Here is a 61,284-nt window from a genome sequence, read left to right on the forward strand (position 1 = left end):
GCTGGGATTGGACATATAGGCTAATATCGAACTTACAGATTTGATCAGGACTGGGCTGGAACGTTTTAATGTACGCTTGTTCTTTTATATAAACCTCTTTCTTATACACCTATGAGTGTCTGTCTCTGGATATGTTTCTCTAGTCATCCCAGACTACCAGTGAGGGAGGGAGGGGATAAAGGGGAGTTGATATCAAGGAGTTCAAGGAGAAAGAAAATGATTAGAAAATGATTGTGCAGCAATTGTACAACTATGCTTGATCTAATGGAACAATGGATTATAATATCCATTGTTAAGAGTTCCTAATAAAATGTTAAATATATATATATATTTGATAAAACCATGCACAAGAAAATGATTAGAAAATGATTGTGCAGCAATTGTACAACTATGCTTGATCTAATGGAACAATGGATTATAATATCCATTGTTAAGAGTTCCTAATAAAATGTTAAATATATATATATATTTGATAAAACCATGCACAAAGGATAAAATCCTTAAAAGAAACAAAAAAGTGTGATATTCACTTAAAAAGTATACCACATTTATAGAAGGTGTCGTGGTGGCACAGTGAGTTACACGTCTTGCTATTAAATGGTCACAGTTGGAAATCAGCACTGTGGGAGAAAAATGAGGCTTTCTGCATTCATAAAACAGTCTCAGAAACCCACAAGGGCAGTTCTACTCTGCCCTATTCAGTAGTGTGTGTCTGTATGTGTGTGCTTTCTAAGTCATCGAAGTTACTCTGAAGGGGTAAATGCAGAAGAAAAGATGTCTTTCCTAGTGAGCTGAATGGGGATTGGAAGAGTAATTCCAGATTCTTTCAGACAGTTTTGTAACACACGTAACAATGGGTGCGGTGGGGGTGGTGATATCAAATTAGACTCAAGTTAACTTGTTAAACTAAGGAAAGTTGGCTGTCTATTCACATTAGGCATTTGGCAAGGCATGCTAGGTCTACATTTTAAAACCAAAAGAGTAATTACTGAGTTTTTCTTGCATTTGATGAATTTTCAGAAACCAGAGCCTGAGTTATAGGCCGCCACTTCAGAAGCAGCACCCTGCCTACCTCTCATTAGCAAATACAACACGTATCAGACCCACGCTGTCTTTGTTGAAATTCTGGTTAAACTCTAAATGCCAGACAAGCGTCCTCAGTTACTCAAGGTATTTTCTTCCTTGTATCACTTTTAAGACTTGGTTTTAGCTCATGCTTTTCAGATGGATCAGTCTAGAGCAGAGCTGTCCAGGACAAATATCATATAAACCACAAATATAAGCCATGTATATAACAGAAGTTCCTAGTGCCCACACCACAAAACTAAAAACAGGTAAAATCAATTACTATTTTAACCTCCAAATAATTATGCCAGCATGTAATCAATGTTTTTAAGTAGAGGTAATATTCATTCTTTTGGGTGGGGGTATTTTGTCCTTGCTAGCTAGTAAATGAAGGGTATGTAGGTTACAGCATCATGAGCTGTTATTTACAAGAAATACATGAGGGGCGTCTGAAGTCTTAAGTTGTAAGGAACTTAGGGAGCACTAGTGGTTATACGTTGAGCTATGTTCAAACTGCAAGGCCCACAATTTGAAGCCACTAGCTGCACCATGGGAGAAAGGTAAGGCTTTCACCTCGCTTAACGAGTTACAGTCCACATGGTCGGAAGTTGGAAACCACCAGCCACTCCATGGGAGATAGACGGAGTTTTCTACTCCCGTAAAATTAGTCTCAGAAACTCACAGGGGTAGTTCTACTCTGTCCTGTAGGGTCACTACGAGCTGGTATAACTTGATGCTAGCATTTATGTTATACCACACGTCATTTTAGCCTCCCCACATTACAGGTGTTCAACAGATACTGGGGCTTGGAGAATACGCTATTAGGCAGTGAACGACTAGTCTTGTTACTCAAGTGAGGTTCAAAAACTAGAACTGGCATCAGACGGAAGCGTTTGAGGAATGTTGAATCTCAGGGCCCAGGACCAAATCAGAATCTGCATTTTAATAAGATCTCGAGGTGATTTGCTTGTGATAAAACTTGAGCAGCACTAATTAAGGGCAACAGTGGGCAAACCACGGCCCTCAGGCCAGGGCCAGTTAGCCATCTTCCCACTCCTTCACCCCATGCCATGTCCCAGTCACCTGCTTCATAGTTTTGAGAGTCAGCCATTCATTCCTTTACATATCGTCTATGGCTGCTTTTATCCTAAGATTGGAGTTGTTGACACTGACACTGTAGGCCTACAACACTTACAATGTTTGCCATCTGGCCCTACCAATGAATTTGTTAAAAGGGAGAATGCAGCTTGTCACTGACTGGATGCGTTTCAGACAAGTCCCATTGGTCTCGAGTCCTCATCTGGAAAGTAAGGGTGACAGTAATCCTTACCTTGCAGGACTATTGTGAAGATCTCTGGAGGCTTAATTAACAGACTGAGATATAATTGGGATTTTAATAATGGTCATGGACCTGAAGAAAGGTCTGGTGCTTCTACTTTGAAAGATTAGCTAATAAAAACCCTATGGATCACAATGACTTGATCCAAACTGATCATGGGGGTGGCACAAGACTGGGTAATAAGATTATCTTGTGCACAGGGTCACCCTGAGTCAGGGGCCACCAGTAACAACAAACTGTGACTTAAGCAAGCACTGTAATGGAGTGGACTTTGGAGTTGCAAATGAAGTATAAATTATGATTGTCACTCAAGAGCTCTTTAACCTTGAACAAGCAATTTAACTTGAGGCTAAGTGTCACTTAACTCTCAATTGGAGCGAAGACCTAGCTTCAATGGCTGCTGTGAGGATAGGGCATGAAAAATAAGGAGCATTAGTACACTGTAGCTCTGTTCATGATAAAGACTATCATATTTGCTCACGGGCCAGTGAAAGGGGAAGGCCCTGGGTGAGGATGGACTGATTCCGTGGTTCATACACAGCAGAGGATGCAGGATGGCACAGTAGTCTTGTTGGGTTGTGCATGGGGTCTCTATGCAGCAGGATTGACTGGTTCATAGATATATTTTACTGGTCAGGTGAACACTCTACTGAAGGTTTCAAATTTTCAAATTCACTGCCATCAAGTCAGGGCTCACAGCAACCCTACAGGACAGGCAGAACTGCCTCTGTGGGTTTGGGAGACATTCTGTATAGTTTTCCTCCCATTAGGGGCTGACATTAGTCGGCTGACATTGCAGTTTGCAGCCAACCCCTAACCCCGTATACCACTAAGGTCCTGGGTACTGTATGTAGGTCACTGGAATGTAAAATTACAGCACAGATAGGTTGACTTATAGGGTACCACTCCAATGACTCCTAAAGTTGGTTCTGATGTAAGTCGAATACATTTTTTTTTTAAGTTTTCAACATCATTGTCCTTTATAATGGGTACCTTTACACATCTGGCAGTGCTTGGAACAGTAAATCATAAAACTGAACATCTGCAAGTGAGTATCTGAGAATAACAGCCGCAAATTGTGTGCTGCAACAGGTTCCAGATGCTGAAACATTTAACAACAGAGAACCCCAAACAAGAGAGGGTTTTAAGTGTGCCTCATAGTCAATCAGTAGGCTGTTAAGTCAGGAACTACCTATAGCAACAAATAATGACAGGTGTTCTTGTTAGTTCACGTGGCCTTCCATCCTAAACCAAAGTGCTAGCCCTTGAGGCTGAGGCTCCAGTCTGTAATCCACAGCAGAACATAAGGACAGCAAAATGTTTATTTGAAAAAATTACTATGTATTGAAAATATACATTAGAAATTATTACTTACTTCCATAGCAGTGCCCTCCCCCATCACAAAAGTAGAAATATCTGCTTGCTATGCTAATGTCATAGGTCAACTTAACCAAAAAGTAAACATCATCAGTCCCTTTTCCTCATACGTTAGAGTTGGGGTGGGCATGGGGGTGCGGGTGACCGGTGTCAACTTTTATCTGCCACTCAATAGGAGTTCAGCAAGTCCCAGTCTTCCACAGCCAGACACACATACTTCTGCTTTGAAGACTGTGAAGAGTTACTCTGATCCTGCTCTGGACCCTCCAACGCTCTCTTTTTGCTCTTCTTTGACTCCTGGCACACAGCAGTCTCCCTTTCCAACAATGGCCCGTGGCAGTCTGGAGCGTCCTCTTTGTAGAACTGGAGCTTCTCAGAAGAGTTCGTGGGGCTGTCTGCCATGGGGCACTTCACTGGCGTTTCTGTCCGAGTTCGTTTGCTGTCTGAAAGAGTGACAGAGGGAAGGGCTATCAGTGTGCCGTGCCGGGATGCTAAAGCTGGAAGAAGTCTGGGCAGATGACCTAAGGGTTGCAACAAAGGCCCCACAGGGTGCTGCCTGGGTTAATGTACTTCACTGTGAGCAGGGGCATATGCTCCAGCACAGGCGGAAGACTGCGAGTATTCCTACTGTAGGCGGAGCGGCTTAGATGCAAATCCCAGCTGTGCCACTTACAGGGTAAAGCAGGCTTTTCTCATCTTTGCAGGGATATAAAACTGACTTCCTAAGGATGATTTAAAGATAGATGAGAAAATGCACGAAAGCCGCTTAGCACGGTGTTTGTATACAGTAAAAGCACATTAAGTGTTCTAAAACTAACTGATTGGCATCGAGTAGATTCTGACTCATAGTGACCCTATAGTCCAGCGGTTCTCAACCTGTGGGCCGAGACCCCTCTGAGAGACAAATGACGCTTTCACAGGGGTCACCCGATTCCTAACAGTACCACAACATGAGGTATGAAAGGGTCGCGGCATTAGGAAGGCTGAGAACCACTGCTATAGACAAAGGAGAACTGCCCCTGTGAGCTTACAGAGACAGGCGTAGAAAGACTGTCCTCCTCCCGAGAAGTGGTTGGTGATTTCAAACAGCTGACCTTGCGGTTAGCAGCCTGGGGTATAATCTTGATACCACCAGGTTAGCTATTATCAACCAAAATCTGGATTTGACGGTCTTCTAAGCAGCTGAAAGCCTGTATTCTGCAGTGTGCCCCGGATTCTTCTCATGTCACTCCTGTCAATTCATTTCTTTCTAAGTTTCAGGGGTCTACCCAGTTTTGTGCCATCACAAGTCTTTTTTGAAACCAGGTGGGGTATGAAAAAGTAAATCCTTGTCCAAAGTGGGTTTCCTAGTGCTGGCACTCAGAAGAGTGAATGTGCATGCTAAGAAGCTATGCTGAGGGAGAACAAGTCGTGAGAAATCACAAATCAGCAGTCAAGTCAAAAGCCTTGCTAGAAAAATATGCTAGAAACCTTTATGAAACACAAGTCTCAACACATGAAGCAACTGCTTCTTGACGTCGTCACCTAGGTCTAAACCCTGCTGCAGGGCTTAGTTTCATCGCTCAGACCTTCCCCCAAACTTCGGTGCTTTTGACTTATACCACATCAAAACAGCAGTTTGGGCATCCTGGAGGGGCTCAAATTGTCTTATTTTTCAATGTCTTTTGTGCTTGAGGAACAAAAAGCCAGTCTGAATAGGCAAGATCAAGGCATAAGGGGTGGATGGAGTATGGTCCCCCACACCCCCCCAAAAAAAAAAAAGTTCACAGGGCAGCCCTAGGTTCCTAAAGAATGAGTAGGTGCAGTCGTACTGGAAAAATAATCCCCCAGTGCAACTTTGTTGGCCTTCTGCACCAATGCAGTTTTTCAATGGTCTACAACTTCTTCCTAATCTAGTCCCCCCCATAATAGCCCTCTGTCCTTTTGAGAAAATGTTTGGATATGATCCCTGTGAGAGAACCTTCTAAGCTAACCACTCTGGCCTGGAATTTAACTGGCCCAGCAGATCCCCCTGGAAACCACTGTTTAGACTGGACTTTTTTTTAAGGCACCCCAACAAGACTAAGACAAGGGGTTTGCTGAGAGATCTCACCTGCAGCTGTCTACTGAGATCAGGCATGTCTGCGCATGTTATGCATGGAACAAAGTCATCCATGTATGAACTGGAACCCTAGCAGAATGCTTTTTTAACAAACCCTTGTAAGTCAACACTGACAATTTTTTTCCTATTGCGTGCAGGCAGGCTAACTGCTTTAGGATGCCAGGACCCTAAAGGAAAGCGCCCAAGGAAAGGGACTGTCTCACAGAAGCGCTGAGCTGCCCTCCGAGGCTCTGAGGCTTCTCGTAGCTTCCCAGCTTCCGCAGTCACACGCTCCCACTGCAGAACGATCTGAAACATAGTTGGAGATTTGAGTCCACACCTGCTTCACGCGTCTCAGCTCCAGCCTTCCTTGTACCACCGGCTGCCCCCCTTAAACACAAGCTCCTGTGGCAGATCTGACTTCAGACGATGGGGACAACACAAGTCAGTCCCGTCTGTACTTCCGGTTCTAATGCAGGTGTCGAATCAGAATGTAACCACAACGGAGACATTTTCTAATGACTCAGAAAAACCAAGGAAGGTGAAGCCTGTTTTCTATTTTAATCTTTATTCCAAACTAGAAATAAACTATATATCACCCTTAACTAAGTATTAAAATTAAAATCTTTAACCTTTATACTTTTCCCACATCCTACACTATCATGCCTCAAAACATACCAACCACAGCTACAAACTCACATGCGCATCAATGCCCACCTTTCCGTCGTCTCTCCCACTTTAAAGTGCTATAAATGCACTTTATGGATACTAAACTTGTCACGCACTGCTCAATGACCCTAGTGTGTTCTCTGAAACGGGGGTTTGTGCAAACACCATATTCAGAAATGCAAGGGGGCTTCAAAAGGCTCCTGGAAATTTCTGTTAGCCTTTCATTCCAATTTTCCAAGAATTTTTTAAAAATATGGAATGCATCACGAATTTGCGCATCATCCTTGCGCAGGGGCTATGCTAACAATCTTCTCTGTATAGTTCCAATGTTAGTAATGTGCTGCCGAAGCGAGCACTGCAAGAATTTTTTTGAAGGCCTTCATATTACACACAGCCTTGGTTATGAACAAGCTCCATTCCTGAGTCTGTCTTTTAGTGGGATTTATACACTAAGTCAGAAATGGTATCTTAACATCAGTTAGTCAAATGTTCATCTTAGTGGATCCTTACTGGCATGTAAAAAATTAAAGGAACACTGCCAGATACACTGACACCTTCAACGTAGTACTATAGTAATAATACTAGCAGCGTTGTCGAGTGTGTCACAAAGAGACAGGGCACAGGCACAGGTGCATATGCAAGCAGAGGTGCCCCAAATGAACGTGATGTGTACAGGTCTTTGGAAAACGATCCTTTCGTATATTCCACGAGTACCAACAGTGATGGCCGCGATGACTTGACGAATAAAGGGAATCAGGAAAAGCATACTCACAACCCAGAGGCAGGGCAACAAGGAGCCTAAGAGTTTCGCTCCGGAGAGTTTCACTACTGACTCGTGGGGCCCCTGCTAAGTGATGTTTCCTCTGTAATACAGGGACTAACCATAGTACGTGTCTCAGAGGGCTGTTGTGAGGCCTAAGTGAGGGCAGGCTGTGCAGGCATGTGACACACGGAGAGCAAAGGACAATCGGTCTCTGCTGTCCTCCTTGTCACGCCCCTTCCCTGCCTAGAGAAATGAGGGCCGATCTAAGCGAATGTGAAGAGGGGATCAAGTCTTAGGGCCTGACAATGGCGTGGGTCCAAGGCAAACAGTTCCCTCCAGCAACAGAACTAAGAACGCACAAGAAAACCTGGGGGTGGTGAAGAGGAGGAGAAATCTGGTCCTGGGAAAACATAATTTGAGGAACCAAGTGGAGACTTGGGACTGATGAACTGAGAGAAGTGGACTCGCCTCTGCAGGGCAGCAAAGGCTCTGAGAACAGTTCAGATCACTAGGAATTGAACAGACCTGAAAGAGGAGGCGAGGGTGTGGGGTGTAGGGTGTGTGTGTGTGTGTGTGTGTATGTGTACACACAGTCGGGATGTTAGGGGAGAGAGCAGCCACAGAGAGGCCAAAGGAAGAGCGTTCAGGTATGACAGTTTCCATCTAGTACTGCAGAATGCTTGGGTGAAGGAAGACAAGAAGCCTCTGGACGTGGCCACCTTCAAGAGAATCCTGACAGTGGAGCAGGGCAGCCGTGAGGAGCAGGAGAGCGAGGAGGACGACGGAACCCAGGGCAAGGGTGGAGGGCCGAGGCACGTGGACAAGAGTAGCTCGAGCAGGTTTGTGCACAGGAAGGAAGCGGCCGGCAGCAGATGCGATGGAAGAGGCTGAGGTGAGGGAACAGAGGGCTGACTGTTGGATCACAAGTGGCACATCTGTTCACCACTGACAGGCGGAGGTGAAAAGACTGAAGAAATGTTGAGGCAGGCAGGAAAGCAAAGGGACCCCTGTTATCCCAAACTCACCGCCATCCACCCGACTGCAACTCATGCCAACCCTACAAGGACAGGCCAGAACTGCCCTTTGGTTTCTGAGACTGTAAATCATCATGGGAGCAGACGGGCCCATCGCTCTCCCAGAGCGGCTGGGGTTCAAACCACTGCCCTTGCAGTTAGCAGCTCGGTGGGCTCCTCGCTCTGTGATGCAGCCTCTTTTCTGGGTTATCAGCTGAGAATGAGGGCGGAAGGCAAATGGAGGAAAGCCAGAACCATTTCAATGATAGGTCCCCAAGAGATGGACGCAGCACTCTGTCAGGGCTAGAGGCCTCGCCGAGGCCGGACCATCTGTTTCTCTTCAGACTGGGCGGCCTGGTGCTTTATTTACTCCTCACCAAGTCCTGCAAGGGACCCTGGTTTCTACAATTCCCACAACTCACAGATGCTTCAAGTCATAAGATCAGGCTGTCAAGCCAGCAACCCAAACCCAGGTCTCTCTTACTCTACAGACTACTCGGCATTCCTTCCATCACAGCATCTGCCACCAAACCCATACCAAGCTTTCCTTTCTTTGACCTTCCCTACCTGCCCCGACTCCACTCCTCCAAGGCTCCTAACTTTTGTCTGACAATGCCCGGTGGTAATTAGTTTACAGGTATGTTCTAGACCATAGGTTCCCAAACATATTTGCCCTAGGACTTCCTTGCTCCAAAACAAAAAAACCAAAACAACCACAACACCCTACCCCGTCCCCACCCCTAAATATTGCTGTACTCTAGCCCATCATCCAGCATAAAGGTCTGCTTTTGCGGCCCCCTGGATTGTTGCAGCGCCCTGGGGTGGCTCTCTCCCACTCTGGGGAACACTGCTCTAGACCAGCCTGAAAGTGCTACTGAAACCAACACTGAGCAGCCCCCTTCCTCCTCCTCCTCACCTACAGAGTAGTGATGGCACACCTAGGCAGTTGGTCAAGCCCACCATTGTGTAGTATGGCTGGGAGCCGAGGAGGGGTCCGGAAACAATGGTTTGGTGGGTCCCAGTCGTCTGCGAACCACTGTGGTGTGTCTGAAGGAGAAGGGCCCCAGCCACAGGCCCGCAGGTATCTCCTGGAGTGCATGACTCGGTTCCTTTCTGACTCCCACTTCAGCCTGTGCTTTAGTGAACTGAGGAGGATCATCCAGAAGACAGGGAGTCGAGGTAAAATTCAGCCACAAAGTTAGAAACGGAAAGGCTCGGGAGAGGATAAAAAGCCATTTCCTCACTAGGTTCCACAGAGTAAGCCATGGCTCTGAACCGCATGACTCTCCAGGCTATGCTCCCTCCAATCCACTCACACTGAAGACCGTGTCCTTGTGAAGCTGGGTCACCCTGCATTCTGGAGAGCAAGCCAGAATACACGGAATCTTCTGAGTCCCTTGTAAGACGGCATTTTCCTTCAGGCTCAGAGGAAATGAAGCAATTGAAGGGGAGACATCAACACTCACTCCTTAAATAGCTGGGTCAAGTTACAGCCCACTAGTGCCTCTAACTTGATATGAACATATGACAACTCAGCCAAGAGCTACCAAGAGGGATCATGCTGTTGGAAACCCACAGCAAGCAGAGGGGAGAAAGTCTGCAGTACCTGATCGGCCCAGCCCTCTGTTTTGCAGTTACTATGGTCAAATTCCTTCAAAGGCACTTTGGAGTGAACGAGGCCTATATGGGTCTGGAGCTTGTGTTTGATGGCTTTGATGTCCTTGTGAGAGAGAGAGAACAAAAACACACAATATGCATTTGGTTAATGCTCACTAGCTTCTGGAATAAGCATCACCATAAACACTACCCTTGCTAAATGCTGATTAAAAACGAAACAAAAGCAAACCCACTGCCGTCATGTAGATTCTGACAGGGTTTCTGAGGCGGGACATTTTTACAGGCGCAACAGGCTCATCTCTCTCCCTGGGGAGAGTGGGGAGCTGGCACCCCAACCGACCTAGCAGTTAGCAGTCCAATGCCTGCCCCACAGCGCCACCATGGCACCTTACACACCCATTACAGAAGCAAAAGAGCAAGTCGTGAACCAGATGCTCGGTGAATTCAATCATCTCCCATCAATGAAAAGAAGGCACCAAAGGCTTACCTTGAGCCCTGTCCCCGAGATATCTAAGCAGTTCAGTTTTCGAAAAGAAAAGAGGTATCCGATTCCTGCATCTGTGATTTCAGGGTTGCCTGGATGTCAAAAACAGAGTTACCATTTGGTTAGAGCACAACTCTTGCTAAAAGGGGAATTAGACACCCAGAAAAGTGTCTCGGCAACTACAATCCAAAATACTTTCAGAGTAATTTAAGGTAGCAGGAGCCACACTTGGTAACATTTCTTACTCTAATGGATTAGGAGGTGGCTCAAAAAACAAACAAAAAAACCCCACCAGGTAGTTGTCCCAAAACTATCCCAAATAAAGTAGTTCCTTATTTGGAATTATATGACAACAGACTACATTAAAATGTTCAGATTTTGTGCATGGCCATTTTGCCTCCAAAGCAAAAGCTTTTATTTAACTGAAAAATGTTCAAGGGTACTTAGCAATTACTACACTTCCTAAACGTGCTTGTTTCCCCTTCTTGGAATCTTTATGACCTTCTCACATCAGCGGACTAGAGGGAGCACTGAATCCTGGAGGTTATGAGCACACAGTCTGGCACACTGCAGATGCTCAAAAAGTATTTTTTAATGAATACATTTCCCTGAAAGCTATGGAAAACATTACTGTTTTCCTGCCAAAGGCCAGAACAAGGCTCAGAGAGGTTAATTTGTACAAGGCAAACAGCTCCAGTTAAAGGTAGCAAAGGAGAGTCTTCCAACCTCAAAGTCCTACTCTTTCAACACTCTAGCACCCACCATATAGTCAGTGGGCATTCAGTTTGATCATCAATGGTCTCTTACCAACTTTCTCCATTGGAGCCACTATCTAGTTGATTCTGAGGACTTTATCGCCATTGTGAATTTATCTAGACTTTTAAAAAATGTTTTTATTTTTATTTATTCATTTTTAAAATTTAATCATTTTATTGGGGGCTCACCACAATCCATACATACATCGTGTCAAGAACAATTGTACATTTGTTGCCATCATCATTCTCAAAACACTTGCTTTCTACTTGAGCCCTTGGTATTAGCTACTTTTTTCCCCCTCCCTCTCCGCTCCCCCTTCACTCATGAACCCTTGCTAAGTTATAAATGATTATTTTGTCATATCTTACACTGTCTGATGCCTCCTTTCACCCACTTTTCTGTTGTCCATCACCCTGGGGGGAGGTCACATGTAGATCCTTGTAATTGGCTCCCCCTTTCCAACCTACCCTCCCGGTATCACCACTCTCAACACTGGTCCTGAAGGGATCATCTGTCCTGGATTCCCTGTGTTTCCAGTTCCTATCTGTACCCAGTGTACATCTTCTGGTCTAGCCAGATTTGTAAGGTAGAATTGGGATCATGACAGTGGGAGGAGAGGAAGCATTTAGAAACTAGAGGAAAGTTGTATGTTTCATCGTTGCTACACTGCACCTTGACTGGCTCATCTCCTCCCCGCGACCAATCTATAAGGGGATGTCCAGTTGCCTACAGATGGGTCTTGGGTCCCCAATCTGGAATCCCACTCATTCGTAAGGATTTGATTTTTTGTTCTTTGATGCCTGTTCCCTTTGACACCTTGTGATCACACAGGCTGGTGTGCTTCTTCCATGTGGGTTTTGTTACTTCTGAGCTAGATGGCCGCTTGTTTATCTTCAAGCCTTTAAGACACCAGACGCTATATCTTTTGATAGCTGGGCAACATCAGCTTTATCACTTTTGCTTATGCACCCTTTTGTCTTCATTTGTCTACATTTTTATCAGGCAAATAATGATAAAAAAAAGATTGATGGGGGTTGGTGGGGAGCTGAGACCAAGGGCTCAAGTAGAAAGAAAATGTTTTGCAATTATGGCCAGATATGTGCAAATGTGCCTGATGCAATTAATGTATGGATTGTTATAAGAGCTGTAAGGGCCCCGAATAAAACGATAAAAAAAAAGACTGATCAGAGACACGCAAAAAAGTTCAGTGCCCTTTACATATGCAATGAATCTGATGAACAGTTTCCTGGTCTATACATGCTACAGCTGAGTGACCAGGATGAAGCTGTAAGGCTTTCCTATCCCAAAGGGGTAGCAGTGTGCCAGGTAAGGAATAGTCAGATGTCAACAGCCCGTGGCTTCAGTTCTGCTCTGCCCCTAAGAAAGTCACTTTCCCTCAATCTTATCTTCTCTAAAAACCCAAACCCAAACTTATGCCATCAAGTCAATTCTCATTCATAGCACCCTATAAGACAGGGTAGAATGACCCGTGATCTGCGGAGACTAACTCTTTACGGGAAAGGGAAGCCCAGTCTTTCTCCCGATCGTCTCTAAAGGAAGGGAGGAAACTAGATAATGTCTAAGTCCGTTCCAACAGTAATCTTTCATGATGGCTAATGAAACTTACAAGATAAGTCTAACAGTGTCAGATTTTCAAGGCCTCTTTTCATCACTCGAACTGGTGCTGTCATCTTCCGCACCCCGGCGTCGGACAGACAATTGTCCTTCAGGTGAAGCTGAGTTACACTGGAGAAACAAAGCCGGGAATGTTACTTAAGAGTTCGAGAAAGTCTAGGTACAAAATAGGCTTTCAAAAACGTCACCGAAAATAAAAATCTCTTCTATTCCCTACAATTTAATACCTAATGTACTTGAAGATTTTTTGGTGCTATTTCAGTTACTATGTGATGTTTAGCAGGGTGTCATGTAGTACTAATCTCCAATGGCAGAGGGCACTAACTAACAGGGTATGGTCAAATGAGGTACATTGGAGACTTCCATTGAGGGAATAAACACGTCTTGCTTAACATAAAAGTTACATTCAACCCAAAGAACCAAACTCAAGGCTAAAGCATCAATCCCAACTCAGTGAACTCTACTGGACAGGGTAGAACTGCCCTCAGAGGATTCTTAGAGCTGTCGATCGTTACAGAGGACAACTGACACCTCCTTTCTTCTGCAAAGTGGTTGGTAGGTTCAAACTGCTGACCTTTGGGTTAGCAGTCCAGCACTTGAAGCACAGTATCAACAGGGCTTCTGAAAATCAAACACCATCCTAAACACGCCAGGACAGCCTGCTGAACAATCCCCACAGAATTCCTTCTGCACAGCAAACTTACTAATTTCAGTCAGCTTTCCGCATCTAATCTTCAGATTGGTTTATAAACTAGCCAGACTGGCTATAACCCAATCTGCCCAGCTAACCTTTTCTCAGGTGTGCTCATGTGCTGGCCCTCACACAGGACATGTGAGCTTTGCTGCTAAGCTCACACAAAAGTACCTTTGTAGAGGGCAGAGTGTAGGTGTCACTGTCAGAGGCAGGCCCCTGGTAGCAGGCTAGACCCAGGTGTGCAAGGCTGTCACCCCTTCTGGGTGTGAGGACACCACAAAGGACTCCCTCTGCCCCTCTCTGCTGGTGGGACTGAGAAACCTGAAATCGGCAGGGCTCCGGGTGAACGGCACCAAGCGACCATGTCCTGAAATCTGGGCTCTTGTAAAGGACTTCCTTGGCTGTCTCTAGTAACTGACTTCTTTACAATTTATAATTCACTGATGAAACAGAAAGTGATGATGATTGTGGAAACCATGTAACTTCTGGTCTATTGCTAGAATAAACTGGAACAGGATGAATAACAAAATCATTTTTCAAGGCAGGTAAGCTCAAGATCTATGCATAAAAATCAAGCTTCTTAAAACAAAGATGGACTTTCCTACAAATCGTCCAGTCTACGCTGCTTGGACTGAATCAGTGCATTCCTTAGATGATCCCTTTGGAACCGTCCCTCAGGAATGGTGGCAGAGCAATACCTGGACAGGGCCTCATTGGTGAGATGCTCCAGAAGTTCATGTTCATCTCCAAGCTTGCAACAAGAAAGGTCCAGGCAGGTCAGCTCCCGGAACGACTTTATTTCCTCAAGTTTTTCTGAAATCACCAGGTATCTGGGGGAGTGTGCAGGGCAATCAAGAACTTTACTTTTTTAAAAAACAATGCCAACTGTGGTTTGGTGACAGCAGTCGACAGGCCAAAGTACTATGTAATCAGCAGACTTCATCGATCACTACCCAGGCACAGGTTCGCTCTGAGAGCAGCCTGAATGCCTGCCCTCTCACTGTGCTTGTTAACCTGCCAGCTTCACTCCACAATGAGCGCAGCGGCTGGAGGACTCCCTCCAATCTGGACGGTGAAGGCCAACCTGTGAGCTCCAGCAACGTAATTACATGGAAGTGGCTTGCCAAATGGTTATCAGGAAGTATCAGGGAGGCCTCTGAGAGGCAAAGGAGATCAAACAGGCATTCCACAGCCCAGGCCTGGGCATCCGCCCTGCTTTTTATTTCATTCATCCCTTTCAGATGAGTCAGTGATTTGACAAAGCAAACAAAACATAAAGGGCTTAGGGGTGACAGGAAACAGGAGAGGAGCTGAGGAGGGAAAACTGGCATGTGGCCTGAACACTCCGTCAGTTCACGTTCCTCTTGGATGTCTAGGGGCTTCCTCAGCAAGGTGGTCTGCCAGGGTTACACTTAAAATATTCACAAGTCTCTTCCATCAGCAGGATGGTAATGACTAAAAACAGGACAGACTAATCAGAGACAAGGAGCTTCTGATCTCTTTTCTTCCTACTTCTAACCAAAATAAGCCATACTCAAACAGAAGCAGCCTGACTGATAGGTACAGATGGCTTGGGCACTGATACCCCATTTTAACCGTCGAACCTAAGCAGCCTGGCCACCGGGCTCAGCTGGGCACACAAATGAGCCTTTACTCAGAGGCTTTTTAATTGCACTACAAATAAAGTTGCTGCATTCCATTTCTAATCACAAGGTTGAAGTGGGTTAATGGGGATTTGGGGGATTACTGGCAATCAGAGAAAAGAAAATACACATCTCCTTGATCAAGTAGCCTAAATAGTTTTAGCGTTCTGAAATAAGGGTTAGCTGCAAAGGACAGAACAGTGTGTAATGTGATTAAGGAACATTACAAAAATCAAGGCTGAGAGCCCAACAAGCAAGGCGATAGATAGGCCTAACTAGATGCTAACCCAGGACAATCAAAGCTTGTCTACTTGCAACTGGCCTCCCAGATTCCCTCATGAAGGCAGATCAGTGTCTCCGAGGAGCAGAAGCGAGGACATCAGTGTCGCAGTTTGGATTCTAACAGCCCTTCTTATTTGTGACTGTAAGGAACCTACTTGACCTCGCTGAGCCTCAAAAATGGAATAGGTGACGCTGCTTTTGAGGAGAATGAAGAAAATCAGAAACCATATTTAAACAATACACAGAATCTTACAGGCCCTCATGAAATCATGGCTGTTACGACTACTTCAGTTACACAGGGTGATATTTTAAGGAAAACACATACTGCCTTTCTAAGACCACCAGTGGGATTAAAACTCGCTAGGATTCCCACTGGAGAGAAGAGAGTTTTGGAAACCAGAACCCAACTGCAAAGACACTGGCTTCTTTTGGCAAAGGCAGCTTTGTGGACTAACCCCGAGAGAAGTGCCTGCACCTACCAATGACCTTGTTTTCAATGGTTTCCCTTTGATCCGAATCCTTTTGGGCTATAGGGATTTTTGGTTGCTCCAGGATCAGTCTCGAATGGCAAATGCAACCCCACCATTTCCTCCCCTCTCTCATTGGGGGTTCAAAAGGATATGGAAGGCAAGCCAAAGTCTCTCCTGCTACATTGGATTAAGACCACAAGATTTAGAATTGTTGCGGTATGAGTCAAAGGATGGTTAAAAATGTCTCTTACATTTTCTGATTATAAAAGTAATGCCTATACATGAGGGGTAAAGAGTTTAAGAAGAGAGAAAATTAAGCACAACTTCCATAAGCCCCATCTAGATCAGCGGTTCTCAACCTGTGAGTCACGAAATTAGTTAGGAAGTAGTAACGAAAATAATTTTATGGTTGGGAAGTGACCACAACATGAGGAACTGTAATCAAGGGTCGCGGCATTAGGAAGGTTGAGAATCACTGATCTAGATAGTGGGTACATTTTGGTGCATTTTTTTCTTTGCGTAAGAACACGCTTCAGAAAGTTCATGGAAAAATTTCATTATCTTTTAATTTCATTTTCCATACTTTTTGAAGCTCCCGGGTATATTTACCTCTGTATTTCAATACACCTTTTAAAAAAAATTGGTATCCTGTAGTATACATAATTATTTTTTCACAATCATTTTACCACATCATTTAAAATAATCTGAATGTTACCTTAATAGTTACACTTCACTATGCAGGTATATTACACTTTGCTCAACCAATCCTCAATTGTTGGACAATTACATAGTTTCAGATTTTCACTATTACAAGTAGGACTACAAAGAACACCTTTATACACCAAGGGGTTTCAAAAGAATTCATGGGAAAATGGAATGAAAAGATAATGGGTTTATTTTCATGAACTTTTGGAAGTCCTTCTTAAAAGCATTGCTCCCGTCCCGAGTATCGCAACGGAAGTGAAGATGAAATGTAGAAGGAATGGGTTAAACAGGCGGTACACGGGTGTTGTTTGGGCGGGACAGGGGGATGGATGTTTTAAAAGTTCTTAATACCTATCTCCAAATTGCTTTCCAGAAATGCTACACAAATTCATATATGCTCATCCAACACGAATGAAAATGTTATCCTCTTCACAAACCCGACCAATGGCACCAGGCCAATTTCCACTGACGACAAACGGCGCTGATGTAGCATTTTCAGTAACATAGGAAATGCTTAAGCTGCCAAGGCGGTGAGAAGGAAAAAAACCCAACAGAATAAAAAGTTCTAAAGACTACATTTCCAAATGTGTGGAATACAAGTTTGAAAATGATTACTGTGCACGGCAGGATGATGTTTTTATATTCATTTTCTGGATTTCTCAAATAGCATATATTACTTTTATAAAACAAAATCATTTTAAAACAAGGTGTATGTCAGAACACTGTTTTTCATTTTTCCACAATGACTATGAGTAACTTGAATAAGGAAGTAAAACGAAGGCATGGCATGTCTTGATGTTTGAGTTGCAGTGAAACCCTGCTTCGCTTCTCTCACTTAGGCAAAGGAAGGATTTCCTCTCCACTTGGCAGCAGCTCTCATGCCAGCGGTAAGAGCCACCGCAGCAGCAGAGCCTCAGAGGGGCCATGGTTCTCTGCTTTTCTGCAGTGCGTGTGCCTACTCATATTAAAGTACACTGCTTGGCAGGGGGTGAAACCATGAACTATATCAACTGGCTAAATAAAGACTGTTGCCTTTTCTTTATTTTGAAGTATATGAGCTAACCATCCTTAGCTCAACTGCTTCTGGTATGACTTCTCTTTTACTATGTTTTTATTTAGTCTGTTTTAATGGTCATATTGATCATGCATCTTATTAATAGTAAGAAGTATTCCTAATCACAAAACATTTCAGAGAATGACACACCATACAGCCACTTAAAAACAACAAAATTCTACAGGTATTGATGATATAGAATTTCAGAATTATTTAAAGAAAGCAAAGTATATAATCAGGTACAAAGTGTGCAGTCATGGTGTAGGAAGGAGGGGTGACACAAGCCTGTCTCTGCACAGAACAGCCCTGGAGTCAGTTTTCTTGTAACCGTTCCAGAGCTACTTGCCTCTGGGGAAAGCAGACAGGAGATGAGATGGGGAGGGAGGTTTCTGCTTCCCTGGATAGCATGTTGTGTTTGAATGGCTTTGCCATGAACATTTTCATTGTTACAATACCCTGATGCCTTACTTTTTAAACATTGGAATAAATTCTTTAAAAAAAAGTGTATGAGTCAAGGAAAGCCACAAGAGAGAACATCTGCTTTGTGATACAACACAAACTTTGGGTATTGGAACCTTATCTGAAATTTCCCAAACTTGGGGAGAGGAAAACTGTAAATATTCATTATTTTACGATTGCCTTTTATCTAAGGCTCATTTCTGGTGGTTTGAAAACTGAAACCGGGCCAAGATCTCTGGATTCTGACAGGCCAGCTCCTAGAGCACACCAAGAGATACTAGCGGATCGGTTAGTCTTTCCTACTTTCTCTTACCAGGAAGTTGGGAGCAGAGAATTTCCTACCTAATGAAGAAGCTGTGGGAACAACTTAGTATTGCAAAATGTTCTCAAAATACAGCTGTGTGGCCAAGCAGAAGATGCTCACTTTTCTCAAAATGGCCTGCCATGCTTTTTGTTTGTTTTTTAAATGTACCAGGACCATTCTGTGTTTGAACATGCCTAAAATTAAAGAGCTATTTGATGAAAAAAGCCTGCAAGCCCACTAAGCCCCCGAGCCTGACAGAATCAAGATACCCAATGAAATATTCAATCTCCTACTTACAACACCCACCTGTTTCGCAAACACAGAGAGCAGAGCACCAGACTTCCGTAGGCCTCAGTGAATTTCTGCAAAGCCCTCAGCCCCGCACCTGGCTCTGTGAATTTCTGTCTGGCTTCTGCAGCAGAAAAAAGCTTTTCAGCAATCTGCTCAGGAAAGCCAATGAGGGAATCGATGTGATCAACATTGTCAGAGATGAAGCCCAGGACGAGGCTGAAGAGGGATTTGGCGGAGTACCGAAGATTCCCCTCTCGGGTGTATGTGAAGATGAAATGATCAGTCTTCTCTTTCTGTGCAGTATCATCTTCCCTGTTCATGCAAAGCTCCACAGAAAAGCCTTTGGGAAACAGTCTGAAAGGTCTGGGCCTTGGCTTCTGCAGGCCACTCCTGACACTGTCCAGGGCCAGATTGACCATGTGCAGCTGCCCATTTTCACGCACGTAGATGGGCCCTGGATCCAGGTGGTTTTCAGAATTGAGGTAGTAAGACATTGCCTTGGTTATGACTGTAAAAGCAAGGCACAGGGGGGAAAAAAACACAATTAAAATGCCATTAGTAAAATGTAACTTCATCTTGCTGTGCCGAGCTTTCCAAGGCATTCAGGCAGGGCCAGTCGACTTGGTGTAAAGTGGAGCGCATTAGTCACCCATGAACTTTGGCACTGAAGGATGCCTCTACCTTGAGTGCCCTTTCCTGGCTCCCACCCACTTGCCTTGCCCATCTGGTGAACGCCTAGTCATCTTTCAAACCAAAAATCCTGTTGCCATCAAACTGATGTCAGCTCACAGTGACCCCATGCACTTCAGAGCAGAACTGTTCCAAAGGGTTGTGTTGGCTACTGGCCCTGCGTTGGTCACTGGGCTGACGACCAAAGTCTGCAGACCAAGCTCACCAGCCACTCTGGGGGAAAGACGAGGCTGCCTGCTCCCATTAAAGATGTAATCTTAGAAACCCTATATATGATCGTTTCCAGTCAGAATCAAATTGTTGGGATTGAGGGATTTTGAGGGGATGGGGTGGAGATAATCTTTATAGAAGCAGATCACCAGGGTTTTCTTCAATGCTACTGCTCAGTAGGTTCCAATTTGTGCCACCCAAGAAAATATATCCATCTTTCAAAACCCTGCTCAAATCTCACTTCTCAATTCTGATGTAGGCAAAGATTCATCCTCAAGAAAAGTCATGGCAGCACAGTTTACATTTACTAAAACAGGAAACAACCCTCATGTCCCAATAACAGACATGTTAGTAAATTATTTGTGCCACAGCCATAGCAGGTATTTTAATGTAGCCATTAAAAATGTAGAATTTTTTACTAATTTATAAGTTGCAAAAAGCATATATAGAGTCGTCATTCCTTTTTAAAACATGTTTATGCACAGAACAGACTAGGTATCAATCACTTAATTGCTCACTAAGCACCTTTGCCACCACAGTCTCATTGCACCTGGGTCACTGTTTTGTTATGGTTTCTGGGCCTGCCTTTCCTCTGGTTTTGGCTCAAGAGTAAGGGCCATGTGTAACTCATCCAAGCTCTCTAACACAGTGATCTGCCCCCCAGTTGTCCTTGAGTGGACAGGCAGGCCCTGAGGTATGAATGAGACCCGTTCCTAGCTGGGTCTGAAGAATTTATAAGTAAATCAAAATAGGTACTGACAGTTCTGATTTAGCCTTACTTCAGTGCAAGCCCATGGTCTGGCAGTTCTAACCCACCAGTTGCTCTCTGAGAGAAAGATGAGGCTGTTTGCTCTTGTAAAGACTTACAGTCTGAAATCCTATATAGGGTTACTGAAAGTAGGAAGCAACTCCATGGCAGGGGGTTAAGTTATTAGTGCAAGAGAAGAGCCCTGGTGGCACAGCGGGTTAAGTATTGGGCTGCTAACCACAAGGTTGGGGGTTCAAACTCTCCACAGGAGAAAGATGAGTCTGTACCCTACAGATTTTCAGCCTTGAAAAGTCTATGGAGTTCTACTGTGTCTTACTTACATACCTAGTTGGAATTGGTAGTGAGGCAGTGGGTCTAGTGCAAAAAAAGACTCGAAGCTTTCCCACTGGTTTAAAAGCTGCACCTGCAGCAAGGGGAGGGCTTTGTGATGAAGTTGCAAGTAGGGATTGGTTCAATCATTTCAAAGTGAGAGCAAATTTTGATATTAAAGGACACGTAGGAGTTGTCCAAAAGTCAGAGTTTGTAAACTAGGGAATGCCTGTACTTTCTAAACCCTACAAAGACTACAAACAATAGGATTTTTTGGATCTTTATCACAAGAACTAAATAAAAGCTACTGAACGCATCATTCTTTATTAAAGCAGATAGTTACGGCACTTTTGAGGTGACGCAAACGTAAAAAAAGGACTGGATCTTTCTGCAATCAGTGGGTGACATTTTGTGCCCAAGCTCTATTACAGTGGTTCTCAACCTGTGGTAGCAACCCCTTTGGGGGTCAAATGACCCTTTCACAGGGGTCGCCCGATTCATACCAGTAGCAAAGTTACAGTTGGGGGGGGGGGGTGGTCACCACAACATGAAGAACTGTGTTAAAGGGTTGCACCATTAGGAAAGTTGTGAACCACTGCTCTATTAGAAATAAATACTATGATCCTAACTATGCAAGAAATTCCTATGCTAAATAAAATTAAGGGACCTGATTACTATTTCCACAATTTAAAAGGGGAGAGAGGTAAAACTTTAAATACAGATAAAAAAACTGATAGTCCTCCTCAAAGACTTTGGGCTTTTATCAATCTCAGCTTCTCCTGCTCCACCTGCAGCACCAGGATGTGGCTTAGATGCTACTTTCAAATGTCAGCAAACAATTAAGTCAGTGATAAAAAATGCCGAGGCTCTGAAGATCAAACTACACTCCTGATGGGGATCGGCAGTACCCATGTCTCTCCCACGAACAATGAGGTGTGTTAAAGGTACACCAGAAGACACAAAAGCAGGGCCCTGCCTAGTCCTGCAGCCTTACCCTTTTCCTCTCACCCCTTGATGCCCCACTCACCGTTCCTGCCCTAACCCACCCAGGTGAGCTGACACGCGCTCTTGCCTGGCTGGCCTTTGCCCAGTCAGCTCCCTTTAGTTAAAATGCTGTTCTCAGCCTGGCTGACGTATCCAATTCCTACTCATCCTTAACTGGGCTCAATCATTATCCCTCTCCAGGGAAACCTTCACTAACCCCTGCCCCACTCCATGCCGGCCTGGTTCTCCCTAAGTAGCTAATGTCTCTTTCCATATGCCCCTTAGTCTGATAAGTCTGTTAGTGTTTCCAGAGCTTTGAAGGCAAGGCACTTGCGGGATTCCCCTTTCCTTCCCAGTCTAGTATGGTGCCTAGTACTGAGTACAGTATTCAACAGTTCAAGCTAAACGGAACTGCAAGGAGGGGTAAGCCTTCAAAGGGGCAGACCCAGAGCTCTGAGCTGTAGGGCCTGATACTGTTGCTAGGCGCCAGCTCCTCTTCCAAGCAACAGCTGCAGGCTCCTTCCCAACACTTGCCAGACCCCTCTGCAGGTGGCAAAGCAGATGATGGGAGTTTAGTGCTACTGGTCCTGGGGGTGGGGTGCATACACTCCAACCTGTCACAATACCAGCTCTTGTAACCCACACTCTTCTCTTGCTAATGTTCAGTGCCTGCTGCTGAGAAGATGCCTCACTGAATCTCAGCTCTTCTCCCACTAGAAACAAGCATCTGGCCTCTTCAGCTTCACAGAGCTTAACTCTGATGAGGAGATAAGCAGAACTCCTTTGGTCTTTATCCTTGTAATTAGACATTTAGAGCCCTACTCTAGTTCAGATAGTAGACACCAGGTATGGCCCTAAAAAGGGGTAACTTGTTAACAGTGATATTCAGCAGAAAATACTTAATACAGTCGATCAGTTCACTGTGAGTGGGGTCAGCCTGTCGGTATTACTATTAACCTTCACCACATCCCCTAAAAGTGCCTTCCAGTCTGGGGCGTGGATGGATGGATGCATGGATGGATGGATGGATGCATGGATGGATGGATGGTGCTTGGGCGCAAATAGCAATGATTCCATCCAGCAGAGGGCACAGCAGCAGAGTTCAGAAAAAAGACAACAATCCAGGCTGCCCCAAATCCTAGAAGGTTCTACTTCCAGAGACGATTTAAAAACAAACAGTATTGGCTATATTTTATCCCTAAACCACGGACTGAATGATATTTTCCCTTTAAAGTGCAGGGTAGTTCCTAAAGAGTAAACCCACTCTAAGAAGCAAGAGCTTCTCAGGTCCTCAGTTGAGGAACTAACAGTGATTCAGGGAATCCTAGTGACCTATTAATGAAATTTGTACATGCTGCTCCTTCCTCTAAGGCAGCGGTTCTCAACCTGGGGGTGAACGACCCTTTCTCAGGGGTCGCCCCATTCATAACAGTAGCAAAATGACAGTTATGAAGTAGCAACAAAAATAATTTTATGTTGGGGGTCACCACGGCATGAGGAACTGTATTAAAAGGTCGCGACATTAGGAAGATTGAGAACCACTGCTCTAAGGAGTTTCTGGATGGTTTGTGAGGTACATCGTGTGAAATGATCTAAAAAATTTTTTTAAGCCCTTCAAGGTTATAAACTCCACACAAAATCTTGTCCTTGGTTTCTAGCACCCCTGGATCCTGTACAGGATGATCTACATAAATGGAGACAGATTGTTCTGTAGTAAGGTAAAAATTTCACACAAACTGGCAAATTAAAACAACAAGTATCTACAGGAATAACAGTGTCCTGCAGAGCTGCACTGGCTATATTGCACATTGGGATCAACAGACTAATAGAGGCAGTTTGTCGGTCTGCCAGCCCCTTCCAAAGAGGCAGTTTCATAAGCCATACACCAACACAGAAAAATATTACAGTACAAGTGGTATTTGGTCACCACAAATGAATCCGTTACCACGAATCACGTCATTTTATCAAGTAAGATACAACTTTCCTGTATTAATATCCCTGTTCTCTCCAGTCTCCTTGGACAAGAGACAACAGAAAAACAAACACAAAATTCTTAAGCTAGTGTACCAAAGCATGACTATCCCAGTCAAGTGATGGGAAGGGAGGGCCCCACAGGATTAACACTGTGAGTTGAGTCTATTTGATTTGAAGAGAAACAAAGTACATACATTCATAATCCCCTAAGGATAAGTTACAGTAATGATTATGAAGATAATGATGGTGTGATGCTGTTAGGTGCCACCAAGTCATTCTGAATCACAGTGACTATGTACAAAAGAAACACACGCTGCCAGGTCCTGTGCCTTATGCACAGTCATTGCTACTTTGAGCCCATTGTTGCAGCCAATGTATTAACATAGCCCACTGAGGGTCATCATCTTCTTGATAACCCTCTACATTTCCAAGGGACTGGACCGTCTTAGTAACATATTCAAAGATGAAGTCGCATGATCCTTGTTTCTAAGGAGCATCCTGGCTGTCTTCCCACACAGATTTGCTCCTCCTTCTGGCAACTCATGATATAGTTAACATTCTTCATTAATTCCCTAATTCAAAGGCATCAATACTTCTTCAGTCTCCCTTCTTTATTTCCTAGTGTTTGCATGCATAATTAGAAATACCACAGCTTGAGTCAGGCGCACTTTGCTCTCAAAGTGACATAAAGAGGTTTTCTGCAGATTTGCCCAATGTACACATTTGATTGATGAACTGCTGCTTCCATGAGTGTTGGTTTTGAATCCAAGTAAAATGAAATCCTTAGTAACTTCAGCCTTTTCCATATTTATTATAGAGTTGCTTATTGGCCAGTTTTATGTTAAGGTATAATCCACACTGAAGACTACTGTCCTCATTCCTATGTGCTTCATGTATTCTTCTCTTTCAGCAAGCAAGGTATGTCATCTGCATACTGAAGGTTGTTCATGAGTCTTTTTCCAAGTCTGATGCCACGATATCCTTCAGATAGTCCAGCTTCTCAGATTATTTGCTTAGCATACAAACTAAGTATGGTTAAAGGTTACAACCCTGAGACACACCTTTCCTGATTTTAAGCCACACAGTATCCCCTTATTCTGTTTTAATGACTAATTTTTGGTCTATATACAGGTTCCACATGAGTCCAATCAAGTGTCTGGAATTCCCATTCTTCACATTGATATCTACGTAATTTGTTGTGATCCACAAAGTGGAATGCCTTTGGATAGGCCATTAAAACACAAGTAACTACCGTATATATTCGAGTATAAGCTGACCCAAATATCAGCTGAAGCACCTAATTTTACCACAAAACCTGCATTAAAAATGTGCTGAAAAAACTCAGCTTATACATGAGTATATATGGTATCTTTCTTGTATTGTTTTCAGCCAAGATCTACCTGACATCAGCAGTGATATCCCTCATGCCACATCCTCTTCTGAATCAGGCTTCAATTTTTTTAAAAAAAAGTAATTTTATTGGGGGCTCATACAACTCATCACAATCCATACTTACATCCACATCAAGCACATTTGTACATTTGTTCCCATCATCATCATTCTCAAACATTTGCTTTCTACTTGAGCGCTTGTTATCAGCTCATTTTTCCCCTCCCTCCCCACCACCCTCTCTCTCATAAACCCTTGATAATTTATAAATTATTATTTTGTCATGTCTTACACTGTCCAACGTCTCCCTTCACCCACTTTTCTGTTGTTCACCTCCCAGGGAGGGAGTTATAGGTAGATCTTTGTAATTGTTCCCTCTTTCTACCCCATCTTCCCCTTGTCTTCCTGGTATCACTACTCTCATTATTGGTCTTGAGGGGTTTATCTATCCTGGATTCCGTGTTTCCAGTTCTTATCTGTACCAGTGTACATCCTCTGGTCCAGCCAGATTTTTAGGGTAGAATTTGGCTCATGATAGTGGGGGGGGGGGGGGAGGAAGCATTAAAGAACTAGAGGAAAGTTGTAAGTTTTATCATTGCTATACTGCACCCTGACTGGCTCGTCTCCTTCCCTTGACCTTTCTACAAGGGGATGTCCAGCTGCCTACAGATGGGCTTTGTTTGGGTCTCCACTCTGCACCTCCCCATCATTCACAGTGATAAGATTTTTTTGTTCTTTGATATCTGATACCCGATCCCACTGACACCTCTTGATCACACAGGCTGGTGTGCTTTCTCCATTTGGGCTTTATTGCTTCTCAGCTAGATTGCAGCTTGTTTATCTTCAAGCTTTTAAGGCCCCAGATGCTATATATTTTGATAGCTGGGCACCATCAACTTTCTTCACCACATTTGCTTATACACCGCTTCAGGCTTGAATTTCTGTTGATGTATTGCCGAAACTGTTTTTTGAGTTATCTTTAGCAAAATCCTAGTTGCATGTAATATTAGTGATAATGTTCCATCATTCCTGAATTCTGTTGAAGCATCTTTCTTTGTAACAGAAAGAAATACGGATCTACTCCAGCCAGTTGGCCAGGTAGTATCTTCTAAGTTTTTAGGCATAGACATTTAAGTGCTTGCAGTGTTATATTTGATGAAACATTGCAATGGATATGCTATCAAGACCCTTGTTTTTCACTAATGTCTTCAAGAGTGCAACTTGGGTTTCTTCTTCAAGTACCATCAGCTCTTGATCATGTTACCTGCTGAAATGGTTGTCTGTGAAGCAATTCTTTTTTGGTACATCTTCTTTTGATGCTTTCTGCATAATTCAGGGGTTTGCCCATAGAATTCTTAAATACTACAACTCAAGACATGAATTTTTTCTTCAGTTCTTCCATAACGTGAAAAGCCAACCATCCTCTTCCCTTTTGGTTTCCTAACTCCAGATCTTCGGACATTTTATTAGAATCTTACTTTCCCTTCTTGGGCCGCTCTTTGAAATCTTGTTCAGTCGTTTTTACTTCATCATTTCTTCCATCCACTTAGCTACTCTATGTTCAAAAGCCAGTTTCAGAAGTTCTGATAACTAACCACATATTAAACACTTACTAGATGTGAAGCACCAAGCTGGGTACCGCATAAAATAATTCCATGTAATCTTCAACAATGCTAAAAAGTCAGGATTGCCATTTAATAGAGGAAGAGACTCAGGAAGTACAATTATTTAAGGTGAGGTCACAGCGCCAGTTAGTAACAGAGCCAGAATTCAATGTCAACGTGGCATCATTCCAAATAGGGCTACCCAGCGGCACAATGGTTAAGGACTGGATTACTACTATCAGAAACGTTGGGGCGTTGAGCCCACCTAGAAGCACCTCAGAAGGCAGACCGGGCCATCCTCTTCCGAAAAATCACTACCTTGAAAACCCTTACGGAGTAGCTCTACTATGTACACATGGGGTCGCTATAAGTGGGTACTGACTGGACAGCAGCTAACAACACCTTTATTACAAAACTTAAGCTTTTCCCACTGCGGGATGGTGTCACTCAATACAAATGACATCAGTCTTAAATACATGAGAAAAAAAGGTCCAAAAGTTCATCTCACCCACTTGTTTGCTACTCGATACCCTATTAGAAGATAAAAAGAGAAGGGAAGCCACAAGAAGAAGAAACAGTGGTCGCCTGACCCGTTGATGGGAACAGAAGCAGGGCAGAGCTCCCATGAGTCCTCCCTTGTGACCTCTGCCAAGGTAGAACAGAGCCAGACCACATCCATACACCAGGGACACGTGTCAACTCATGACCTTCACACCAAGGCTACAGACACCACTGGCTAACTTGAAAATGTCGTATTCTTGAGATTTTTCTAGCATAAAAACTTGAACAGAAATGAATTCTATGCTACCAATAACCAAACATTGTTCTCTTTTTGTCCCCATGATTCAGTTTTCAACCCTTCTCATTATTTTTTCCCTTTAACTTGAACTTTCCCCCCTCCTTTCTCTTCTATACCCTTTCTTCTCCTAAATTCCAGAAGGTCACACTACCCACAGCTCCCTGCTTTCCAATCTCTCCCATCTCTCTCCCATCTTGGCACTCAATTTTTTCAACCTGCCAGCCTAAGAGCTTTTCCCAAAATCCAATTCCCACCTCCAAAGGCCTAACCCCTCCTTTCATCCACGCCTAGCTCCCATCTTTCCCAACCCAGATCCTTCCACACCAGCTCTGAAATCTGGCTCTCTCCATCCTATACCCAACCCTATCTGCCTCCTCTGGCCTCTCCACCACCGCACCCCACCCCACCCCTTCCCCTCTACTTCCTCCAACTCTCAGGGCTTCTCTGCCCCCAGAATTCCAGTCTCTCCAATCCTTTCTCTGTCTTCTGCCCTCAACGTTCAAAATCCCCTCCCTGAACCAGCCTCATCTCCCCCAACTTCACAATCCAAAACCCCAACTTCTCCTCCCCACCCCCCAATCTCACCTGCTCTCCTCCATACACCCCTCTAATTCCACTGTCCCCCTCCCTCCCACTGCAATCCTCCATCCTCACCTCAACTCCTACGCATTTCCCTCCGAGTCCGGCGAAACGAATCCCATCCATTCTCTTCGTCCCACTCGGGCCCAAACCCCAATTCTCACCCCGTATCGGCCCCTTGCACCCCGACCCCGCCCTCACATCCACCGCCCACACTCCTATTCGCCCACCCTCACGTCCCTCTGCCACCCCACACCCCATTCGCACCCCTTCCGTAGTCCCTCAAGTCTCCCCCTCCCCCACTCCGCCCCCTGACACCCCTCCCCCGTCCCCACTCGCAGTGCCCGGCTCCCTGACCGGCCCTGCCCGCTGCCGCCACCTACCTGTGCCCCTGCCCGGAGCACCGAGTGGCAGCTCCCCTGTAGCGGCTCCCTCCTCCCACGGCGCGGCTGAGGGGCCAGCGGCTCGGAGCTCGCGGCACAAAGCTAAAGAGGGTGGGACGAGAGAGAGTGGAAGGCGGGAGGGGGCTGGGGGCAACCTGGCGCCGTGGGACCGCGGGCCCGGCGGGGGCGGGGGAAGGGCGGGGCAGGGGAGGCGCGCTTGCGCGGGTCCCGCCGTGAGGGGCGGGGTCGGGCCTGGGGGCGGGGCCGTAGCCTGGGCCGGCGACCTGAGCGCGGAGGACGCTGAACCAGGAGAGGTGCGGTGTGCGCGTGCGTGCTCCGCGTGTCCGCGCCGACTCCCTGGGTCTTCCCGAGGCGACCGGGCAGAGCGGCGTGGGGGAGGGCAGGCCGCACGTGTCCCGGCACTTGCCTGAGGCAGGCTCTGGGGCGGGTCTGGACCGCCGGCTCGCCGGGGAAAGCCCCGCGGACGGGGTGGCGCGAGCCGGAGGGAAGGGCCTGGACCGGGGAGAACCGGCGGAGGCCGGAGGGCGTGAGGGGTGGGGCCTGGGAGCGCGGCCCGGGCGGGGCGGTCCGTGAGCCGGCCGCTAACGGGAGGCCCCGGCGAGCGGGTGACCGGGCCGGGCCGGGCTGGGCCAGCTGCGCGGGGAGTGGAGCCCGGCTGGGCGTGGCAGACGGCGGGGGGCATAATGGGGCGGAGGCTCGCGGGAGTGTCCGGGTGACGGTGGTCGAGGCCGGGCCCTCAGGCCCTCGATTGACAAGGGCCCGCTGCAAACTGGTGTGAGCCCCGGACAGTCGTTCTTTTCATTCCTCCAAGGAAAAACAACAATAGGAGTAAAAAGAAGTTAGGCCGTCGTGCTGCCGTGGTTGCCACTTAACCTACCTCGCCGGGTTTCCCCTCCCCCCCTTCCATGCGGACTCGTAGCTGCCCCACCGCACCCGGAGCAACTGTCTGCCGCCTCTTTGGTTAGCAGCCGAACACGTACCCGACCCATGCACTCCAGCACCTCGTTCTCGCTGGGAAATAGATTGCATGTTGGCTGTGAGTACATTGGCTCTACTTTGTGTAATTGGAGACAGCCTCAAAGGTACGGCTGTTTAGGTTCCTCAGAGGTCTTAAAATGGCCCCGAACTCCGACGGAAGAGTAGGCAGCACCTACTGAGGTCAGCTGGAGGTGACAAGGCTCGGGTGGAATTTCTTTTTTGCCTTAAACTTCAAAAATGAGATGCAGATTGTTCTCTATGGTGATTCTTACTGCTTGGATTCTTGTGATTAATAAAATTTCAAATGACGTTAAAGACCAAAAAAAAATGGCCCCGAACTGAGGCAAAGGGTATGAAATCAAGCACTTATATACTATATTAATGTATACATTAAGCTATCATAAAACAAATACTGTAAAATAAGTATACTGAAATATACTCTCCCAAACAGAACAGCGTATTCTGGATGTGAAGCACTGTGCTAGCATGTAGCTGGTATTACTAGTGGTATGTTTATCTTCCTTCACTGAGCTTCTCGACAAGAATCAAGCCTTTGTCTTTCATCTTTGTCTTAAGTTATATTCATGTTTGTATTACTAGCACAGTGCCTGGCACTTAGATGTTCAATAAACATTGATTAAATAAACCATCCTAACTATTCTTGATCTCAAGTACACCTTGACTTTTGGGGGGAGAGCACACTGTTGTCTCATATTGACTTGTGACCAAACCTATAAGCTACAGACATCTAGACAAAGGGTGGCCACACATTTCTGTAATGGCCAGATAATAAATATTTTAGGTTTTACAGGCCTGGTATCTCTGTCACTGCTTCACTCTTATCATTGTAGCAAGAAAGTAGCTTTACAGTATAAAAGAGTTAGGCATGTTCCAATAAAACTTCATTCATCAGCACTTTAATTTTAATTTCATGTACTTTTCATGGGTCACCACATAGTCTTTTGATGAAAAAATAGATATTTCAAAATGTACAAACTATTTGTGGGTCATGCAAAAATGGGGCAGGTCAGATTTGGCCCACCTCTGATCCAGACTATGCTATATAATTGATTTGAAGACCAGAGTATAGATCTGAAGTCTTACCTTTATTGAAAATCTTATTAATTGCAGCTATCTTTGTAGTATGTCAAGATCTTTTGGGGAACGATGTGGCCATCTGCTTTCATGAAGATGCCAGCCCAGGGAATTCTGTGAGGCAGTTCTGCTCTGTCCTAATAGAGTTGCTTTGAGTTAGAATCAATTTGACCACAGTGGGGTTTAGATCTTTTTTGAGTGACTTCTATAAAATAGTGCATTAGCTGACATCATCCCTTGATCTCATCTGTAAAACCAGCAAGCATACTTTTAGTGTCCCTAATAATGATGACAAGAATACAGGTTTTCTACAAGTTCCTTTTGTTCCAATATATATCATACTATGAGTGCAACCTTTCAGAATTTAAAGCAGGGGTCCTCAAACTTTATAAGCAGGGGGCCCGTTGGAGGGCCGGACTATAGTTTAAAAAAAAGCTATGAACAAATTCCTATGCACACTTCACGTATCTTATTTTGAATTAAACAAACGGGGCAGAAACACCCAGTGGGCCGGATAAATGTAGGCAGGCCACATGTGGCTCATGGGTCGTAATTTGAGGACGTCTGGTTTAAGGTATCCACCTAAAATACTGTCACCCTACCACGTTTCTCCCTCTAATCGGTATATTCAATATTGGGAAGCTTTGAAGCTTTGTTTAAATGTTGATAACATCTCCCTGATTGGTAGTAAGTCTATCCAACAAACCAGAAGAAATGAAACTGGTTTGGTAAAACTTGTGCATTAGTATTCCCATTATTTTTTTAAAAAAAGTTATTACTGCTGCCAATTTTATTACTTCATTGGTTGTGTGTGTGTTTGACTTTATTGTAATTTGTGTGACAATTTACAGAGTGAATTGATTTATCATTCAACAATTCATACACATTTTGATTTGTGACCTTGATTACAGACCTTGCGTGTAACAGCACACTTCCCACTCCTCCCTGTAGTTCCCATTTTCATTTGGCCGCCTGCCTATTCCTGGCTGCCTCTGAGCTTCATCCCTGAGCAAAGGCAACCCTTTTGATCTCATATGGTTGCCAGTTGTAAGGAACGCATACCTCCGGATGTCATTGTTCACCTCATATAGATCTATCAGCCGAAGGGTGAGGCACGGTTGTGTGTGTTCAGTGTCAGGCATGAGGAGACCAAGGATCATGGCCTTGGTGTTTCCAAATTTTTACGTCTTTATTGTTGACATTTTCAAGACCATAATTTTATTAATGAAATTTAATAATTGTAGAATTTTGTGGATATTTGACATCCCGATGTATCAGACTGTATTCAGGACCACACTATATTTCTCCTCTTCAAACTAAGGGTTAGCAATGTTTACCCATCTCCAGCTCTGTGATATTGACTATTAAAGGTGGTTGTAAGGCTGATCAAGGAAAAATGAAATAATATGTATTATTAATAAATAATATTAGAATGTAGACCTTTTTCCCTCACCAATTTTATTGCCCTCCCTATTAATAGTTTGTTAATTTTTTTAACTTTGGTAACGTGCAACAAAACATATAAAACAATTTACACTAAAAGACACCATTTTGGTCATTTGTGCATGTACCTTGATCTTGTATCCTGCCACTCTTCCATATTCCTCTGTCCCTGTAAGTACTCCTACTGTGGAACTTTCAGGGTTTTCAATGTACAGGATCATGTCGTCTGCAAATAGCGATAATTTCACCTCCTCCTCACCCATTTGGATCCCTTTGATGTCCTTCCGCTGTCTTATGTTGTTAGCCAGAACCTCCAGAACAATATTGAATAGAAGTGGGGACAGGGCACATCCTTGTCTTGTACATGTCCACTCAGTGACCTTGGCTGGGTTACTAATGGTATATACAAGCATCACTTCAGCCCACGTCCAAACGTCTTCACCCTTAACAGACACGCGTTTACCCTTTACGCAGCTTAGCTGGAGGTTGTGTTCTCATGACTGTTACAGATGGCTCTGACCTAAGTCACATCTCTTTTTTGTCTTTTTCTTTATTGTTTATTTTGGCCTTTTCTTACCGGCATCTTGAGGGAGCATAGTTTGTGTAGTGGGTCGCTGGTTGAGCTCTGAGGAGAAAGACGCTCCTGTGGAAAGGACCGCCTTGGGAAGCCCAGGGAGCCGCTCTGCTCTGCCCTGGGGGTCACTGGGAATCAAAATGGGCTCAAGGTCAGGAGATTTGGGGTATTGTCAGTATCTATGTCTCACCTTTGACTGTTGGAAAACTTTCCAATGTTATAAATAAGCTAAAACCCACTGCCCTCAAATTCATTTTTGCTCATAGTGACCCTGTATGTAACTCTTCACAGGAGCAGGCCAACCTCACCTTTCTCCCAAGGAGCAGCCTGGTGGGTTTTGAACTATTGACCATGCAATTAGCAGCCTAACACTTATCCCACAGTATGGCCCGGGCTCCTTAACATTTATAATTAAAAAGTACACAAATCATAAAAATGTACTCAACGATCAAGAGTCGGATGATGGCATTGTGTCAGTTACAATAATGACTCGAATTGTGGAAGATTCTGAAGCTTATCCAGAGAATGGGGATGCAGTTTCTAGTAGAAAACTAGTGAGGGTTGTCCGCATAGTCCTTCGCTGTTTTCTGTCACATGTTTGGGATGACATCTCACTGTTTCCGCAGTCACCCACTAGCTTTAGCAAAATAATCATTTTAGGTCCATGTTTCCAGGATCTGGAGACCTCCTGATTTAGTTTGAAAAAAACTTCTGCTGGTTCTGTGAGTGAACATCTGAGAACGATAACTTCAGTAAATTATACATTGCAGCATTGTTTGTAGTTTATATTACAATAAGATGTCTTTTATCCAAATACTGTTCTTTATAACTGGGACACATAGGTCAGAGACTACCTACCTGTACGTCCCCGTTTCCCCTGTTAAGTAACCACTAATAATTAAATTTCAATTTATTTGCTTTTTCTGGAGAATTCATTTCTAAGTGGTCTCATAGAACGTTCATCCATTTGTGACCAGCTTATTTCGGACAAAATAATCTGTGTGTGTGTGTGTGTGTGTGTTGGTGGTGGTGGTGGTGGTGGTATGTGTGATAGAGGAACCTTGGTGGGGTAGTAGGGAGTTACATGTTGAGCTGATAAACACAAGATCAGCATTTCAAAATCACCAGCTGCTCTGTGAGAGAAAGATAAGGCTTTCTACTCCCATAAAGAGTTACAGCTTAGAAACCCACAGAGGCTGCTCTGCCTGTCTGGTAGGCTGTTAGAATCAGAACGGACTCAATGGCAGTTTTGTATCATTTTCTTTAGTCATCTATTAATAGACAGTAGGATTGTTTCCACCTTGTAGCTGTTGTGAGCTGTGCCCCACCAGTGAACAGTGGTGTGTAAATAACTGTTTGACGCAGCTTTCAGTCCTTGTGGATAGATACCTGGAAGTGGGGTTTCTGGGCCACCTGGCCGTTCTGTGTTTTAACTTTTTGAGACGCCACCATGCTCTGACCACAGTGGTTGCTGCATTTTACAGTTGCACCAGCAGCGCATGAAGATTCCAGTTCCTCCACATCCTTGCCGAGAATTGTTGCTTTCGATTTGTTGGAAAATTACTTTTTAAAAGCTAATGCGTAGTGACTCTGACAATCAGTAGCTCTGTGCAGTGCTCTCAATTCAGTCACCATCATATCTGCTTTTTAAAACTCACACACACAAATAAAGCTGACAGGGTGTGCTTCCCGGGAGATGGCTTTGAGGTGAAGAATATTGAAAATGTTTGCCACCAATGGCCCATAACTGAGCAGTTATGTGTTCAGCCAGGACAGGAACTTAGGTTTAGCTAAGGATAAGGAAGAAATTTACCTGAAGTGTGACAAAGCAAAGTTTGACTCTTGTATTCATACAGACCAATGTGAGTCCTGGTGCTGTAACCATTGCTTTTAATACTGTGGAGACTAGTTACAATAGAACACGAACAACTCCATGTCACTAAATATAAAAGCTAAGAAGAAATGGATCATCTTCTACCAATTCTAGCTAAATGAGGAGCCCTGGTGGTGTCGTGGTTACACACTGGGCTGCTCACCACTAGGTCAGCCGCTGGCAAACACTAGCTGCTCCTGGGGAGGAAGGTGAGGCTGTCTGCTCCTGTGAAGAGATACTGTCTCGAAAACCCACAAAGGCAGTTCTGTCTTGCCCTGTGGGGTTACTCGGAGCCATCATTGACTCTGTGGCAGTGAGTTTGGTTTGGTTTGGGTTATAGATCATCAAAATAAACTCAAAAGTATGCAGTCTGAAAAGAACCATTGGTACTTGGATCAGTCAAAAATCTACCCACAAACACTTCACTAGGCTTAAAGGAACCCATAGCCCCTACTGCTCTCATTGCCACCAAGTTGATTAAAACTCTGAATGACTATAATACAGAAAAGAATTGCCGCATAGGGCTTTTCCAAGTCTGCAAGTCCTGACGGGCAGGCTGGTGAGCACCTATCTCCTGTGGAGAGGCTGGGCTGTTTGAACTCCACACCATTTCATTAGCAGACAACCACTTAACCCACTGAACCACTAGGTTTCCTTAAATAGCCACTGCCTTAGACAGATTTCCCAACAACTAGGAAAGGAGGGAAAGTCTCCGCTTTCCTGTGGGTAGTACAGTCTTGCCTCCAAAGCCAGACATGTGCTGCATTAATGGGATTTTACAGGCCAGTCTGATTTACGGACATAATCACATAAGCTAGAGAGAAAAACCAGCTAGAAATATTTAAACCTTGGACAAATCCAGAATGGATCAAGAGGAAGATCAGCTGACCAGGTACCCTATCATATCAAATAGTTCCATCCACCGTAATCAAGTTTATAATAATCTTTCCACGTGATTGTTTTTCACTTCTAAAAGGAAAAGCAAGACTGTCTTCTTTCAAGCACCAGCTCAACAAGAAAGAAAACAAATGAGGCTAAGGTGTAAATAAAATTGTTTGCCAGGTCAGTCAATAAATGCATAGATAAGCAGTCACAAAACAATTATTTTTATCCTGCAGATTTTTGCTAATTTTAGAAATATTACAACTATAAATAAAAACTGTTAAAATTAATCCACCCTTTCATGTCACTCTTGCTTGCTAACCATTTCCATAAAAATACTGAGGGCTTTTAATTTTAGCAGAAAAATGATGGCAATTATGTTAATCAAGGACTTGTTTTGAGGAGCTGAACAGGTGGCAAAAGTCCAGTCGATTTATCCTTGGACCAGCTTAGCAGTTTACGTATGTAAACAAGCATGCCAGGATCCCTCCCTTGTTGAATAGCTAGGTTGTTAAACAGAAGGTTTGCCTGGCAACACCCTTCCCGCTCTCTGCCTCTCCCAGAAGAGAAAGAGGAGAACCAGCAAGCATTCACTGTTACGTTTGTTTTGGCTTGCTCTTTTGCAGGTTAAGGGCCTTACGATGAGAAAGGTTGATCTCTGTTTGAGTTCTGAAGGGACCGAAGTGGTTTTAGCTACGTCAAGTGATGAAAAGCACCCAGCGGAAAGCATCATCGACGGGTAAGCGGTGCTCTTCCTCCTTCCGGACAGGAGCGCGCCCCTGGGGGACGGAGCCGTGTGGCACAGCAGCTAGCACTGGGAGAGAGACAGAGTCGGATGAGTGTTTGGAGAACTGGATGACCTGACAGTGTTCCCTCAGCACAGCTCTTGCGCGCATCCAGTTGGTTTAGTTGGTGTTGAGCCTTCTGTTGTTGTAATCCCTAAATGATCTCTTCATGCAAACAGCGTTTTCCCCGCCAAGAAGTGGTTTAGCAAGGCAAGCACCCAAACATTTTATGAGACGGTAAATATGAGTGTCTGGTTAGGGTCTTATTGGGGGGTGTCTTTGTCAAAGCAATGTCATGTAAACAGGAGTGAGTGTAAGGATGTGACTCTGTCTTTACTACCTGTTTCCTTACTGGAGCTAACCTCCATCTCTGCTGCAGGGAGTGCTTCGCTTCCCGATACCCTGCATGGTTGCGTGCAGCTCAGCTTCTTGATGCCATTCCAGTTTCTGCTCTTCACTGTGCTGGCGCTTCTTCTACGCAGAGATGCGGATCATTCGTAGACTCTTAAAGTCCAAGAAAGAGTAGTTAATGGGAGAACCTTTTTTGTCCCTAGTTCTGTGGTTTACACATTGGGCTGCTATTTGCAAGGTCAGCAGTTTGAACCCACCAGCTCTTCCTCGGGAAAAAGATGAGACTTTCTACTCCTGTAAAGATTACAGCCTCAGGGATAACTCTACTGTGCCCTAGAGAGTTGCCATCAGTTGCAAACAACTCGATGGCAGTGCTTTTTATTTTATTTTATTTTTTATTGTTCTCTTGATTTCTTTTTCTTGGTATCTGTACAATGACCAGAGTTTGGCTCCTAAAATCATTTACTTTTAGAACTGGAGGAGTTAGAGTTCATCCAGTCGAAACCCTTCCATTTAGACTTGTGGTAAGAGAGATCCAAATAGGTTAAGTGCTAGTTTGAACTAGTGAAAGCAAAGCAAGTTGTACTACAAGCAGCTTGTGATTTTGTGTGTTCTATCATGAAGCTTATGGTCTGGATAGAGTTCTAGCAACTCGACCTCTTCCTTTAAGCCAGTTGTTATCTCTCTGGCGTTCGCCCTGTCTCTCTCAGGTAAGTCTAGCTTATCACTTTGATGGATTCCCACTGCATTTGGCATATACATCTCTATTATCTTATTTACCCCTTTAGAGTGTAATTTTAATGTTTATCTCCTCTTACAATTATGAATTCCTAGGAGACAAAAAAGGTTGTGGCTTGTTCACTTTTTGCTCTGTAGTGTCTTAAATTTTTGTGAGTTCAGTTGAATTAGGTTGGTTGAATTCCACTAATAGATATTGGCAGAGCATGTATGAAGGTAAGTAAAAAATTACTGCTCCTGAGGTTCTAAGGGCTTACTTATTCCAAATAAGACACATTTCAGCGTGACTGTGATCAGTGGATGGTGGCAGACAGGCTCTCTCACTGGTACACTGGTCTTCGTCTCATCTGGGTGCTTTCAAAATAAAAGTGCTGTTGGAACAGTGGCTTCCGGGGAGGTCTGCTGAAACAGTTAAATTCGACTCAGAGAGGTCAGCCGAGGTTATTGTGACTACATTTGAAATTCCAAAGGGGTGATCTTGATGGATTTTCTTGAAGGACACAGGACAATCATGGGGCTTTTGATGAAGAGGTTTAAGGAAACAAAACTGCAGTGGTGAAAAGAGGCCAGGAAAGTTGTGCTGAGGATTTTTTCCCCTGTGACAACGATGTGCCTGCTCATTCTTCAAGGGTAGCCGGGGCTGCCCCATGACAGTTGCATTGGGAGCTTTACCTCACCTGTCCTTCAGCCCAGATCTTGCCCCTTCACATGGCTTCTTGTTCCCCAAACTCAAAGAACATTGAAAGGGAACCTGATTTGCATCCTCAAGGATGCCAGACTGCCATTTTCACTAGTGTGTACATCAGAGCACAGGGCCTTTTGGGGGAAAGTTCAACAGATGAAAACACAGCCTTCAGAAGTATGTGGGCCAAGATATGTTGAGAAACAACAACTTCACATTTTGATGTTTTTGTTTAGTAAAAAATTCCATAATTTTGCACCAGTGCTTTTTATTTACCTTCTTGTGTGTGTGTGTGTGTGCATAGAACTTATCAAGTTGTAGATGCCATTGCATTTCATCCTCACCGTAAGCTTAAAGGATGAGTCCCACAACTCCTTTGCGAAATAGGAACAGGATAAACAAGTGAAAATTACTTTTTCAAAATTACACAAATAAGCAAGCTGCAGAATCAAGACTATCACACAGATCTTCTAACTTCTAGTTAAGGGTTCTTTGTATTAATGCACATCCAAGATTTGTTTGATTAGTTATTTTATCATCTTACTTTTTTCCTGTACCTGTTAATCCTTACTTTTTTCACGAAGGTGAAATTCAGCTACTTATTCCAATCTGCCATGGAGGGGAAAAACGAATATGGAAACTGCTGTACAGTTACACACAAGGCCATAGCGACTCACCTCAAATCGTTTGCCAGAAATAGACATCTTTCCAGAAATGTCTCCGTCTTTTCCTGGAGAGAGAGCAGTTTTCCAAGGCCAGGGCACCTTACCTTGCACGCGTTTTCTGGTGACCTTCTTTTAAAGAAAGAACTTTACCCATCGTTAGAATTAGTTATTATCTGTAGCAAGCCATAGTTTAGGTTTTCTCGCAACGTATTATGAATGAGGGCATACACAATATTTGTTAAAATAGGCAAAAACCTTAATACAGAAATCCATGTGGAATAAAAGTAGTTCCAGTTCTGATAACTGAGCAGAGCACATCAGAGACTTTTAAACTCTGTGCGTAGTTTCAACAAAGGCAATTAGATTGTATAGGGTAGACATTAAAAATTATTCTCTGCTTTCAAGTTGGTTTATCTAAATGGAAATAACCATAGAGTTATTTGGAGAAAGCAGTGCTATAAATTTGCCCCTACTGGCTAGTAAGCATGGTTGAGCTTTCAATTTACTGAGAAATGAGAGCGAAGGAAATGGTTGCATGTCTACACCTCCTTCCTTTGCCCCTGATGTTTAGTGTGTCAATAGAAGAGCAGAGCAGAGGCTCTGTCTTTGGAAGTGAGGCCCAGCAATGTGCTTCCAGAAGGTCACAGCCATGGAAAACCCTGTGGAGTGCAGTCCTGCTCTGAAACACATGGCATCTCCCTGGGAATCGACAAAGCAGATGCTTGCTGTCCTGGGGGTGGGGAGTACAGGAGAGAATAGGTCCTTTTGACGTAGATTAGTAGATTAGAAAAATACTAGATTTAGAATTAAAGTTCATGGGTTAAGTGAAGTAGGAGCCCTGATGGCATACTGGTTACTCCTTGGAATGTAAACTACAAAATCAATAGTTCAAAACCAACCAGCTGCTTTTGCATGAGAAAGATGAGGTTTTCTACTCTAATAAGGAGCGACTGTGTGGGAAACCCATAGGGGCAGTGGGTGGACTCAGTGGCAGTGAGAGGATAAGTGAACTCCACATGCATTTGTGTTACCTTGAGACAGTTTACCTCTTTGAGCCTCAGGGTCCTGGTCTGACAGTCTACCCACCTAACATTGCTGTGGAAAAAATTGATTTGACCCAATGGATGTGAAAGATTGTTAGCCTTAAAGCAACATTTAGAAGAAAGCGTTTGATAATTTCACTATAACTAATTGTAGGATTGAGTTATCTGTCATTGCAAAACCCAAGTGTGTTTCCACATATTATTTGATGCTGTCATTTACTGAAAAAGCCCAAAGAAAAACATAGAATAATTAATATTTATTTAATACATTTAAATAGGTAAAGTTTAAAACCATATAAATATAAACAAAAGGAATTATAAAATATTACATGTAGTATAAAAGACACAGATTTTGCATCAGGAGACCTAGCCTCTGTTTTTTAAAACTTTTACTGAGATGGAATTCGCATACTATATAATTTACCTATTTAATGTGCCCTCCTTACAACTATTCTTGATAGGATTGAACTATTGAGTTGTATGATATTTGGATTATGTCCCAATAAAACCGTTTATTTAAAAAAAAGCTCATGGGAAAAATACCTAAATAAGACTAGCTAGCTAGATAAGATAGCCCTCCCTCTTCAGTGACTTCCAGTGTATTCACAGTTATACAACAAGCACATCAATTTTAGAATATTTTTAACACCTGAAAATAAACCTGGCATTTTTTCAGTAGTCACCCCATCCTTCTGTCCCCACCAGCCGTGGCTGATCCCTGTACCACGTACTTTTGGGCTCTGTAGTATTGCCGGTTCTGGACACTTCACGTAAATGGAACTGTACAATTTGTGGTCTTTTGGAATTAACTTCTTTTGCTGAGTCGGGGTGGGGTCCTGAAAAAGGACCTACAAACTAATGACTTCAGGGACATATAATGTAAAACAGTCTAACATATATGATTTGCATTTCCTGATAAGAGATTAAGAAAATAAATGTTTGGATATATAATGACTGAAATTTCCCAGTTTTATTGAACAAAAAACTGCCAGAAATTCAGAAAACCTCAAGCTGATGATATGATATATGATATGATATGATACATACAGATGATACCATACATAGACATAATATGAAAGCTAAACTGCTGAAAAATAAAAATAAAGGGGAAAAAAACCTCAAAAACACTTAAAGGAAAGAACATGTTACATGAGTACAGCGGACTTTATATAAGAAAGAATCGAAGCTAAGACAGTATATTAGTCTAGGTACTTTAGAGAAACAAATCCACAGCAACTCATGTATAAGAGAGCTTTATGTAAAGAAAATGTGCATCACGAAAACATCCCAACCCAGTGCTGCCCAAGCCCACAAGTCCAACATTAACCCATTAACCCAACACCAGTCCACAAAGTCCTCCACCTCACAAAACAGAGGCAATGATGCCGACTGCAGAAGGAAAGCTGAGTCAGTGAACGAATAAGCATCTCAGCACTAGCAGGGGTCTCCACACGGCTGCTCCAGCACCCAGGGCTGCATCGGGATAGGTCCATGTAGCTTCTCCTTGGGGATGTCTTATAGGAAGTCAATCTTGCAAGCTGAAGCAGGGAACTGCTAAGGCAGCTGCACCCTAGTGCAACCATCACAAAGCAAGACACCCGAGAACTAGAAAGGCGAGGCTCACCACCCATTTATCCCTCTGCCTTTCAATTAGCCCCACATGATTATCGGCTAGGTTGGCACAATTAACTAACTCAGACAGAAAAAATTTAATACTAAAAAAAAGAAATGAAAGGAGACAATTGTCAACCCAGAGTCACAAACTAGGGTAAATTAAAGCTATTTTATTCACCACAAGTGAATCCTACAGAGGATGCTAAAGGAAGTTCTTTAGGTTGAAGATATGCAGTAATACTAGGTGGAAACTAACATCTCTCGGAAGCAGTTCAGAGGATCTTAAATGGTACATTTGGGGGCTTTATATAAAAAAAGCTACCTTCAGTCATTGGTCAGTTTGCCATATTGTGTTTTGCATATTGCTATGCCGGAAGCAATCCCAGCAGGATTTAAAATAGCAGCAGCAGCACCCATGGTGAAGAGGTTTCAGGGCAACTTCCACACTAAAACACGAAATGAGGACCTGATTATCTAATTCTAAAAATATTGAGCCAATAGTATTAAATAAGGGAAAAGACCAAGCTACACTGAAAGCAATGGTGAAAAGACTCCAGGAATTGCTAAAACGCTAATTGACATGTTTCAACAAAAGGATACAATGCTACTTATCTACTCCAAGAAATTTAGAAAACTACCTGGCCAGTCAACTAATTGACCCAAAGAGACCCAAATTTGTGTCCATTTCAAAAGAAAGATGATCCAGCAGAATGGGGAAGTCATTGTTATTACATACAAGTAAAATTTTGCTGAAGGTAATGCAAAAGTGTTTGCTGCAGTACATTCACAGAGAACTGCCTGAAGTTCCATCTGGTCTCAGAAGAGGGTGTGGAGCAAGGGATATATGACTATTGAGATGGGCTGGATCTTGGCTTGAAAGCCTAGGGTTCCAGAAAGAATTCTGCCGTGTGGATTGCAATAGATTATGGAAAACATTTGTTATCTTCACATTGTGAAGAGTAAGATTTTCAGAACACTCCATTGTGCTCATGCAGAACCTGGACATAAAGAGGCAGTTGTTCAAATTGAACATGGGGGATTAAAGTTCATGGTTTAAAATCAGAAAAGGTATGCACTTAGGTTGTATCCTTTCATGGTACTTGTTAACTCTGTATGCTGAGCAGATGGTTCAAGAAGCTAGACTATATGAAGAACAGCACATCACCAGGATTGGAGGAATACTCATTAACAATATGCCACGTCACAGCTTTGCTTTAAAGGGAGAACAATTCAATGCACTGTTGAATGATGAAGATCAAAACCTTCAGCCTTAAGTATGGCTTACACTTCAACATAAAGAATACAAAAACTCTTACAACAGGGCCAGTAAGCAGTATGATTGAGGCTGTCAAGAATGTCATCATACATGGATCCACAATCAACGCCCGTGGGAGTAGCGATTGAGATCAAACCGTGTATTGCATTAGGCATAATCTGCTGCAGAAGACTTCATGAAAGGGTTAAGAAGCACAGATATTACTTTGAGGATTAAGAAGTGTCTGATACAAGCTATGGTATTTTCAGTCACCTCATATGCATGTGTGTTAGTCTAGGTAGACCAGAGAAACAAATTCATAGACACTCGTGTATACGAAAGAGCTTTATATACAAGAGCAATTGAATATTGAGAAAACAGCTCAGCCCAGATCAAGTCCATAAGTCCGATATTAGCCCATATGTCTGATACCAATCTATAAATTCCTCTTCAGACCCACAAAATACATGTAACGATGCCGAATGCAGGACGATCACAGGCCAGTGGGTTGAAAGTCTTGTGGGTCCAGTGGCAGTAGACACATCTAGCACTGGTGTGGGTCTCCACATGCCTCCTTTAGCTCCAGGGCTCTGGCGGCATCAGTGTAGCTTCATCAGGCTCTTTTTCAGTAATGTCTCACAGGGAGTGAGTGTGTATCCCACCTCCAATGAGCTGTTTATCTCCTTAGCACCTCTAAATGAGATCGTCAAGCTGCAACCTGATTGACAGGCTAGATTCCACCCCTCCACAAGATGACACCACATTATATAACTACCACAGCATGTAAAAGCTGGATAATGAATTAGATCCAAGAACCGATACCTTTGGGTTATGATGTTTGGGAAGAATATTAAATATAGCATGGACTGCAAGGTCAGCAGTTCAAAAACCCCAGCCGCTCCTAGGGAAAGGATGGGGCTTTCTACTCCTGTAAAGAGTTACAGTCTTGAAAACTCATCGTCACGTTTACATTCAACAATCTGTACTCATTTTGTTTCAATTCGTCTATTTCAGTCCCATCAATGTCCTACACGTACCCACCCTCAATGTCTCCTGTCTCCATTCCTCTTCTTTCTAGCCCTCGTCTGCCCTTGGGCAAATGCTGTCCTGTGATGCAAGGTGGTTGAGTACTCTCTCAAGCGGTCAGGTGAGGGGGGGTGTTAGAGTTTCAGTTCCAGATCTTCAGGGTGACTTCCTTAGGGTTTAGGAAAGTCCAACTCCACGCCAGTCCCGGGCCAATTGCCCCATACTCTTAAAAAACGCCAAACTTGGCTCAATTCCTAATCATAGAAACAGAATAGAACTGCCCCTGTGGGTTTCAATAGCTGGACAGCCTAGAGGAGTAGAAAACCGTGTCTTTCGCCCATGGAACAGCTAGTAGTTTTGAACTGCTGACTTTGCAGTTAGCAGTTCAACATGTAACCCACTACACCGCCAAGAACTGCCAATACTTAAGTCCCTCAAATCTGCCCCTACCCCTTCATCGATGACCTCCACAATTCTAAGTTCCACATCTAGGTCCTTGACCCTTCCCAAGCTCATGGGCTCCTCCCCACTCCTCTGCAAATGGATGTCCAGTTTTGTCAGCACTACTTGCCAAAGATACTGTCTCTTCCCTATTCAATGTACCTGGTCCCCTGTCAAAGATCCACTGTTTATTGGTAGATGGATCCATTCTTGGACTTTGAACTCTGTTCCATCTGCCCATGTACCCATGGCTGCATCAGTACCAAGCTGTTGTGACCACCATGGCTGTGTAGGTTCTGAGATCCAGACGTGAGAGGCCTCTACTTTGCTCTTCCTCCCTAACACTGCCCATCTATCTATCTCGCCCCGTCCCCCCGAATTCCCAACCGGCCCCCCACCCTAAAGTTGGGGAGTATTAGCTTTCCCACTTCCTCAAAGAATGCCATTGGACTCTAGCTCGGGACTGTACCACATCTATAGGACTGCCCTGGTAGCAATGATACTCTCACAATGCCAAGCTTTCAAATCCATGAGCATAGCACCCACTATTTTTTTTTATAACATTTTTATTAGGGGCTCATACAACTGTTATCCCAATCCATACACACATCAATTGTGTAAAGCGCATTTGTACATCGTTTCTCAAAACATTTTCTCTCCATTGAAACCCCCAACATTAGGTCCTCATTTTTCCCCTCCCTCCCCGCTCCCCCCTCCCGCATGAGCCCCTGATAGTTTATAAATGGGTATTTTGTCATATCTTGCCCTGTCCGACGTCTCCCTTCATCCACTTTTCGGTTGTCTGTCCCCCAGGGAGGAGGTCACACACAGTTCCATGTAATCGGTTCCCTCCTTCCTACCCATTCTCCCTTTACCCTCCCTGTTTCGCCACTCACACCACTGGTCCTATAGGGCTCATCTGTCCCGGATTCCCTGTATTTCCAGTTCCCATCTATACCAGTAGCACCCACTATTTTATCATGCAGGTCCCTCTGGTTTCCTGCAACGGTGTCTGCCGTTCTCCTTGCACACATTGCCCCTTCTCTCTGGGGATGGTTATACCCATTCCCAAGTATCCCATCCTTTGAGGGGCAACTGTAAATGGTTTTGTCTTTTTGATTTCCCTTTCAGAACTCTCCCGGTTAACATAAAGGAATCCAGCTTGCATGTTGACCTTATATACCCTTCCACTTTGACAAATCTTTCCATTAATTCTTTGAGATTTTCTATTTGTAAGATCCTATCATTTGCAAGTAGAGAGAGTTTCACTTCTCTACCCATTTGGATGCCCTGTAGCTCTAGCTAAGACATAACATACCAGTGCATCTGGATTGCATGTTTGATCATTTTCAGATGGAAGAGGTTGTCAAAATACTAATTTTCTTCATCTTTGTCATTAGTGGTGGTTGTGTAAATCTGAAGAGTTTCATGAACTGACCCTCCTTGTAGGTGGAGTGGGGGGGGGGTACTGTCCTATCACTGACATTGGGGCACTTCTAGAGAGATCCAGCAAGGGGTTTCATACAGTAAAAGTGATGCCATTCTTCTCCAACTCATCTTCTTCATCCCAGCATAGTAGACTAGATCATTATCTAATTCAAAACTGCCAATACCAGTCCAGTTTAACTCACTAGTGCCTAGCATATTGATCATTATGTGTTCTATTTCATTTTTGACAGCCTCCAATTTTCCTAGATTCGTGCTTTGTTCATTACATTCTCTGTTCATTCATGAAAGTCTGCTAGAGTTTCTTCTCGTTTTGAGTTGTGCCACTTCAGCAAGCGAAGGTGCCGGAAGCTCTGCTCTACTCATGTCAGTAAAGTCAGCTCCACTTTGAGGAGGCAACTCTTCCCCAGTTTGTGCTTCCAACCTAAGTTGCTCACCTAGGGCACTAACCCAGGCAATGTCCTGCTGCAATGCATAAGGTTTTCGACGGCCACTTTTCTCAGGAGTAGATCACCAGACCCTCATCCCTCCTCTGTCTCAGGCCGGAAGCTCCACTGTAACCTGTCCACCCACCATAGATGGCCCTCTGGGTATTTGAAATACTGGAGGCACAGCGCCCAGCATCATAGCAACACACAGCCTCCGTAGAATGACAACCAGGCTAAAGACTGGTGGTGTAAGAAGATAGTGATCATTTGATTTAAAAGATACTTGTTCATTAAAATGTTGTGGTGAAAAACATAAAATTAAATTAAATGTCGTGGGGGTGATTATTTAAAAATTCAGGATTAAACATTTATATTTGGCTTTTCTTTTCCCATTGTAAAATTCACAATAGGAATCCAAGAACATTTTGGACCACCACAGGGATGTTTCCCCAGGAGTTCATTATTTGCTTTCACAAGCACGTGAGGATTGAAAAGCTTACAATACAAAGCTACTTTGGTAAGAAACCATATATTAATTTTCATCATATTTTAGGCAGAGAGCTTATCTGTAAACTTTTGGCAAAACACTGGTGTTTCTTTACAGCCTGGAGACCAGTTTTCATGCTGGAGTTGAGGTTAGGGAATATGGATTAAGGGCTTTAAGCACAGTTAGCCACAGAAACTGCACATTTGAAACTCTTCCAAAGTATATAATAATTTCCTCACAGTTTACTATGTGAAAAAGTCTGTGGTCAATGACTTGATTATGAGCATCAGGAGCCCACTTTCCGGAACACTAGATTCCATGATCTCTCGATTCCAGAGCCATTTGGTCTGGGATGCCCTGTCAAGTTGTGCCTGGAAATCTGATCACTTGGATTATTCACGTTAGATAGCTTTGATTCTCCTTTTACTAATGGCATTTTCTAAAGGACTAGGAGAAGAATCTACCATCCAAATATCATTGTAATGATGTCTTATGCTTACTTAAGGAGAAAGTATACCAGACAAAATCCCCTCAGGAAACAAAATACATCCTAGATGGCTCTAATTGTAACGAGGGGACTACTCACAAAATGGGGGTGGGGTGGGTGGGTTAAGGGAACCAACACAGGATGGTGAGACACCCTGAAGCTGACCCAGTAGGAAACCATTACTTAACAGCCCTGGGACCAGGGAAGGAAATGATGTTCCTAGAGACCAGTGAGATTCAGAGAGTGTGGTGCCGGGCCTGCCCAGCAGGAGCTGTCGTTAAGAGGGGACATAACCACTGTCAGGCTTGCACTGAAACAGAGAGGGAGAAGAGTAAAAACTTCCCACTGCCCTCCAGTCTCCTCCCAGTGCCTCCCATTGGCCAGGAGCCAACAGACAAGTGAACCCAGATGACATAGTCCGCAGGGGTCTGCCTGCCAGGGTGCAGAATAAGACAGATGGGGACTTAAGGTGGCAGGGGCAATGGAGACATACCAGTATAAATGAAGATGACCGCATTCCTAGTTTACTAATTATTGTAGAAACTTTCCAGTCAGGTAGACTCTGTGAATTTCACTCTAAGCGTTTACTAACTGTATGTTATTCAACAAGTGGGCCTGACTTTCCTAAGCCTGTTTCCTCATCAGGAAAATTAGCTCAAAATATCTCTCTAATAAGATTGTTGTTGAGTTAATGAATAAATATGCCTCATTCATAGTAGGTTCTTCATAGTGGTTTATGACCAGGACTGTTGGTATTACTGCTGTTATTACCAGTATACAATAATCTAGGTGGTACCAGATTCAACAAGGCTCTGTTATGTCTCTGTTGTATGGTTGCACACATTTGTAAGATTACAATCACACAAGACTGCATTTACCAAAAAGCACAGGACAAGTGAGTCATTTCCCGAATGTAGCTTCCCTGATCCCAGAATTGTGTAGTCCCACCAGCACAGACGAGTTTCAAGGACATGAACAAGGAATCTCGTAGACAATTAACACCTCATTTACATTGTTTAATTGCAATGTCAGTGCGCACCCTGAGGATTGAAAAGAGCACGTCGAAGGAACCAGCTGACTTTGAGCCGTGGATTGAAAGAGGTGAGTGCTTCCCTGCATTGTTTTGAACGTGACGGAGCAGAGACTTGTCCTTTGACTCTGCATTTCCAGTTAGCCTGTATTTTAGTGTGTGGGGGGTGGGGGATGGGAGAATGGATGATCCTGGTAACAGGTTGCTTGTGTCAGTTACTGTGGGATGGAGGCCCACTCAGGGTAACCGGTGTGTGCGGTACAGAACTGCTCCACTGGGTTGTCATGGCTGTGGCATTTCAGGAGCAGCTGGCTAGCCCTTTTCCAAGGCTCTTCTGGATTGGTTCACAGCTTGCAGTATGTAACTGTCTGCACCGCCCACGGACACCTACAGCACATTTATTAGAAACCCCAAACCCACTGCCATTGAGTCCACTCCTACTCCTCACCGCCGCCGTAGAAGGGCTTCCCAAGGCTGCGAGTCTTTACAGGAGCAGACAGCCTCCTGGCCCACTGAGAGCTGCCCTTCATTGAAGAAGGAAGGGGTGTGCTCTCCCCAACGAAGAAACTCTAGGCTTTGCCTACATCCTTCCTGATCCCGATCCCGAGTTAACACTGTTTATCCTCATCCTGAGTTGTACCCTTTGCTTCCTTTAAAAATTGCTTAACTGTACATATGGTTGGTGAGTTCTGTGTGACCGTTGCAATGGATTATCAAACCCAGCAGACTAGTTAGGGACTGCTCCTGGAGGGGTGGCTGGTCTCAGAATTGGTAAAAAGTTAGGACAGTAGAGAGATGTCTACTCACCACTCCATACGGATCAGCTTTGGCCTGCTCCTGGTCCTGGTCCACCCTGAGGTTCAACAAATGACAACACTACTACTACTATCATTTTACAGGATGATAATAGTATTGTGGTTATATGAGAAAATATCCATGTGTTTTAGAAACAATCAAGTATTTCGAAGTGAACTATCATGGCATCTCAGACTTGCTTTAAAAGAATCAAAACAAACAAACAAACAAACAACCCACTGAGTTGATTCCAACTCATAGCAACCATATCTAGCAGTGGCTCCCAGCCTTTCTAATGCCACAACCCTTCAATACGGTTCCTCATGTTGTAGTGACCCCCAACCATAAAATTATTTTCTTTTTTTTCTTTCTTTTTTTTTGTATCCAAAATGGGTTTATTAGAATGGCTTTCCACTCATCTCGATTCAGGGTCTTTTAGTGCTGCTTCCGTCTGAAGGAGCATCCTTCTGTGAGCCTTGCTTTTCCTCCTGTAGACTGACAGAGAACAGTGGATTAGCCAACACATAAAACGACTGTTTGTGCCTGGCTGAAGACCGTGGTGATGTTATAGCAGCCTGGGCATTTGACATCCGTGAAGTAGGAATCGGGGCTCTGCACCAGGTGCTTCTTCCTGTGTTTTCTCTTCTCCTCTTCGGGAGAGGGATGGAGGAGATCATTTGCGAAAGGCATGATCGCTGGGCGGTCGTCAGCGCCGGAAAAGCTCTTTTTTTTTTTTAAGTTGGATATTTTTTTATACTGCCTTTTAATTATTTTTAAAATCACTTTATTAGGGGCTCATACAACTCTTATCACAATCCATACATATATCAATTGTGTAAAGTACATTTATACATTCATTGCCCTCATCATTCTCAAAACATTTGCTGTCCACGTAAGCCCTGGCAACAGCTCCTCATTTCCCCCCCCGTCCCTCCCCACTCCCCCCTCCCTCATGACCCTTTCATAATTTATAAATTATTATTTTGTCATACCTTATACTGTCCGACATCCCCCTTCACCCACTTTTCTATTGTCCGTCCACCAGAGAGGAGGTTATATGTAGATCCTTGTAATCAGTTCCACCTTTCCACCCTACCCTCCCTCCACCCTTCCGGTATCGCCACTCACACCACTGGTCCCGAAGGGATCATCCACCCTGGATTCCCTTTGTTTCCAGTTCCTATCTGTACCAGTGTATATCCTCTGGTCTAGCCATATTTGTATGGTAGAATTGGGATCATGATAGTGGGGGAGAGGAAGCATTTAGGAACTAGAGGACAGTTGTATGTTTCATCATTGCTACACTGGATCCTGACTTGCTCGTCTCTTCTCCGCTACTCTTCCATGAGGGGATGTCCAATTGCCTACAAATGGGCTTTGGGTCTCCACTCGCACTCCCCCTCATTCACAATGATATGATTTTTTGTTCTGATAATGCCTGATACCTGATCCCATAGACACCTCATGATTGCACAGGCTGGTGTGCTGCTTCCATGTGGGTTTTATTGCTTCTTAGCTAGATGGCTGCTTGTTTACCTTCAAGCCTTTAAGACCCCAGATGCTATAGTTTTTGATAGCCGGGCATCAGCTTTCTTCACCATATTTGTTTATGCACCCACTTTGTCTTCAGTGGTCGTGTCAGGAAGGTGAGCATCATAGAATGCCAATTTAATAGAACAAAGTATTCTTGCATTGAGGGAATACTTGAGTAGAAGCCCAATGTCCATCTGCTACCTTAATACTAAACCTATACATATGTGCACATAGATCTATTTCCTCATTCTCATATATAAATATATTTACATATGCACATGCCTTTATTTAGATCTCTATATATGCCCTTTGCCTCCTAGCTCTTTCCTCTATTTCCTTTGACTTTCCTCTTGTCCCACTATCATGTTCAGTCTTCATTTGGGTTTCAGTAATTCCTCTCAGTTACATTACCCTTGTTCATGCCCTACCAGGCCTCTTATACCCTCCTCACCATCGATTTGGATCACTTGTTGTTCCCTTGTCCCTGGGTTTGTTAACACCACTTCCTTTCCCCCCACCTCCCCCTCTCCCATATCCCCCCGGAACCGTCAGTCCCAATGTTTTCTCCTCCAGATTGTTCATCTAGCCTATCTTATTTGGACAGACCTGCAGAGATAATAACATGCACAAAAACAAGACAGAACAAAGCCAAGCAACAAAAGAAAACAAAACAACAATAATAAGCCAATGACAAAGAACAAAACAAAAACACAACAACAAGAAAGAAAAGCTTGCAGTTAGTTCAAGGACTGTTTGTTGGCCTTTAGGAGTGTTTTCCAGTCGAGTCTGATGGGGCACCAAGCCCTGGCCCCAAAGTCTGTTTTTGATATTCCCTGGGGACTTCATTGCTCTGTTTCTCTTGCTGTTCTGTTGCACGCCCTTAGTTTTTTGCCTCGGTGTGGTGGGATCAGATCGGGCACATAAAATTATTTTTGTTGCTACTTCATCACTGTCATTTTGCTACTGTCCTGAATCGGGTGACCCCTGTGAAGGAGTTGTACAACCACCAAAGGGGTTGTCACCCCAGGTTGAGAACCACTGATATCTAGAGTTTCCTAGGGTTGAATCCATGACCTGACAGCACCACCAGGACCAGTTACTTATTATTATATCCATTCACTATTTCACATCGCCAAAAGAATGTTGGATGTACAATAAAAACTCTGGAAGCTGGCAACTTGTCAGAGATGGAAAACGCAAATATTTTCCACTAAGCAATAGAAAGGTGGTCAAATACAGCCCATCAAAGGCGCAAAATTCCTGAGACCTGGAAACCCAGGCTTTCCTGTCGTTCTTGCCCTCATGGGTTTCACAGTAATTCCTACGTGACCAAATGAGCTTGTCTCCCCTGCCACTATGTAAGTAGAGGCTTTTAAAACCCAGATGCCAGAAAGGATCGCTCCGTGGGGCACCAAGCCACACAGTGTCAGCGTGAAAAACTCACTGAAGAAGCGGCACCAGGTGTCCCCCGGTGCGGAGGGATGGGGCCTCACAGGCCTGCAGTTACTGTGTGTGGCTTCATCCTTGACAAAGATTTTCACATTCTACCTGCTGCTTCCTTTCCGCCTTTAACTTGTTTTGACATTTCCCCTTCTTATGCTCACTAGGAAGTCCAGGTGGTGTATGACGAAAGCACTTAGCTGCTAACTAGAAGGTCCACAGTTCAAACCTATCACCTGCTCACAGGGAAGAAGATGTGGCTTCTTTAGGATTGACAGCCTTGGAAACCGTCCGGGCAGTTGCTATGAATTGGAATCGACCTGATAGCAATGGGTTATTCTCTATGTGTGTGTGTGTACCCATTAGAGATACTGTACAGCTCATAGTTTATCTGTCATGCTTTTTATATCTTCTGTCTTTATTTTTATATCAGATTTTACCTCTAAAACACTCATAATTCCTTTAACCCTGGTCTTAACTATGGTTTATCAGCTGCCATGTTTTGCTGAACATAAATTTCAGCAGCAATCCTGCATTTTCAACCCTTAACTCTTTTCTGTTAAATTTGTGTTTTAGATCTAAGACACACCGAGGGGCAGCTTCAGAATGAAGAAATTGTGGTAAGTACTTGTGTTTTGTAGAGCTGCACGTTATCTTTAACCAGCACTGTGTAGTGAAATCTTAATCATATCTCCACAGTCACAGAGTCAGTGATATGCTAATACAGTGTTGTGATATTGTAAATCCTGTCCCTAATCAACTCAGAGAGAATATTATTCTCATTAATAACAGAATCCAAATGTGATATTCATAAGTTAGGTTCTTCTGTGTCCTGGAATGACAGCCTGGAGAATGCAATACTCGCTCCTTTTTTTCTGTTTGTTTATTTTGAAGTATGTATTTGCTTTGCCTTTCTTTCATTTGACTCTTGATTCTGTGGGCCGTTTAGAATAGGAATCAGACAAGGTGCCGATGCCAAAACGGGATGTTAATTGAAGCATGAAAGGACAAGAGAGACTCAAATAAGGGAACTGGAGCATGGGATCAGCCACAAATCAGCCAGAGAGAGAGGAGGTGGAAAGAGAGCCAGTCCTTTCTGAGAACATTCCATTGGGCTTTGTCTGCCAAGCGGCATGAATGTCTTTTGACCAGGAAGCTGCGGCCTCATCAGGAGTTCCTGTTTCTGCTAGTTTGCCAGGCCCCTGTGGTTACACAAAAACAAACAAAAATGTAAAACAATTCAATGTGAATATATTAGGTGGTATTGTTGATTGAAGGTTTCCCTGGATAAAGGTTAAAATGAGGACCCCTGGTCCATTAAGTTTCCGGCACAATTTGCAGGGAGCTGCCACAGCATCCAAGTTTGAAAACATTCTGTAGGGACTTTTTGAATCCCTTCTTCCTCCTGGCCACCAAAATGTGCCCAATGACTAGGAGGCCAGTGGGGAAAGAGAAGCAGAAAAGGCATGAATTGAGCTAACATGTCTCTCCTTCTTTACCGACTGGGTTATGCGAGTCGAGCGATCCCGGGAGCCCCTCCTTTCTCGCGCTGTGAGCACTCACTGTGGCTCGGTGTTCTTGAAGAGGAGGAGTCCCTGCCGTTTCAGTCCTGCCACAAACAGCCCCCTCTTCTAGTCCTCCACCCTGAGCCTCCCAGAGTCATCACCAGAGTGCCTGCAGCGCTGTTTGCTTCTGCTACCCAATACTGTAGAATAAGCTTTGTCAGTATCATCTTTAAGAATATTTTATTGAGAGCTCTTAGGGCTCTTGTAGCAATCCATACATCAATTGTGTTGAGCACATTTGTACATAAGTTGCCATCATTATTTTCTAGACATTTACTTTCTATTAAGCCCTCGGTGTTAGCTCCTCTTCCCCGCTCCCTCTCTCTTCCCCACTCCACGCTCGTGGCCCCTTGATAAATTATAAATTATTATTATTTTCATATCTTACACCGACTTTTGTTTCCCTTCCCCCACGATTTCTGTTGTTCGTTGGGGGCTAGGGATGGGTGATGTGTGCGGTTATGTGTCAATCATTGCGATCGGTTTCCCCTTCCTCCTCTCCTTTCCCCACCTTCCCCTTCCCCTTCTGGTATCGCTATTCCCATTTCTATTCCTGGATTCCATGTGTCATGAGCTCTTATCTGTACCTGTGCACATGCTCCGGTCTAGCTCACAGTGAAAGGGCTATGATAGTGAGGGGGTGAGGAAGCCTCAAGGAACCAGAGGAGTATTGTGTTTCATTGGTGTTTTACTGCGCCCTGATTGACTCATCCCTTCCCTGGGACCCCTCTGTGAGGGAATGTCCCATTGTCTACAGATGGGCTTTGGGTCTCTGCTCCAACCCCCCTCATTCTCAACAATATAGTTTTTGTTTGTTTGTTTGGGTTCTCCTGATGCCTGTTAACCAGTCCTCTCAACACCTCATGATCACACAGGCTGGTGTGCTTCTTCCATGTGGACTTGTTGCTTCTCTGCTAGATGGCCGCTTGTTTAACTTCAAGCCTTTAAGACCACAGACACTATATCTTTTGCTAGCCTGGCACCATCTGTTTTCTTCACCACATTTGTCTTCAGGGATTGTGCGGGGTGAACATCACAGAATGCCAGGTTGTTAGAACAAAGTGTTCTTGCATTTAGGGAGGTCATACCAGAGGTCTGAAGTCTGCCCACAACCTCAGTGTATTGCCACATAAATATATGTACATGAGCCAATACCTCTTGTTATGAATTAGTATCCATAGCTTTGCTTCCTAGATCGTTCCTCTGTTTCCTTTCACCTTCCTCCTGCCCCACCATCACACTCGCCCTACTTCTGCCTCTCAGTAATTCTTCTCAGCTAGTTGGCTGTTGCTCCCCAAGATCTCTACATCCACTTTGTTGTGATTGTAATTCCCTAGTTGTTCCCCTATCTTTGGCATGGTTTGCTCACCGCTTCCTTCCCCCACACCCTTCTTCCCTCCACCACCACCCCCATCCACCACCACCGAGTCCCTCCAGGACCATAGGTCCCATTGGTTTCTCCTCTAGCTGCTTCCCATGCCTGTCTTATATAAGTAGGCAACCCAACAATAACAGAGACCAAAGAAAAAGAAAACAAACGATTGAAAAAAGAAAGGAAAAAACAAGACATAATTCCAGGTCTGTCCACCGACCTTTATGACTGTCTCTCCACTGGGCCTGGGGGAATTCCTGGAGCTGCCCCTCCTAGCCCAAAGTCTATTTGGGGGACTCTTCAGGAACTTTGTGTCTTCTCTTTGCTCCGGTTGCTCTTCTGCTTTGTTCCCTTCTTGTTTTGCCCCTCTGCGGAGGGGGGGGGGGGGTCAGTCCAGGACTGACTCCCCGCACGTGTGTCCCCAGTATTGGCCTCTGCCTCAGGAGGCTCCAGTGAGGGGAAACCATGTCTGGAGCTGTTGTCGGCCCTACTGTCCTCCATGTGGCTCAGCAGCTCCATGCAGGGACGTCGTCTCCAGGCTTGGTGTGTTGATATGGGGTCTAGACCCTCCCTCTCTCGTTTTCCTTATTGGTTTGCTTCTGTGTGGGCGTGGCAGGCTGGACCCTCTCCCCACCCTGTAGGTTTAGTGTTGTCCTCTGTAGCACATGCTTCTAGGGAGGGGTCGGTTGGGCTCTGATTGGGGCCGGCCCTGTAACCCACTATGAGCATGTGTTGCTCCATGTGGTTACGTTGCCCTCAAGGAGGGACATGGTGGGGTCTGCATGCTCACTCCCAATTCTGTGGATACATAACCAATACTCTCTCCCTGGTGGGTTAGTGTCCTACTCCCCACCCCATGCCATCATCTCACTTTTTGGGGGGCAATTATAATTTTAAAATAATGTCTGTCTACTCATTTTAAGCTAATTGTGCTGGACCCCCTTCTCCCCATCCCCACCCTTTCCCCCCTGCCCCCAGTCATGATAAGTATATTGCAGTGGACATTTTATGTATATCTTCCTACACCACGGTCATCACCTTCATCTCCTTGTCGTCTAAGAGTCCATGCCAAGGGGATTTACAGCTCTCGGTGCATGTTACCCAATTACTTTCCAGAGTAAGTACATCCATGTAAAGAGCAACCATGTTTCAGAGTAGTGTATTGTGAAGCATCATTAGCCAAAGGAAACCTATCACTAGAAAAGACACTTTTACAAAGTTGATCAGCATGTAGAGTTGGAGATTTTCAGTTTTACCTGCTGGTTTTTATCAAACTAAGGTTGTTGAATGTGGCTGGCTTTCTTCTCTGAATATTATATTTTATATGTACTTATAAGTTTAGAATATCACTTACATCAATCCACTTTATTCTATTAGGTGCTTATGAACAGTTAGACAGGACTACTGACCGCATTCGTGTTGGTTTTTCTCCTACAGGGACGTGATGATCATGCCACATACCTGAGATTCATTATTGTATCCGCGTTTGATCACTTTGCATCTGTGCATGGTGTTTCTGCAGAGGGAATAGTAGTCTCAAACCTTCATTAGTAATTCTAAAATAGTACTCTTGCATGAGTTTTATATTCACATATTTATTTTAACATGAAGTTGTCACTGAAGTTCTTTATTAAAAGGATTTGTATCAATCTGTTTCAGTTATTTACTTTCTTGGTATTATTTAATGTAAAGAGACTTCTGGTTTCAACAGCCAACAGTGTTGACCACCATGAAGGACAGAAGGAAGGTCTTGCTTCAGTCTATGATAGAGATGAGGAACCTTTTTTCTGACAAGCACCATTTGAATATTTGCAATATTCACCATCCTCACAAAATTATCAACTTAAAAATTAGCCTGCTGTATTTAGTCAAACATTAAATTAATTTACCGCTAATGTGATGGCTAGGACTTCTCTTTGGTGAGGAGGATGATAGCTGGTATGTTAGGTGGGGTTCTCTAGAGAAACAAAACCAGGACACTTGTGATAGATAGATAGATAGATAGATAGATAGATAGATAGATAGATAGATAGATAGGTAAGATAGATAGATAGATTTATACAGCACAAAGGAATGTCACAGCTAATTAGTCCACACAGCTGTACAGAGGTCTCAGTTCAACTCACAGAGGTTGCTTGGTCCAAGGTCAAGGAAGCAGACAGCTGAGTCTTCCTCTGGGAAATGCGGGCAGTCTGCCCACAGGTAGCAAAGAACGGGGTTGGTCACCAACAGTCAACTGCTCAGGGGCTTATTGAAGCAGGCCTAGCTGGGATATCGAACTCAAGCAATGCAAGATGACAGAGTCCACTGGCCTCAAGCTCAAACAATGTACAATGTTCTCAAAGGAACCTTAAGCCCTAGTGACATGATCCACAAGTTGGCTGTCCCATAGGTAGTGTAGCTCACAAGTTGAAGCAGAGAACTAGCTAAAGCAGCCACATGCTGGTCTGATCACCAGAGAGCAAGAGAGACAGGGATGGGCCTTACCGAGTGTGTTAGTCCAGGTAGACTAGAGGAACAAATTCATAGACACTCATATGTATATAGGAAAGAGCTTTATATACAAGAGCAATTGAATATTGAGAAAACATCCCAGCTCAGTTGAGATCAGTCCATAAGTCTGATATTAGCCCATATGTCCAATATCAATCTTTAAATTCCTCTTCAGACTCACGAAACCCATTCAATGATGCCAAATGCAGGACAATCACACGCCAGTGGGTGTAAAACCTTGTGGATCCAGTGGCAGTGGAAGCGGCTCAGCACTGGTAAGGGTTTCCACATAGCTCCTCCAGCTCCCAGGGCTCTGGGTGCATCCGGGTAGCTCCTTATGGCTTCTTGTCAGGAATGTCACAGGGAGTGAGTGAGTGAATGAGTGTCGCACTTCCAGAAAGCTATTTATTTCCTTATCATCTCCCAAATGAGGTCATCAAGCTATGACCTGATTGACAGGTAAACAACCCCCCTTCACTTGTGAGTTAGTTAATTGTGCCAACGTGGCCGATAAACACATGTGGGGTTAATTGAAGAGCAGAGGGATAAATGGCTTGGTGAGCCTCGCCTTTATAGTTCTTGGGTCTCTTGGTTTGTGGTCGCACCAGGGTGCAGCTGTCTTAGCAGTTCCCTGCTTCCGCTTGCAAGGCTCACTTCCTGCAAGACATCCCCAAGGAGAAGCCACATGGACCTACCCCGATGCAGCCCTGAATGCTGGAGCAGCCATGTGGAGACCTCTGCCAGCGCTGAGATGCTTACACATTCACTGACTCGGCTTTCCTCCTGCAGTCATCATTGTGGACTCTGTTTTGTGAGATGGACGAGGACTTTGTGGACTGGTGTTGGACATATGGGTTAACGGGTTAATGTTGGACTTGTGGGCTTGGGCAGCACTGGGTTGGGATATTTTCTTGGTGTGCACTTAACCTTTACATAAAACTCTCTTATACATGAGTTAATGTGGATTTGTTTCTCCAAAGTACCCAGATTCATACAACTTGTAAGTCTTATTGACAACAAATTATGTAACTACCACGCCGAGCCATTTATCTCTTTGCCCTCCAATCAAACTGTGACCTTATTAATCCCCCATGCTCCTATTGGCCAGGTTGGCACACTAAACCCACCTGTCACAGTTGGTATTGATGATTTCAAGGGCCTTATAAAGTCTGGGGCCAGACATTCCCCACCACTGGTCTATATGTACAGCTTAATCAAGGAGGTCACAATAGATGTGCACATTTAACTGGGAATAGATTATGTCACCACAGCATCTAATATGGTGTGCATTATTGTTCAGTGCATTATTTTTCAAATTTTATTGACTGATTGACAGTAAACAGTATAAGTGTTCAGAGAAGAGAAAGTACTTATAAGAAGATTTTATTGATGTTAAGAAATTTTAGCTGGTCCCTGTAGGGCAAGTAGTTAAAATGTCTCTTTAGTTTTGTTTTATTCTAATTTGAAAACTTCAGAGAAGAATTAAGAAACATGTAATCTTACTTCCCAGAGACAACCATCTTTAATATTTGGGGCATATTTCATAAACGACTATGATATCTACCATTGATCATTTATTACTATCAGCATTTTACATGATTGCTCTTTTTTGGATCTTTACAACCACCCCTGTGGTTAAAAACTGTTGCTGTTAACATTTTGCATATAAAAGAATTCATATTTAGAGGAATTAAGTATCTTTCCCAGGGTCATACATCTAGTAGGTGGCAGGGCCAGAATTTAGACTCTGTGATGCCTAGTTGTAGAACCTGACGATGCCAGCTGATTGTCTCCTACTGCTGTCTGTCTTAATCCTGGGTCCACTAGGACTCCAAGCAGGGCACCTTCCTACTCTGAGCCTCGGACCCCTTGATAGGAAATGAGGAGAATGGAGTGGGGATCAGGAGTCCATGGTCTGGAACCTGTGGGGTCAGGGAGTTGGGGAGAGGTTGTGGGGGATGGGGCAGGCTCCCAGTCCAGTTCCCCACCCACCCGACCCTGCATTGCCACCCCAAGTCCTAGCAGTTTGACCAGGCAATCCAACTTCAAGAAAGCTCTTGGTGCCCGGTGAACTGGAGACACCTGGCATGCACCCTCCCCACCACCAAGATTCGCAAATTGAAGGTCAGCGCCGCTGAACGGTGGTGAAGGAGGAGCCAAAGAGGAGACCAGAAACGTTCTCAGCGAAACCTGCACCCACAGAAGTGGAGACAAGGCCATAAAAGTCGGCAGGAAAGGATACATCCTCAGACAGAAAGGTGCAGGCAAAGGGGAAAGCAGCCTGAAGTAGCTCACCCAGAAACTAATGATCTACCCAAAAAGGAGAAACAAAAAGCAAGGACAGTCCAGCCTCTGATGAAGCAGGAGGAAAAGACGTCAAGCCTGGTGATGGTTTATCTACCGTGTCTTATCAGGGGGCCCTGTTAGCTCCCTTCTTGTACAATCCAGAGGAGTATTTTTTAGCAACGTTTTGTAAATGCAGGGTTTTAGAGCTCTGGAAACATTACAAAGGCCCACTTCATCCCATTTTTTCTTAAGTGTAAATGTTTTTCTTAAGACATGAAATCATTTAACAGTTGTTTCATTTTTGGTACAACCAGAAAATGGTGAGATGTTGACTTTTTCACAATATTTGACTGTCTTGGGTGTCAATATAACATTCCATGGCATGGGGAGAAGTTTTTGTATCCCTAATACAAAACATACTTAGTGGCAATTGGTAGTCACTATCATGCATTTGTATGACTTAAACATGTAAAATTTTGTGTTCCTGTTGTTTTCAAACAGGATTGTGTGTGAGAACCGTCTGTAATCCTGGCTTTCTTGCTAGAACTGTGCGTTCTGTAACGCCTTTGGTCGTGGTGATCAGTCTTCCTGATGACGTTGTTATGTGCTGTGAAGAGTTGAACATTTGAGTGTGTAGTGTGTGTGACATTAAATTGTGGATTACTGGGACTTAAGATGTAACAGCTTATCAACATTTGAAGATAATGGTACTTGATGACCTCTTTTGAAAAATTGCCTCCAGGCCCATTGGTAGACAATTGGACATCCCCTCACAGAAGGGTCACAATGAAGGAAAGAGTCAGCCAGGGTGCAGTATAGCACCAACAAAAAACACAACATTCTTCTAGTTCTTTGATGCTTCCTGGCCCCCTTTTATCATGACCTAGTTCTACTGTACAAATCCAGCTAGACTGGAGCATGTACATTGGTACAGATAAGAGCTCTCGACACTCAGAATCCAGGACAAATAAACCTCTCAAGAACAATGATAGGAATAGCGATTTCATGAGGGTAGGAGGGAAAAGGGGAAGAAAAGGGGAACCTATCGCAATGATCAGCATATAACTGCCCTCCCCACAGGGACAAACAACAGAAACATGGATGAAGGGAGACAATGGAAGGTGTGAGATATGAAAATAACAATTAGCCCTTGGAGTCTAGATGGCATCCAGGTAGAATCACCTGTCCAGCACTCCTGCTGTTAGACTAGAAAATTAAGAGGTAAGGAGGCAAATACTGGGAGGCTGAGTTCTAAAAATAGATTCAGTATACTAGGGCCTGGTTCAGACCTCCCCTTTTGATTTTCACCCATGAAGTGATTCTAGAACTTGCTGAAACACTCTTAAGTTCACTGTGTCTATCTCCGGAATCCGCTAACCCCTTGCCAGGTATAGCAGGATGGTGTCTGCCACCCTTCCTGTGTCCTGGACTTGCAGCGAGCAGTAATTCCTGCAGACTTCTATCTAAAAGTTTTCACAATCCCGGGCTCACAGAGACCCTCTGAGAGCTAGCTACAAGATCTCACACCAGAGTTCCCCTCACCAGCACCTGCAGTCTAGGGCTTTGCAACTCCCCTCCCCAGCCAGGAGCGGAGTGACTGCATAGGCCATCCCCGTTCCGCCTCTCCCCAGCTCCATGCCGGCTAGCGTGGGCAACGATAGATAATTAGACAATAATTTGCAGCAATTGAAGAGCCACTGGGATATTTACCTCTAACACAGTGCAGTTCCCCAGAGCACAACCGAATAGAGCTGGAAGTGACGCAGGAGTGCGGCTAGGGGTGAATTCAGATCCAGCTGGCCACAAACCCACTCTGCTAAGCTGGTCCCCCTTCTCTGGGGGACAACTGTGGCACAGCCCGATACCAGGGCACCCCACAAGCCCATTATAAAAAGGGGAAAAAAAGGTGGGTTTTTTTTTGTTTTTTTTGAGAGTGAGTCAGTGAGTGAGTGAGTGAGTGAGTGAGAGTGAGTGAGTGAGACAGTGAGTGAGAGTGAGTCAGTGAGTGAGTGAGACAGTGAGTGAGTGAGACAGTGAGTGAGTGAGACAGTGAGTGAGTGAGACAG

General features: G+C 44.2%; 3 protein-coding genes, 1 non-coding gene and 1 pseudogene across 6 annotated transcripts; 1 reads left to right on the forward strand and 4 right to left on the reverse strand.

The window, feature by feature from the left end:
* Window positions 1-3,708: 3,708 nt before the first annotated feature.
* On the reverse strand, window positions 3,709-28,529 carry LRRC42 (leucine rich repeat containing 42). Of its 2 annotated transcripts, none has more exons than XM_004699405.3 (8): window positions 28,391-28,529; window positions 18,716-19,208; window positions 14,191-14,322; window positions 12,791-12,909; window positions 10,411-10,499; window positions 9,913-10,026; window positions 6,086-6,170; window positions 3,709-4,224 (listed from the first exon to the last, which is right to left on the reverse strand). In XM_004699405.3, exons 2-8 carry the CDS (start codon window positions 19,192-19,194, stop codon window positions 3,950-3,952), a joined length of 1,293 nt encoding a protein of 430 aa, XP_004699462.1. In that variant the 5' UTR covers window positions 19,195-19,208; window positions 28,391-28,529; the 3' UTR covers window positions 3,709-3,949. The 2 variants fall into 2 exon arrangements, with proteins under 2 accessions (XP_004699462.1, XP_045147895.1); XM_045291960.1 differs by lacking the exon at window positions 28,391-28,529 and adding an exon at window positions 28,083-28,140.
* LOC115870192 lies at window positions 6,778-6,885 on the reverse strand. Its single transcript, XR_004046565.1, has one exon. It is a non-coding gene; the product is annotated as a U6 spliceosomal RNA (small nuclear RNA).
* Window positions 28,493-29,318, reverse strand: LOC105978302 (vegetative cell wall protein gp1-like). The gene is made up of 2 exons (XM_013003841.1): window positions 29,289-29,318; window positions 28,493-29,173 (listed from the first exon to the last, which is right to left on the reverse strand). The coding sequence occupies exons 1-2, from the start codon at window positions 29,316-29,318 to the stop codon at window positions 28,493-28,495; spliced, it is 711 nt and encodes a 236-aa protein (XP_012859295.1).
* HSPB11 (heat shock protein family B (small) member 11) lies at window positions 28,658-56,088 on the forward strand. 2 transcript variants are annotated; one of them, XM_004699651.2, is made up of 6 exons: window positions 28,658-28,704; window positions 35,883-35,995; window positions 46,141-46,247; window positions 47,737-47,805; window positions 52,079-52,122; window positions 55,877-56,088. In XM_004699651.2, exons 2-6 carry the CDS (start codon window positions 35,898-35,900, stop codon window positions 55,988-55,990), a joined length of 432 nt encoding a protein of 143 aa, XP_004699708.1. In that variant the 5' UTR covers window positions 28,658-28,704; window positions 35,883-35,897; the 3' UTR covers window positions 55,991-56,088. The 2 variants fall into 2 exon arrangements, with proteins under 2 accessions (XP_004699708.1, XP_045148094.1); XM_045292159.1 differs by lacking the exon at window positions 28,658-28,704 and adding an exon at window positions 29,135-29,447.
* On the reverse strand, window positions 48,928-49,219 carry LOC105978318 (annotated as a pseudogene).
* Window positions 56,089-61,284: the final 5,196 nt, after the last annotated feature.

This window comes from Echinops telfairi, unplaced genomic scaffold, assembly GCF_000313985.2.
Source record: "Echinops telfairi isolate 266 unplaced genomic scaffold, ASM31398v2 ScPeMD7_443;HRSCAF=831, whole genome shotgun sequence".
Taxonomy (NCBI): Eukaryota; Metazoa; Chordata; class Mammalia; order Afrosoricida; family Tenrecidae; genus Echinops; species Echinops telfairi.

Coding starts and splice junctions, on each gene's coding strand:
- LRRC42 (XM_004699405.3), bottom strand. CDS start 19,194: ATGTCTTACTACCTCAATTCTGAAAACCACCTGGATCCAGGGCCCATC. Junction 6,171..9,912: donor CAGAGGGCTGGGCCGATCAG/GTACTGCAGACT, acceptor ACTATGTTTCAG/ATCGTTCTGCAGTGGGAGCG. Junction 4,225..6,085: donor GAGGGCAGCTCAGCGCTTCT/GTGAGACAGTCC, acceptor TCACTCTTTCAG/ACAGCAAACGAACTCGGACA.
- LOC105978302 (XM_013003841.1), bottom strand. CDS start 29,318: ATGGAAGGGGGGGAGGGGAAACCCGGCGAG. Junction 29,174..29,288: donor GGGAGGGGAAACCCGGCGAG/GTAGGTTAAGTG, acceptor ACCAGTTTGCAG/CGGGCCCTTGTCAATCGAGG.
- HSPB11 (XM_045292159.1), top strand. Junction 35,996..46,140: donor GCGGAAAGCATCATCGACGG/GTAAGCGGTGCT, acceptor AATTCACAATAG/GAATCCAAGAACATTTTGGA. Junction 46,248..47,736: donor TACAATACAAAGCTACTTTG/GTAAGAAACCAT, acceptor TTGCAATGTCAG/TGCGCACCCTGAGGATTGAA.